The sequence below is a fragment of the Schistosoma haematobium genome, chromosome 1 (assembly GCF_000699445.3).
Source record: "Schistosoma haematobium chromosome 1, whole genome shotgun sequence".
In the NCBI taxonomy this organism is placed as follows: Eukaryota; Metazoa; Platyhelminthes; class Trematoda; order Strigeidida; family Schistosomatidae; genus Schistosoma; species Schistosoma haematobium.
The window spans coordinates 90544508-90604438 of record NC_067196.1 but is presented as its reverse complement, the minus strand read 5'-3'; the positions used below and the strand labels follow the sequence as shown (position 1 = coordinate 90604438).

The 59931-nt window shown below is 35.1% G+C and overlaps 1 protein-coding gene across 2 annotated transcripts; it reads right to left on the bottom strand.

The window, feature by feature from the left end:
* Window positions 1–7653: 7653 nt before the first annotated feature.
* Window positions 7654–58374, bottom strand: MS3_00002441 (uncharacterized protein; the record flags this gene model as incomplete). 2 transcript variants are annotated; one of them, XM_051210036.1, is made up of 5 exons in its annotated part: window positions 7654–9438; window positions 15048–15106; window positions 23161–23200; window positions 47998–48121; window positions 57955–58374. In XM_051210036.1, the coding sequence occupies one exon, from the start codon at window positions 9363–9365 to the stop codon at window positions 8337–8339; it is 1029 nt and encodes a 342-aa protein (XP_051075522.1). In that variant the 3' UTR covers window positions 7654–8336. The 2 variants fall into 2 exon arrangements, with proteins under 2 accessions (XP_051075522.1, XP_012796904.1); XM_012941450.2 differs by lacking the exon at window positions 15048–15106 and having other exon boundaries at window positions 57955–58125.
* Window positions 58375–59931: the final 1557 nt, after the last annotated feature.

Here is a 59931-nt window from a genome sequence, read left to right as displayed (position 1 = left end):
TACCAATTGCGATTTATACTCTAACCTGCTTCACTATGATGACTCTGAGTTTCTTATTCTTTCGTTCAATGCCCGCTCTCTGTCCAATAAAATTATTCATCTTAAAACTTTTATTCCTTGTAAATCCAACCATTTTACTTATTACGGAAACGTGGTGTAATTCATCTATTTCCGATCATGCCTTGGATGTAGATAACTACGTTTTCTTTAGAACCGATAGATGTTATGGAATAGGAGGCGGTACAATTATCTATGTCCGTTCAGACATTCAAGCGTGCAAATTTGAGGATAAATCCCTTGATGCTATAGACGACTCCACTTGGGTTACTGTAAACTGTGGATCCCAAAATTATTTACTTGTGGGATGCATATATAGACCACCTCATGCAGATACTAAGTTTGACAAATTACTAACAAACATATTTCCCATTGCTTCGCACCAACTGCATACTTTTAAAATCATCGGAGGCGATTTTAACCTACCAAAAATTAAATGGGGCTTGACTCCGGTACCAGGTCGATATAACAAGCTAGTTGAAACATTAGAAATTTGTGGATGGGTTCAACAGGTCCGAAAACCAACCAGGGGGAATAATACACTTGCGTTAATGTTCACAATCAACATAGACTCTATCTCAGTGCATGCCAGTCATGAGTTTTTTATGAGTGACCATAGAGTTGTATTGAGTATTATCCGCTCTTTAAACGCCATACAATTGAACTCTAAAGCTTCAGTAATGTACCAGAGCAGACATTTTGATTAACAAATATGGAAACGGACTGGAACTCTCATTCAATGTTTACCATGGGAAACTTATTTTACCACAAATAATGTCGACAGTGCGCTTTCCAATCTATACCACAACCTGAATTATATTGCCTTGACTGCACTGCTCCAGTTATTAGCCGTGTGACTTATAATGCTAATAGGGGCCAAAATACTTTTAAAAGAAAGCTGAGGAAATTAAAATGCCGCTACTACAAGCAGAATGATGTGTATGCACTTCAGAGCATACTTAAATTAATCGACAGAAATGCTTCATCTAAACGTAAGTATTTTATGAATATGGAAAATAAAGCTCTACGTAGTAAAAGCCCAGAATTATCAATACTTCGGCTTTTTAAATCCCGTGTAAAGTCAAATTCCCTTGGCAAGACTAAATTCTTCATAGTTAACGGAAGCATTGTTAACGACCCGAATACTATATGCGAACAATTCAGCAAGCACTTCTCGCAGTGCCACAAAACTGGAACTGAAAGCTCCATCATCACATTTCCGATGCTGACATCCCGACATCTGTCAAAAATTGATTTCACACTCTCCAACATGAAGCAGGCCATAGCTGCCCTGAAAAAGTCTTATGGTGGTGGACTTGACGGGATACCTTCACCATTTGTGAAATATGGAAGTAGAGAATTTCCACTATTTTGTTTGAAACTTTTCAATCTATCTATGGAATATGGGACCTATACATATGTATGGAAAACATCCCTTATCACCCCTAGATTCAAAACAGGACCACGTAGTGATATTATTTACTATAGGCCAATTAATTTGACACCCGTGCTCTCAAGAACCATGGAAAAAATCATCCACAAACAGCTATCATCATTTTTACTTTCGGCTAGTCTGATCAGCCCATCCCAACAGGGTTTTATGACTAAACGCTCATGTTTCACATCGCACCTGGAGTTTTTGATCAAATTACCCAGAGAAGAGATGTTCGTCAGTCAGTGATAATTCTTTACTTCGATTTAAGCAAGGCTTTCGACAGTGTCTCACACAAACTTGTTCTTTTAAAACTCTCGTCATTTGGCATACAGAATCCCTTTTTATCTTGGCTCAAATCTTTTTTAGAAGAACGTACCCAAATCGTTCGCTTTGGATCTTGCTACTCTAAACCTGTGAATCTAGCCAGTGGGGTTATACAAGGAAGGGTGGTTAGTCCATTACTCTTTCTCCTTTTCATCAATGACGTGTTTTCCCTCTTTCAGTATGGTAAGCCTTTCCGTTTTGCTGATGACCTGAAAGTAGTTTATTCCTTCTCTTCTCCCACGAAAGAGAGCTGTATTTCAGCGGTAATCCAAGAGGAAATAAACAAGTTGTACGAATGGACTGTTTCGTGGAGTGTGCCACTTACTGTTGACAAAAGTGGATTTATTCACATTGGTCGCTGCCTTAACTTAAATCTGACTATACAAAAACATACACTCAGGCTTCTTAACACTGTTTGTGACTTAAGTTCAAGATATAGCAACAGTCTGAACCTTTCTGAGTACATTTCATTACAAGTATCCAAAGCTAGAAAGCTCATGGGATTCATGATGATAAACTACAATAATATCGAATCGAGATTGTTACTATACAGAAAATGTGTCTTACCCATTCTTGAATATGGTATTTTAGTTTACAGTATTTGCAGACATAATGACCTGATTAAGATTGAAGGTGTTCAAAGAAAGTTCACCAAAGCTGTTCTGGGGTATTCCGATCACAGAGACTATCACCAAGGATGTCAACAACTCAACTTAGAACCTGTTTGGATCAGACGTATCAAATTAAATCTTGTCTTTATCTACCGGCTTATTAACGGTATTTCCTACTCTTTGGTATCCACCCCTTCATACCTTATGATATCATCCCACAATCTACGCAATAAGAAGAATATTCTAGCGATTCCAAGAACCCACACAAACTTACATCAGAATTTTTTCCTTATTCGCTACTCAACCATATGGAACAGACTGCCAGTGAACCTCCGTTGCAGTGAAACTACAACCCGGTTCAAAAGTCTCCTTGACGATTTTCTTTCCGAAAGTGGATTATGTCACCTATTGAATATCAATGTATTCAATAATGATTTATACAAACAAGGTCCGTCATCCATTTAATTGCCTGAAAAGCAAAATAAAACCTTTAGATCTTTCCACATCTATTTTATTTTATTTCTATTTATCTTAATATATGAAGTCTGCTTATGTTCGTGTTTATCATTATTACTGTTATTATTATCATTATTAGTTCCCCCACACATCAGATATTCTTTTTATCTCTTCTTATCCTTCTAAACATATTTAACTCCAGATTGTCCTTTGAAATCAATTTTGACTTTCATAGCATCATTCTTAATTATTATTGCACAAATATTTATACTAATATCCGGTTTCACTCTGTATACTATTACATAAATCTAAATGTATTCATCCGAGTGCTTTGGAGGATTTTTATTTTATTTTTCTAAATTGTTGGTTTCCTTCTGAGGTTGATATTCATTACGCAATTATTATTCTTATCATGGATCAAAACTTTTCACTAGGTATCCACTTCTCTTGTCTCTCTTCTTTCCCTTCTATATAAATATTATTCTTAAGATTACGAAGTTTGTAATTAAAACAATAAGTTGTGTTACACTTAAATTAAATTCTCAGACCCGTTTTATCTTCACTATGCATATATGACTACTCATACATATTGATATTTTATTATCCTTTTCATTTAATTGTAACTTTCATCGCATCACTCCAAGCTATGTGACTGCACAAACATTTATATTCTAGCGTCATATCTTACTGCAATTATAAGTTATTTTTTCTTAATTATTTTCTGTTACTAATTTGACGATACAAACATAGTCGTTTGTTCTTGTTTTATGTTCATAAACACGCCTATTAAACTGTTTGTGTACTTCACGTCTCCTTTATTTCTATTCCCTTATTTTCCGCATTTCCTTCTTTAAACTCAATTCAATATTCTTCTCAATTACACAGACTCGATTTATTATTATTAATATTCTACTATTATTGCTCAAAATTTTTCTTTTTTTATATGGCAAGTAAAATGCTGACATTATTGAAAATTGTGTATTAGAGCATTTTTGAAGAAACCCGAAATGGTTTCTTCACAACACTTATGTACCCATAAGATGTTTGTGAATAATAATAATAATAATAATAATAATAATAATAATAATAATAATAATAATAATAATTGACCCAATAGGTAGTCAGGACATTGCTCTTGCAGTATAACTCTCATGACTACACTCTAGCTGAACCAATTATTATCAGTCATCCATACAATATGTTGGAAATTACCGATAGTACCATGTGACTAAACCTTATTTGATGTATATGACGGTTCATGCATCTTTTTTGTCGTATAACTAGAACCTATAGCATATATGGCTTTTGTTTATTATTATTATTATTATTATTATTATTATTATTATTATTATTATTATTATTCACAAACATCTTATGGGTACATAAGTGTTGTGAAGAAACCATTTCGGGTTTCTTCAAAAAAATGCAATAATACACAATTTTCAATAATGTTAGCGTTATATTTGCCATATTTGAAAAAGGGGATAATATTAATAATAGAATAATAATAAATCATGTTCTGTGTAATTGAGAAGAATATTGAAATGAATTTAAAGAGGAAAAGGAAGAAAACAAGGGAATAGAAATAAAGGAGACGTCAAATACGCAAATAGTTTAATAGGCGTTTTTATGAGCACAGAATAAGAATAGACGACTATGTGTGTATGGTGAAATTGGTAACAAAAATAAAATAGACAATAATTAAGAAAAATAATTTATTATTGCAGTAAGACATAACGCTAGAATAAGTGTGCAGTCACATAGTTTGGAGTGATGCGATGAAAGCCACAATTAAGTGAAAAGGATAACCAAATATCAATACATATGAATTACTTGTGCATAATGAAGATAAAATGAGTCTGAGCAGTTAATTTATGTGTAACACAAGTTATTGTCTTAATTAGAAACTTCGTAATCTTAAGAATAATGTTTATTTGGAAGGAAAAAAAGTTAGAGAAACGAAATGAGCATCTAGTGAAAGGGTTCAACCATGGTAATAATAATAATAACTATGTAATGAATATTGACCTCTGAAGTAAACCAACAATTTAAAAAATAAAATGAGATAAAAAAAAGAAAAATCCCTTACTGCACTCGGATAAATACATTTAGATTTATGTAATAATATACAGAGTGAAACCGGATATTAGTATAGACATTTGTGCAATAATGCTTAAGAATGTTGCTATGAAAGTCACAATGAATTGCAAAGGATCATCAAATACAAATCTCTATGTCCTATATATATATATATGGCATCTACATCAATATGAAGGGGGCTTCCCAGTCGACCTGATATAGACCGGCCTGTAAAGCTAATACATTCAACCGCTTACGATTCCGAAGCCTATTGTTAGTACGATATCTTGGCTTGATTTGTTTGATAAAATTGCAATCTTTGACGGCTAGGTCACCTTTAGACAAGAGATTCAAGAGTTGTCAGGTTGTCAGTTAGGAAATATTCGTTCGTAGATATACAATCAAAGCGTGACGGCGTCTGGCTGTTTCTCCACCGAGTTGCTGACTTCACATTTCCTGATAACCACAGATCTTCAATAAATTTAAATAACCGAGCTTAAGTAGAGTTGAAACTTCCACTGTACGTGTGTTCAGCGAAGTTGACTTTAAAAAGATTCAAGTCTCCCAGATTAAGAATATGAAACTATCCGAGACGAGTTGCGTGGGATAATCCCTCATGCATACGATTTTCGCACTCGATGCCATTAGTAGGCCTCTCAGAGATGACTCTTACTGGACACCTTGAGGTGTTAGACTGAGCACTATGCACATTCATCAGGGTTAATAAATTCCCGAGTGTACACTTGATGTGCTACCAAGAAATATCGTAGCTACAGGGTCACACCGCCACCAATTTCTGTTTTTTTGTCTTTGTGAAACAAAAACATGTCAAGTATTGCTAGCTCCTGATCTGTATTTTGAGATTTTCATGTTTCAGGTATTTATACCATATGAATACCACTAGCACTACTTAGTCCACATAATTCATTCATTTTCGTGGGTAAACCCACGGCGTTCATACATAAGCAGCTAATGATGTCGATCTTAAATGTATGAGCTTTCTTGTCCTATTCATCTGAATGAGCCCTATATGAGTGGACAAACAACCTACCTACACAGGATTTTCCGAGCCAGCAATCTCCGTCCCTTCCAGGCTTTTCATTGTTCTTGACGGTCCACAAGTAGAATAACAAGTTCCAGCTTCATTTTGTGCCTGACCATTACATCTTGTGGTATGTTCGGATGGATATACATTGCGGTTGGTAACAGACGTCTGTTGACATGAAATACTTCCAGAGTGGCGGTCGTCATTTGGGAGGATGAGAAAGTTATCTTTATTAGCTAAGGTTCAGGATCCCTGTCCCTCTTGGCTAGTCGCACTACGTGTTCAGTGCTTGATGAAGTTACTCTCGATTATCAGAGTCTGCGTAGTCAGGGTTCGTGTTTTCTGGAAAACCCCGCAAAACTATATTTTTTCAGCGAAAGAATGTATTGCGTGATAGTTTAGGGACGTCTCTAATGAGGTTGTGCCCAGAACTTGGAATATTAGGCAGTAACCTCATATAACCCGATTTCAGCAAGTAACTTGCCAGCTGAATATCCTCTACAACAGCCATGTTCGTGATAGCAAAAATGATTTCTTTGAAGTCGTGGTCGACTGAATAAGGATGGTGCAACTCTTATTCATACCTTAGTGACCAAGCTGTTCATCAACAGAACACGATGTCTCTTGATGTTTTGATTTAGAGTCATAAGTACCTTGACTCCGGAGCAATTCATGACCGGTTTTAATGCTTATTGAAGACTTTGTCCGGAAAAACCTCAGAATTCATGTTCCCTTATCTCCATGAAGACATTATTCTCGTGGATTTAGTTTAAATAAAAGTATAATGTCATCTACATGAAAGGATTTTTGTAACGACGGAACCAAAGACCACTTTTTTCCTTCATTTGTAGCATTATGTGAAACCACATTCATATACAATGCTTACTGCTTACGTGTATCAATAAAAACAGACATGACTGATTGACTGATTAATACTCATGCTGTCGTTGTTATTCAACTAAAGCGTTATCTCTGCCAACTGTTATTTTGTTTTGCTAGTCGTAACCTGTGATTGAAGGCTGTAATTTTTATTTGATTTATTTGAACACATAAATATTGATACAAGAGGGCACCAAATATATATGCGCCACACCATATTTGTTAGTGTGTGGGCTGTGATACTGCCCGTGTGCCCAGACCGCAGCAGGCTGTTTTCTTAGGGGGCCACACCACGAGCCTTTGACCTAAAGGTCTGATCCACATGGCAGTGAGAATCGTGAGGAGATGCAATCCCATTATAGCCGGTGACCAACAACTAGTTCACAAGTTATTTGTTTCCTTAGGATCCTGTGTCCCATGTGCACCATTGGTTTGGAATCAGGGTTTTCCAACTCCTCATTTCTCTTCTCTCTATTTCAATCACCTTATATACAAAATATATGTATTTAAAACTCCATTCTCGTTATTTGACTTATCTAAATCCGTTATTGACTAACGCGGTTAAGGTCGATGATTATATACGAGGATAGGCGACATATATATTTCAACAACAATCATCATTACGATTTCCTTGGAGTCAGATCTCGGGCCACTAGAGTGGAGAGCCCTTTCGTCAACATTGTCTGATCTAAATGACGACAAAATAACGGGCCTTCATAAAAGTAATTCGAAATGAATACTTAACAATTAGCAATGACAACACGAAATGTTACTCAAGTAATTTTTTTTCTTTGCTGTTATTCAAGTTGACAGTCTTGCTTTAAAAAAAAGAACAACAACGTAGAAATTATACAAATAACCGATGGTTTCAGAAACTTTCTATCTTGAGCAATTCATACAGCAGGGGAAAAAAAATTAAATCTACCAGTAATATTGAAGTCATAAAGATATTCATCAGAACTTTCAATCTTGAAGTGTATGCAACTACATATCTATGTGTATACATACGTATCCATGCAACCAGCTGAAAATGATATCACCAGAAAAGAGAGAAAAAGACTAATGAGAAAATCACTAGATTAGAATGGACGTATTACGAGTAAAAAAAGGAAACAATAGAATGTGTTACAAAGATATGTACCACATGATGTCATATTTCAATGATAAGAATGATAATGGAAGGAATCACAGTTTTTCGGTTGTTAGCGTAATAAGTTAGATAGAAGATAAGGAGAATAAGGGTAAAGGTTAGTGAAAAATACACATGTTCAACGTTATGATAGTTAAATTTCATTTTACAACCAGCCAATTTCAATTAAAGTACAAATAAATAAAGAGAAATTAAAGGACAATTTACATTGATCACCCCGAACAAGACAAGTTTAAGAAAAAATGATTATTGTTTTCTCAATATCCAGGATTGTTTTCCAGTTTATGGATTATTTATTGATCAAAAATTCACAGATGCATTGACACATTCTAAACCTTCACGAAGTGGTGGAGGTGTAGCATTTGTTGTTGAATGTTGACCTGTTGTCAGACTAGCGTGAATATTGGCAGTTAACTCTTGTGGATTACCGTAATCATATGATGCACCATTTATGTCCGATGTGAATGCAACTAAATTACGTGATGTGGGCGGAAATATCAAAGGCATTGAGTTGGATTGATCTGCTGACACACTGATATTGTTATTAGATGTGTGGCTATTATTATTATTACTACCGCTGTTGTTATTATTGTAATTCATAGCCTGATTTGAACTTAAAGCAAATTGATTATTAAGCAAGGCGCTTGACAATGAGTTAGTCGAATTAACAGGTGTAAATAAAGATGATGGAATAGTTTGATAATTTGATGCCATATTAAGCAGTCGCTGATAAGCCATAGCAGCAGAATATGCATTCAATTCATTCGGTGAAACTTCTGGAGTGAATGTTCTACAGAATGGTGACACAGACTGACTAGCTGTCAATACATTTAAACCAGTTGTATTTGATGTAGTAGAGTTCAAATTTAATAAGCTTGTTGCTGGTAGACTGGGTGCATTCAACGATTGATGTGTGACAGGTGACATTCCAACAAATGAATTATTTCCCGGTAATACAGTATTCAACCCACTTGTACCTTGTCCGTAGGTGGACATTAAAAGTGCTAATGCAGCTGGTGAAATATTTGGCTGATTTGTATTCGTTGTAGCTGCAAGAGCTGCTGCTGCAGCAGCAGCGGCGGCGGCAGCTGCAGCACCAGATGAAGGATTTGCAATTGCATTTGAATAATTAAGTAAATAATTCAAATTAGCTAGTGGATTCAATGGGAGCTGAGCTTGTAATCGATTATCAGATGTTGGATCAGTAGCTACAGATGATATATGATTAGTTGGCGTTTGTAGTATACCATTCATACCAGGTGATAATGTAGCAGCAGGATTTGGCATATTAAAACCTGTCAATAGACCTGCATTCATTAAAGGATTCATTAAAGAATTGTTAACAACTGCAGCGGTGGCTGGGTTATTATAGAAACCTGGATGACTAGCGTCGATAGGTAACCTTTAGGAAAGAAAAAGATTAATGAGTAAAAAAAAAGTTAAATTCTATGAATTGAAAGGGCATTGAAAATTCAATAGAAACACTGAATGAAACCTTAGAAATGCAAAATTATAAAAGATACATCTACAATGAATACAATTCGATGTACCTTTTTTGTTTTGCGATTTGACTACACACCATGCATTGATTTGTGCATTCACAACATGAAAAGCTACCAGCTAAAATTGTACACTTAATTTTTTTTTTAAAAAAAGATACGAAGTTCAATGAAGGGATCTCTCTCTTTTCAACGAATTTATTATCAAGTTGTACAAACGTATATAGATATATGAAAAGTTGTTTGTTTGTTTGTTATAGTACTAATGTGATATGAGCCTATTTATTTTAGTTTATTTGAATACATAGATATTGGTACAAGGAGGCACCAAATAGATATGCGCCACACAAGTCTCATTTGATCAGTGTGAGGGTTGAGGTACTGCTCAGTTACCCAAACCTAAGCAGGTTGGTTTCTTAGGGGGCCACACCCCATAAAGGGGGGTAGACCTAAAAGTCTAATTCATAACGTAGTGGAGCAACGTCAGGCGATGCAGTCCCATGGTAGCCGGTGACCAACAATTGGTTCATACGTTATTTGTTTCCTTAGGATCCTGTGGCCCATGTGCACCATTGATTTGGGATCAGGGTTTTTCAACTCCCCTAGGCGGATCCTCCGTATCCACCAACCCGGTCAAAGCGCCGGACATTCGCTTTCCGTCCTCTCAATTTCGTAAACAACATCCTTGTGATGAGAAGGCAGTGAGTAGGACTTTCCTGGCAGTGGTTGTATGCACGTAGCCATGTGAGAGCATTTGGGAGAGAGAGAGAGTCGACTCTCCCCACTCTCGGCCGTACCAGAACATTTGGTAAGTAGTATCTAACGATAGTCAGGAATAGAATGTATTTCAGTAAAAGATCGAGAAGGGGTGAACGAAAACGGAAGGCATTTTATTTAACTTGAGTTATATCATTCACTTAGAAATAATCAAATCAAATTTAATGTTAACGTAATTATAAATCGTAAATAAAACTTGAAAATTACATAATGTATCATAGATTGTATGTCTATTTGAATAGTGAAGCCTGTAATAGTTCAGCATTATGTTGTTACTCATTTGTCAATATTGTTATTGAGTGAACAATCTATATCTTCTTAAAAGTACTTTATTCAAATGCCACTAAGAGCAGTTAACTAAAAAAATATTTTTTTGATTGAGATCATGAACCGATTGATGTTAGACCATCACAATTGAAAACCTGGAAGCACTGGACGGCCGTTTCGTCCTATTGTGGGACTCCTCAGCAGTGCGCATCCACGATCCCGCTCGCGGGATCGGTTCATAATCTCAATCAAAAACTTGATAATCTCCACAACCCCTATACTAGTAAAAAAATATATTATGTAATATATTCTAGAGAACCTCGTGATGGCAGATTATTCTGAAACTGTTCCATGTTTAACAATAACTAGGAAACAGTTTTGTTATGGTAATATGTGTAATATCTAAATTACATATATTGTGTGGTAAAGGAAGATAAAACTATTATGAACTAAGCTAACTGACTAGAGTTCATGGATCAAAACATCAATCCAATATTATGGCGAGACTATAATTTATGGACGAACCAATCAAGCATAAGATAATAGGTCACGTATATTGGCGTAAAATTCACTCATCTATTTGGCTAAGTAGATTCATGGCATTATAGATGATATCAGTTCATAATGAAAACCTTAATCATTAACTATAAATCATAATTCTAATTCCTCACACAGGTTTATCACCATCATTTGGTCCTAGATATTAGGTGAACACTCTCAAGGTCAGTCTAACGTCACTCAAAGATCGTACACAAATTATAGTCTCACCGAAAGCTTAGTAGGAAGATAAATCTATAATGATGTATCTGAAACTTGATGAATCTTAGATATAGTCCATATCAAATTGACATGCAAAATAACTATGAACTGAATTTCTTTGGAAAAAAAAACTAGAATTTAGTCACTATCATATCAATAGAGTCATAGTTTATAAATCAAATTCATATACAAATGCTTAGAAAATGATTAATGAGTCAGTATCTTGACATTTAACATATCAATCAGTCTTATTTGTATTAAGCGCTGAAGATCTAGATAGTCAGTCAGTATGATAAAGTACAAATGACCATACATACTGAGAATCTTATAATGTAATATATGTATAATATTAAATAAAGAAACCAACTTTCATTAGGAAAATGTTAGTAAATTAGCAAAACTCATTTTGATTGAACTGGATATAAAATCATTATTCAATTCATATCCCAGAAGGTATTGATTTTAAACCATTACCACCTCTGTGTGTAGACATAAAACTGTTAGTTATTTAAAGATTCTGACAAACATTCAATGTATATAAAGTAAGTGTTCCATCTTGAAACTCCATGTATAGCTGTTCTAGAGTTACTGCCGATTCTAAGCCCGAGTAAAGGAGGAGGATTGGGCATAGGGTTAGTGAACCCATCCCGTAAGAAACTAACTCGCGTTAAAAAAAGCACACCCTAAAAATGTTCTATCTGGTTTTGTAAATTAAAAGTAGTTTCAAATGGTTAGTCTTAAATTGATTATAACTCTTAACCGATGAATATATATTCACGAAGGATAAAATACATGAATCTTAGTAATGAAGTACTTTCTAACAATATGGTAACAGTAAAAGAACTGTTCAGTTTGAATCAAATCATCAGTATTGCTCATTTAAAAAAAAACAGTGCTTATTTAAAATATAAAAGGAGGTGAAATGTTTTCAAACCATACAGGAATTCCTTACTATACTATTAACAAATATATAGTGTGAATAGAAGCAATAAAGAGAGTAGTTGGAAATATCAGACATCCAAAGTCCCTTCTCAATTTGGTTCGATGAATAATTTGACGAGACTCTAATTTATGGAGAAACCAATCAGAGGCGTTCTAGAGATTTCGAGGTCATGGCGCCAACTTCAGTGCTTAATGCTAACGTACAATGGGTTCACGAAGAATTTTGTACAAAACGTGATAATTGAGCGGCTATAACAAATGAAACGGCGAGACTATAATTTGTGGACAAATCAATCAGGTATAAGATAACGGATGTCGGATTTTGGCGCGAAAGCCTTTCATCCTTTTGGTTAAATAAACTCCTGGCATTTTAGCCGATGTCAGTTCGTGATGAAAACCGCATATATAATTCCTAACTAAGGCAAATTATGATAACTATCGCGAACTGAATAATAAAAGCACCAGTGACACTGGTTGCAGCCAGGTACTACAATATATACGGATAATTGGAGAGCGTACAGTCTCCTACATATGTTTGGTTATGTGCATCGTGTCGTTATCCACATGTGGTATTTTGTGTACTCAACAATCAGAGTGCACATAAACAATATTGAAGCTATGTGGTCGAGGCTGAAAGAGTTTTTGAGACTTTATCATGGATCCAGAGGCCGACTATTCTGTAGCCATATAGATGGTTTCCTCTACTGCATGGATTACGATTTTAAAATTTCTGAACCTCTTTCTAACCTTGACAAATTTTTGAACCACGTATAAGAAGTGTATCCACTTTATTTCCTTGGTTTTGTATAATATATTTTTACTCTATACTTACTGTCCGCTGATTAGCTGATATTTCTCAAGGTCACTAAGGCTTCATTCAAAGGTCGTCCATAAATTAGAGTCTCGCCGTGTGTTTATCTTTTGAATGCACAGTATAGTACAATAATCATATTCATGTATAATAAACGAATCTTTTTACATTTCATTTCTCAGGATTATTCAATCTTATATTAGTCTTATGTTGTATGAATTAAACTTCTCGAATAAGGTTGACATTTGTTATGAATGTTTTTCTAAGATACCATCTATGTACCTTTATTTACGACCATTTAAAATCAGGAAACACGGGATGGTCGTTTCGCTCAAGTATGAGAATTTTCTGCAGCGGGCATCCACGATGAAGAATTTGAGAATAGAACCCAGAACCTTTAGTATCGTGTGCAAAGATTTATTCTCTAGACCACCGAACCAGAATCCAATAGTATACAATTCTGATTCCTAGATTTTTGATAGTTGCTTAACTTAGATGGGTTCAAGATCTCAATAAAATCTAACAGTCTCCTAACATCTTTTGTGTTATTTATTATTTGATTTTATAAATCTGAGCAATTACTTTCTATATTCAATAATTTAATTTCCATAAACCAATGTACAAGTGAATTCGTTAAATGGTAACATTTAACTATGATTCAAATTTGTTTGGATCACAACGTTATTGATATTGTTGATGGAGTTTTCATCAGTCTTGATTAGAATATATGTGCATCTTGTACAGAGTTCTCAGTGGATAACGTATTCGACACTAGAAGTGAATGGTACGGGGTTCGAGTCCCGTAGTGAACATCAACACTGAAATTCATGCATATTCAGCCGATGGGTTTTAAGTAGGAGGTGACGTGAAACATAGATTTATCCACTGGCTGTTTTACAAAAATAAGACACAACATGTTGTCTATAAGTTGTTACAACAATGATTCGGATTAAACATTAACACCGTCAGATGCCGGCTCAGCGCTTGCACGCAAGACTGATAGTTCTTGGGTTCGAATCCCGCGAGGCGGGATCATGGATGAGCACGGCTGGGGAGTCCCACAATAATGCGAAACGGCCGTCCAATGCTTCCAGGTTTTCCATGATAGTCTAACTTCAATTGAATCATGATTGCAAGTACAATCTCCACAAAACCGCTTCTGATTCAGGTTCTTATTAATAATCTATAATTGATAGACATTGTTCACTACTACCAAGAGTGTTAACAGTAATAATAATAGTGGCAATAAAGATATTATTATTGATCAATCAATAATCATTATTATTATGGGATAAATGACATGAATAATGTGATCGTTTACACAATTATCATACTGATACGAAATGACACTACAGAGAGAAAGAAAAATATTCTTTATCAAAATTAAAAAAAACGACAAAACAAGAACACAACTCAAAACACAGCACTCAATGAATTGTGAAGAAAGCAATTGGAATATCAGATGAGTACACACTAATGACAAACAAGAATTATCATAATATACAAATATGACTATTAAAGTTTTCTCGTTGTTTTTTTGTTTGTTTGTTGATAAACTGAAAAACACTGAAAGGTATTGAGATAGAGAAGATTCTTTAGTAAAAAGTTGTTAAAACTTTCAAATTAATCTGTTGTTGTTTGGATCCATGCTGCTGTTGTTGTTGTTGTTGGTGGTGGTAGTGGTTGTGGGGGTGGAGGTGATGATGATGATGATATAGTGATAGTGGTTATTAGTACTCTTATTTTAAAGTATTGAGGGAAACAAAATTGAATAACGTATGTAATGATTCTAATTATAGCTTCGATTTACATGTATACAAGTATACATATAAATGTACACACTTACACGTACACTCACACGCACACACGCACAAACAAACACCAAAGAAAACAAAATGGCACACTAATAAACCCAACTAAAGGGAATTTCACAACAGATATTGGAAAATTGCCTACCAGGAAACGATTCACAATAATGTGATAGATCTCTAGGATATAATCCACGTACCCAAATCCTTGTTGTTATATTTTAGAAAATAAATGATATTGATAATAAATTATTTAAAAAAGAATGTAGGATTTAATGTCATTTCAACAATGTGTTGATGAAATAATCGATACTTTAAGAAATTAATGAATGATATGATAAGAATTGGCTAAATATTTAATATACATGAACTAAGGGATTTTATTCTACGTCTATTTTAGTTTACCTCCGCCTGGAGTCCCTCCCCCTCTGGGATTACTGCCGGTCCTAAGCACAGGTAAAGGAGAAGGGTTGAACATGGAGTTAGCAACCCCATCCTATAGAAAACTAACTGGCTAAAAAAAGCTAGCCAGGAAAAAAAATTCTATTTTAGTTATTATATGGTCTGTAATTATCTACAAGTGTTCATGACCTAATAATAATAATAATAATAATAATAATAATAATCAATTTCGTCACTTAGTGTTCACAAAGAGTAGTTCTTTGTGGTTCCTCAGAATTCTTCATGTATCGTTCTACTCATTGATAGGATGGATAACTAAATCGATCTACTTACTTATTAAGTAAGTTATCCAATTATACATTTGAAGGGTTATATCTCGTTTTTCATTTGTTCTTTCCATAAAGTTTAATTTTTCTACAAATACTCCTGTAGATGTTCTGTATATCTATAGTCAATCAACAAGAAATTCCGTATCTACATTGTAGCAGTCTTCATTGATCAGATAATAATCCTGCAATAATAAGTACTTATCATCAACTGATTTTGTTGATACTATTTTGAAGATGATTTCCTGTAGTCATTTTTTCCTATTCAATCACTGTACACATTTAACACTTAAATAAAAAGTGTTAAGAGTGAGCATGTTGACCACTTCACTTATCTGGGAAGTCTCATCAGCCCTTGTGGTCTGGTGTGTGACGAAATCTCAGCACGGATACAGAAGGCTCGACTAGCTTTTGCCAACCTGCGTCACTTATAGAGTAGCCGAGATATCCGTCTATCAATCAAAGGACGTGTTTACTGCGCAGCAGTTCGTTCCGTCCTACTTCATGTCAGTAAAACATGGCCGGTAAGAGTAGAGGATATTCGTAGGTTACTAGTATTCGATCATAGGTGTCTTCGAAGCATTGCTCGTATATCCTGGGACCATCGAGTAAGTAACACAGTTGTTAGGAAACGGGTACTAGGTAAGGATGGCAAATCAATTGATGATGTAGTGAAACTTCATCAGTTGAGATGGCTGGGACACGTGTTACGTATGCCCAACGACCGACTTCCTCGACGTGCGATGTTCAGTGGTATAGGAGTAGATTGGAAGAAAGCTAGAGGCGGCCAAACCAAAACATGGCACAAGTCCATGAAGTCACTGACAAGTGGACTGAGTCATGTTGGTAGGTGTAGACTACCTGGTTGGGGACCGCGAGATGATAGCAACCGATGGTTGGAAACCCTGAATGACATGGCTCAAAATCGTTTGCAATGGCGCAGGTGCATCCATTCTTTGTGTTCTCCCAAATTCCAATCTTCTGAATTCTTTATGTCCCTTTTCTTTTCCTCTTTCCAAATTTATTTCACTGGATTATACTCCTTGAATAACATCTTCAAACCCTAATCTTCCCGATTACTGCTTATATTTTTACTAAAGTAAGTAAGTAAGTAAGTAAGTAAGTAAGTAAGTAAGTAAGTAAGTAAGTAAGTAAGTAAGTAAGTAAGTAAGTAAGTAAGTAAGTAAGTAAGTAAGATAACATTTTTTTTCTTTAAATTAACTGAATTCTAACCATTGCAAAATATGTTTTGATTAATCAAAATTAGTGAAATACATAGTTCTTAGTACATTTTAGTCATAAGACATATCCTCATGTTCATTGTCATTTTTTGAGTGTTTTACATAGAGGAAACCTAATTTTGGCTAGTATAACACTAAATAATTTTCTTCACAAGGATGCGGAAGATCGATTTTTATTGAGACTTTTGAAATATCACATACACAAAGCCACGATATCATGTCACTTAGTATCATAACGTTCAGTTTATTGACTCTTCAATTCATAATTCTTCAGTCCGACTATTGATCAATTGAGGAAAACCTGAATAGCTAGATAATATTATTAACCTTCATAATTGTTAAAAAATTTTTAGCAAGGAAAAGACGTTGGACGTGGATAGGACATACATTGAGGAAATCATTAAGTTGCATCACTAGACAAGTCCTAACTTGTAATCCTGAAGAGAAGTGGAAGAGAGGAAGACCGAAGAACACATTACGTCAGGAAATAGAATCAGATATGAAAAAGACGAATAACAACTGGGAAGAACTGGAAAGGGTTGAATGGACAGTGGTGGTTGGCGGCCTATACTTTTCGATGAGGAGTAACAGACATAAGTAAGTAAATAAGTATGTGCACCCTATTACTTGTATTGAGCACATAGTTACAACTAATGTCAATAGTAATCATAAAAAGACAAACTAAGACTTTGTTACTTTTCCATAAGTCACAGTAGTTTAAATATAAACTGAAAGTTATCTGTAATAGTAACAGTGATTGTCGACGAAGATCAAAGAATTGTGAATATGAGGAATTTATCATTTATATTTATTTAAAATAGCCCATTGTGTCATTGAATAAAACTAAAAAGGGAATTCAATGGCAAAACAATTTCCTTTTCAAAGAAATCCTTCATTTTTAGCTTTATATTGATATGGTTACCAGAAATCGTACGAAAGACATGAACCGACGAAGAGTCAGGCTTCTTATCCAGAGACGCTATGAAAAATGTCTATTCAATTACTATAGTACGATATTATCAACTATTCAACTGTAAGCATTTTCTCTTGGTCCTACATTTTGTATTACGTCGACTAACATCATTGAACTCAACAATAAAATGCAGTATGAAAACCTCATTCATCAGGTAAGTGACCTTATCCCAGTATCTAATAAGGATTGTGACCATTTCGATATAACTCTTGTAAACTGTTGTAATGAAAATGTTATCATAATACCTATAACTAGACGATTACACACAAAATAACATAAATCTCAAATATTTGATCTTCGGAGAAATCAGGATTTAGTACTGTGTAGCTTAGATAACGGTTTAGGAATTGTCTTTATGAATCGTCATGACTATGTAATCAAACCATCTTCGATATTATCTGATCTTGTCAAATTCTCTAAAGAAGTTACTCAAAAGAAAGTGCAATTAAGAAAACAGAACAGATGTTAACTAAATTCCAAAGGAAGATTAGTTTATTATCAATTGCGATCTCTAATGAACACGTTAAACTATTGAGTTGTGCTATGCCAAGACTATATGCACTTTCAAAAGTTCATAAAAAGAATATCTCTCTATGTATTCTACTTAATATGAATAACTCTCTTTATTATTTTATTAGGAAATAGTTATCTGGATTGTTACAATCCGTCAGAAATCTCATCAATAGATACAACTCACTTCATTCATTCGATTCTATTGACTCAATTAGAAATATCAGTGTAAATGGAAGAAACGCAATCTCACTGAATATCACTTCCACATACAGAAACTACACATTTTTTATATGAATATATTGATAATAACAACCTTAGTATTTGTATCCCATAACATTATCTAATAGAGTTACTTCTACTATGTAATCTCAATGTTTGATTTAGATTTAACAGTGATTTCTATAGACAAACTGCTGGAGTTTCAATGGATTCACAATTAGGCTTTCTCATGGCTGATTGTTTCATGGTCAATCTGGAAATTACGGTACTTCGATCAATAATTGAGAGATTTCATTTATATAAGAGACATATAGATGATACATTCATTATTTGTCAGATGGTGAATAAGTTTGTGCTGATGATGTCGTTCAGAAGAATGATGAAAACTCCACGACCAAATCATTCAGCTCAGAGAGAGCAAAACTCCACCATAAACGATTCATTAATTTTTATCACTCAATTCACTTCACACTGGAAGAAAAGACGAACGAATAATTCAACTTTCTTAATGTCTAGTTGAAAAAAAGGTCAAATGGTTCCTTACAGAGATCTACTTGTAAAAAGCTAACTTATAGTGGTCAGTATACGAACTTTCATAACTGGGTCCCATCGAGTAGAAACAGAAAATTAATCAACTATTTATCCTCAAGGATTAAACCGAATATGTTCTAATAACACAATAGATGGCGAACCATTTCAACTTTGGCAAATACTCATCAGAAATGGTTATCTATCTAGATTCCTTAATAGGAACATCATATCAAGACAACATCCTAAAAAAGTACCAACAGTTCAAAAGAAAACTCCTTTTTATGAGCATCGAATATAAAAGAGATACGGCTACCGAAATCTTGAGTAAACGGATTTGAAAATCCTTGAATAAAATCTTCTATTCAGTTAAGCTGTGTGTTGTCTTCTCAAGTCAGCCCACCATTCAAATATATGTTTTTAGGATAAATTGTCGCTTTGAGTCACATCGACGTGCATCTATAAATTTACTTTCTCATATGGGGTAGTTTACACTAGTTGCATAAAGCGACTACCTTCCAAACGTATCTCAGAACATCAACAGACGTGATTGTTAAAAAGAGAATGAAAAATAATCACCACTTCAATACAAGAGCACCTGATCAACTCACGACACGTCACTCCAAAGGAGTCTTTATTTGAAATAATCAACAAAGTCAAAAGAACTGGATTAAAGGGAGATCGAATCAAAACGGTATGCATTGCTGAGGCGTTAGTGATCCACCAATTCAAGCCCGAACTCTGTGTGCAAACATGATACATCGAACTTCCGATTGTAATTTTAAGCCATAGTCAGCTATTATTATCCTTTAACAATTTTTTATGATCATCATTCAATTATTATTATGACCATTATGTTTTCTATTTTTCTTCATATCTGTCAAGTGGACAATGATTTTTTATAATTCTAACCTGTAAATTACTTTCATCCTTCCACTATTCTCTAACCCTTTTGTTAATTACGTACTTACTAACTTATTAGCGCCTGTTACTCCTAATGGGGCATAGGCCGCCAACTAGCATTCTCCAACCCGCTCTGTCCAGGGCCTTCTTTTCTAGTTCCATCCAATTCTTGTTCATTCTTCTCATGTCTATCTCCATTTCCCGAAGTAATGTGTTCTTTGGTCTTCCTCTTTTCCCATGGCCTTCAGGATTCCGAGTGAGGGCTTGTTTTGTGACGCAGTTGAGTGCTTCTCTCAATGTGTGTCCTATCCACTTTCAGTGCTTCTTCCTGATTTCTTCCAACACTAGGATCTGGTTTGTTCTCTTTCATAGTAGGTTGTTGCTAATAGTGTCTGACCAACGGATCCGAAGTATTTTGCGTAGACAACTGTTATTAAATACTTTTATTTTCTGGATGTGGTTGTGGTAGTTCTCCAGGTTTCCGCCCCGTACAGTAGAACTGTCTTGACATTTGTATTAAAAACTCTGACATTGTTGTCGGTTGACCGTTTGTTTGAGTTCCAGTTCTTCAGTCGTAAATATACTGCTGTTGCTTTACCGATCCGCGCTTTCACACCTGCATCAGATCCACCATGTTCATCAATGATGCTGCCCAAATATGTAAATGTTTTTACATCTTCCAAATCTTCTCCGTCAATCGTGATTGGATTGGTACATTCTTCTCTAACCCTTTTGTTAATTACGTAATCTTCTTTGAATATTTGAGATATCAGATCACTTTATGATACAATCTATTCTATCATTTTATAGATATATAGTTACTATGCAACTATCAGTACGAATTGTCTTTATTTTTACTCACATTTATCTCACCTGATAAGCCATAGAAATAGATGGCGAAATGAAAGTTTAGTCATTAAAATCATCAATCATTTGAAAGAAAGCCGAGATGACAAAAATGGATGCAGGAGAATTCATGAGGTTAAAAGTGAATCTATTTCATCCAAGAAATGGAATTCTATTTGAATTGTTGATAGATGATTATAAAATAAAAAAAGAAACAGGACATTATGGAAACTTCTTCGACACTACGGAGTTCCTGAGAAGATTGTCAATATTATCCGGAACTCATACGACGGACTATAGTGCACGGTCGTGCATGGAGGACAGCTGACAGATGCATTCCAAGTAAGGACCGGAGTCAGACAAGGCTGTTTACTCTCTCCCTTCCTCTTTCTTCTGGTGGTCGACTGGATTATGAAGACCTCAACATCTGAAGAAAAAAAAGAATACAATGGACAGCTCAGAACCAATTAGACGATTTGGACTTCGCAGATGACCTAGCCCTCCTATCACGTACACACGAACAGATGCAGATAAAGACAGCCTGTGTAGCAGCAGTCTCTGCATCAGTAGGCCTCAGCATACACAAAGGGAAAACCAAGGTCCTCAAATTCAAAGCGGAGAACAGCAATCCAATCACACTTGATGGCGAAACTCTGGAAGATGTAGAGTCCTTCACATACCTGGGAAGCATCATCGATGAACAAGGAGGATCCGATGCAGACGTAAAGGCGATGATCGGCAAAGCAAGGGTCGCATTCCTACAATTGAAGAACATATAGAACTCAAAACAACTTTCAACCAATATCAAAGTGAGAATCTTCAATACGAACGTCAAGGCAGTTCTACTGTATAGAGCTGAAACTTGGAGAACTACAACAACCACAATCAAGAAAGTACAAGTATTTATAAATAACTGTCTACGCAAGATACTCAACATCCATTGGCCGGATACCATCAGCAATAGCCTTCTGTGGGAGAGAACAAACCAACTTCCAGCTGAAGAAGAAATTAGGAAAAGACGATGGAAATGGATAGGACATACATTACTCAAATCGTCGAACTGCATCACGAGGCAAGCCCTAACTTGGAATCCTGAAGGAAAGCGGAAAAGAGGAAGGCCAAAGAACACATTACGTCGGATAATAGAAGCAGATATGAAAAGTATGAATAACAACTGGAAGGAGCTGGAAAGGATTGCCCAGGACAGAGTTGGATGGAGAATGCTGGTGAACGGCCTATGCTCCTTCACGAGGAGTAACAGGCGTAAGTAAGTAAGTAAGCAAGTAAGTAAGTATTTGTGCATAATTTTCCTGATTGGCTGATAAATTGGATCGATTCAATATGCTTGTTGATTGCTGATTGACCTGAGTGCCAAGCTTCTAAACATTCTCTGGTGTTTTTGGAATTGCTTCTGTCCAAGATTTTCACATTTTTCCAATCGAATGAGTGTCCGCAGTTGTCCACGTGTATTGTTATAAGTGAGGGCATGTCATGGCGTTTGACTGCTAATTGATGTTCATGTAGGCGAAGGTGAAGTTTTTGCTGGTGATGTCGTTCAGAAGAACGATGAAAACTTCACGACCAAACTATCCAGCTCAGAGAACAAAACCCCATCAAAATAAAGTGAGCTTGGAGGTTATGAATAAAAACATGCTTATTCAACAATTACACAAAGATTTGTGCGAAATTTCAAGGTCTACAATGAATCAAGACTAACGAGACTAATTGATTGATCAAGCATCAATAGGTAGTGTAGAACTGAAATCTATTGACCATTGAATCAAAGTAGAACCCATAGGCTATTGTGTCTAATTACCAACTGGGATCCAAATACATATAGGCACTTAATAATAAGGCATTACATTTTACAGTAATTCATTGTAGGCTTATTAATCATATTTAGATAAAAATGAAACTTCACAGAAGAAAGTATAAAAGCTACTACACTATGCTCTTGAAATTAGCCAAGAACAACATGTTCATAATGTTATTGTGTTCAAATTGGCTTTAAGACTGTACACTTCTACCTGAAGTTTGTACTGCTGATAATGTCGTTCAGAGAAAATTCCACAACCAAACCATCCAGATCAGAGAACAAAACTCCATCAAAAACTATACTGAAACATATATGAACTGATAGTCTTGACGTAACTTTTAGGAAATGAAAAGCTGCGAGTTTAAAGGAAACTATCCAATTATGCAATGATCATTTGATTATTAGTTACTAACCATCGGACAGATTATATCATATATCATAATAGGATGATCAGAATTCATGTTTAAATCACAGGCAAAACTTTATAATCTTACCCCGTTTGAAGTGGAAAAAATCCCGGTACTGCAGGGTTAGCTGAAATATGAAAAAAAAAAGATAAAATACTAAACCGTTTACATTGATACGGAGCAATTAAACTTCATACAAATAGTAGGTTGTACAGTAATGGAAAAAAACACAACAAGATTCACTTGGTGTTGTTTATTTGAATCTTCCCATTGATGATTAGAACTTGTGAATTAAGGCAACATCAAGGCGATCTGCATAGGATGTACATATGTCAATAAGAGACTGATCAATTGCAGTCTTAAACATCAATAAAAAGATTCAAGTAAACAACAATACCAAATGAATTTAAACTTCACCTCATTGCACAAGTAAATGGCTATCACAACTCAGTAGCTAAGTGGATAACGCGATGACGTTTGAAACGAACGATACTGGGTTCTACTCTTGGAGTGAACATAAACTCGAAGATGCGGGTACATCCAGCTGACGAGTCCTAAAATAGGACGAAACACGCGTCAAACTAGATTCCACTACTAGCCACTATCCATCTTTATATAAAAAAAGCATAAGATTAAATCCAAGCTATTCTAGATGATGAATGAAATAAATTCTTTTCACATGAAAGTTAGACAATTACAATATCGAGAATTATTTTGATTAGTAGAAGAATAGAAAAGGAACCTTCCAATAAAGATCCTATAACTTATTACCAATCAATGTAACAATAAAATATACGAATTCAACTAAACTCAATAAAGAGATAAATAGATTGTAACAAACAGAAACCGGTAATATAACACACTATAGAAATAAGTGATACCAGCTTCGAAAAAGTTAGTTCCATGTATTATTGGAGGAGGCCTTTCTGTTCAATCTTTAAATATGTAAATTAGTTATTATTGAGATTTATGCACAGCTATTGTGCTCCAAATAACATAAAATCCAATTCACCTATCTATGGATTACCAATGCTCTTTTATACAGACCTAAAAATAAGTAACTAGGATCCGATGATGTTAAATCGGCTAGTAAAGGAAAATCACTGAAGTAAATTTTATGTGAAATGATTATCATCAGTACCAACTAATCATTATCCACTTGGTATTGTTTGCTTAGAACTTTCCATTGATTTTTAGGACTGCAGTTGATCAATTTCTTATTGACATGTGTGCATACTGTGCATATTGCTTTGATATTGCCTTGAGTCACAAGCTAGCCACTATCTATCTTTGCTTAAAAAGCTTGTGACTTAAGGCAATATCGAGGCAATCCACCTTTAGTTTTCTTGATCAATTTGTGATTTTTTGGTTGAGATCATGAATCAATTGATGTTAGACCACCGTTGGAAACCTGGAAGCACTGGACGGTCGTTTCGTCCTAGTACGGGACTCCTCAGCAGTGCGCATCCACGATCCCGCACCCGCGGGATTCGAACCCAGAACTTACTGGCTTCGCGCCTGAGCACCTAACCATTAAACCACTGAGCCGGCATCCAGTGGTGTTAGTGTCTAACATCAGCCAATCCATGAAATTACGCGACCAACTTCCATTGTACTGAGGTAGATACCTGTCTCTACCCGACACGGATTAGGTTCACTTGTCACGAGTTCTCACTAGAACTCCGAGAATTCCCTCACGAAACTAGTCACTAGTGAGCACATGTTAATTATCAGTATGGGGTTGTGGAGATTATTAAGTTTCTGGTTGTCACATATAATAACTAGTTGTATTCTTCAACAAAAAAACATCGTCTTAAAAGTATAGCGAAATCTTTGACGAACCATTCTCATTAGAAAAATATTACCATAATCTGAACTTACATATTGTTTAAAGAGTTGTTAACTAACAAACTAAATGATTTTCCCCCAGATTATAACATCAACAAATATTTTAATTTAAATGTTTAGTCTACTGATATTTATATAAGTAGTTAAAGTGACAAAACAAAACTTTTGAAAAATCAGTACTGCTCACTGTTTGACTATGAAAAAGTTACTTAGTACAACTTTGAAAATCTGTTTACTTATTTACTGTTTATATGTTTAACTAAACTACTGTTAACTCATTAATAACACGAAAAGCGTTTACACCAAGAGACAAAGGTATTTCTCTCTTCTACATGAATCTTTTATTTCAGTATATATATCGTATGATTTGTGATAATGTAGAGTTGAAATATAAACAGAATATGAAGACTATATGTAAAGTAGGCATACTTGTAAATTAGTTGAACTGGGAAGTGATTTTAGATTTATGTATTATTCATTTGTTTTAATAGCAAATAAACAGTTAACAAGACAGTATCTTTATAAGTATGTGTGTTAGGGACCGAGCGAGAGAGAGAGAGAGAGTAAGAGGGAGAGAGATAGAGAAGAAAAAAGAAGGAAAACAATGGGAAAGATAATATATTTTGACTTATATTTACATACATAGGACATTACAAACAAGCATATTTCTGTAAACGGACATTACCATATGTATCTACATTGATAATGATTTACTGTATATAATAATAAATAGTAAATAAATTAACGGAAAACATTATAGATCATAGTGAAATCTGTAAAGATATATGCCATTTATCCACTTTTCAATGTTTCCATAGTTTATTTAACTTTGAATGTTTTTACATGTAAGTTCATTGACTATCTAATACGATTTATTTCATTTTGAAGTACAATGTTCCATTAGATAATGTATTTATTAATGCAAAAAATCGATATTATCTTCTTCAGTTTGTCCTTTAATCTTCTTAATATAATAGGTTTACTACGCAGCACTTCGTTCCATCCTACTTTATGGCAGTGAAACATGGCCGCTAAGAGTAGAGGATATTCGTAGGTTACTAGTATTCGATCATAGGTGTCTTCGAAACATTACTCGTATATCCTGAGATCACCGAGTAAGTAACTCAGTTGTAAGGAAACGGGTACTAAGTAAGGATGGTAAATCACTTGATGAAGTAGTGAAACTTCATCAGTTGAGATGGTTGGGACACGTGTTACGTATGTCCAACCACCGACTGCTTCGACGTGCAATGTTTCATGGTGTAAGATTAGGTTGGAAGAAAGCTGACAAGTGGGCTGAGTGAGCCATGTTGGTAGGTGTAGACTACCTGGTTGGGGACCGCGAGATGATAGCAACCGATGGTTAGAGACCCTGAATGACATGGCTCAAAATCGTTTGTAATGGCGCAGGTGCATACACTCTTTGTATTCTCTCAAATTCTAATCTTCTGTATTCTTCATGTCCCTTTCCTTGTTCTCTTTCCAAATTTATGTTACTGTATTATACTCCTTGAATAACATCAAGCCCTAATGTTTCCGATTACTGTTTATATTTTTACTACCTCTACTAATATGGGATTCGAACCGACAACTGCATCTCTGTGCTGTGTTATGGCAACTCGAACTGATATACGTACGTACGGAGTTTTGCGTTCTTGCTGACTGACTGAATATAATAGGTAATGAAATTACTTTAGGCAAGAATTTTTTTATCGAAGGTTTTGTACAATGTTGAATACATTTTCACGTTAAGAATTAAATGGTAAGAAAAAGTTTAAGTGCTTGTTAGAAGATGAACTTAATATTCATAAACCACTAACAATACAGAGTCAATATTATCACGATGAGCTCTATAACTTTGAAAACAATTGAACGAGCTAGCCCTCAAATGCCTTGGTACAGCTGAGAGTGTGAAGAGTCCGCTCACCTTCTCGAAATGCTCTCACATGGCCACGTGCATACACTCGCTGTCAATGAAGTCCTACTCATCGCCTTCTTGAGGCATGACTATTGTTTATCAAATTGAGAGAACGAAAACTGAATATCCGGCGCCTTAATCGGATTGGTGGACACGGAGCGTTCACCTATGAGAGTTGGAAAACCCTTATTCCAAACCAGTGGTACACATGGGCTCCAGGATCCTGAAGAAGCAAACGGTGTATGAACCTATTATTGATCACCTACTATCATGGGACTGCATATCATTACGTTGTTCCGCTGCCTTGTGGATCAGACCTTTATTTCAAAGGCTCTAGGTGTAGCCTGCTAAGATAACCACCTGCTTCGCTTTGGGAACCCTGATAGTATCCCAGCCCTCACACATTCGTTATCAATTTCGTAAATAAAACTCCTCTTATTTATTTATTTGAACACAGATATTAATACAAGGGGGAACCAGACACACATGCGCCACACAAATCTCATTTGATTTGTGTGAGGGATGTGATACTGCTCGGGTTCTCAAATCGAAACAGGTGGTTTTCTAAGGGGGACACACCCGGAGCCTTTGACCCAAAGGTCTGATCCACAAGATAGTGGAGCATCGTGAGGAGATGCAGTCCCATGGTAGCCGGTGACCAACGATTGGTTCATACGCCATTTATTCCCTCAGGACACTGTGGCCCATGTGCACCACTGGTTTGGAATCAGGATTTTCCAACTTCTCTAGGTAAACTTTCCGTGTCCACCAACCCGGTGAAGCACCAGACATTCGCTTTTCGTCCCCTCAATTTCGTAAGCAACACCCGTGAGAGGAAAAGGCAGTGAGTAGGACTTCCTTGGCAATGGTTGTATTCACATGGACATGTGAGAGCATTTTGGAAAGAGAGAGAGAAAGAGTTGACTCTACTTACTCTCGGTCGTACCAGAGCATTTGGGGCAATAACACTCTTACCACGAGAAGGCATGAAATAGAACTGCCCTGTCAGCATTTGGAGTGAGCGAGAAAGAGAGAGAGCGGACTCTCCCCACACTCAACCTTACCAAGATATAATTTGAATTCTTTTAGTACATCTAATTCAATCAATCAATATAGTATGTTATATTTCTTGTTATCTAATCTAGATTATATTACATTCTATTACATAATGTAACTTATATTAAGTAAACAATTTCATCATTGAAAAAAACATGAATAAAACTTCTTTTATTCACTATCCATTTTTTTAAAGTTCTTTTTATTAATAATTCAATTTAATTATTTCATTGAGATCTAGAATCGATTGATGTTAGATCACCATTGAATATCCGGAAGTACTGGACGGTCGTTTCAATGATGATCTAACATCTAATCACTTCATGATCTCAATCAAAAAACAACTTAACCATCTTCACAACCCCCTATACTGTTAATTATTTAAGTTAAAATCTTAGTTCATTAATAATAAGGTCGTAGGTTCAACATGTATAAAGTTTATAGGACTAAGGTGAACCTCTTTCTTTCTTTCTTTCTTTCTACATATATCTATTCAATATTCATTTATCTATTAACTTATGTATATCTATACATTACTTTACTTATTACTAACTACTATCTTATTCATTTCAAGTGTTATTATTCTAATGTTATAACATAAATGAAATGATTGACCTTAAAAAAAAGTGATTACTATGACTTCTATGGTAAATACACGTATTGTGAAAGATTAATATAGAGTAAGTAGAAAAAAAATTTATTGATTCTTAAGTGTTATTCTCTTCTTTCTATTTGAGCATTACAATATATCAGAAGGGGTTTTGTGAAAATTTTAGAAATTTCAATAGTTGATGTAAGATCTGAACACCGTTGGATGCCGGGCCGGCTCAGTGTTCTAATGGTTAAGCGCTCTCACGGGAGATTGATAGGTCTTGGGTTTGAATCTCGCGGGGAGCAGGATCGTGGATGCGAACTGTTGAGCAGTCCCATACTGGGACGAAACGGCCATCCAGTGCTTTCAGGTTTTCTATGATGGTCTAGCTTCGATTATCTCATGATTTCAACTATTGAAATTCCAATATATGTAATTATCGAATAACATGATACAAAAGTTTATGACTGAAATCGTGAACTGATTGTTGTTAGACCATGATCCTGCTCGCGAGTGATCGTGGTCATTGCTTCTTATTAGAACTGCAAGAAATACCATTTGAAACCAGTCACTAGTGAGCGCACAATATTGATTGAGACTGGGTTCGAATCTCGTCGGGTGGGATCGTGGATGTGAACTGTTGAGGAGTCTTACAATAGGATGAAACAGCCTTTTAGTGCTTCCCGGTTTTCAATAGCGGTCTAACAGTAATCGGTCCATGATCTCGATCAAAAACTGAATAATCTCTACAACCCTCTACTAACAACGGTTTTTCGAGACAAGAAAATGCGTAAATTTGCAATTTCGTAGATTGATTGAAGTGAGATATTAACACTATTGGATGTCGGATCAGTGATCTAAAGGTTAAGTGCTCGCACACGAGACTGATAGGTCCTGGGCTCGAATCTCGTGGGGCGGGATTGTGGATGCGCAATGTTGAGGAGTCCCTTACTAGTACGAAACGGCCATCCAGTACTTTCAGGTTTTCTATAGTGGTCTAGCTTCAATTGACTCATGAATTCAATTATTAAATAAAACTAATATTGATATGGAAAGTTTTCTTATTGTTGGGAGATTATTCATTTTACGGTTTATATTTATGAATTGACTTTAGTCAAACAACTGTTAAAAACCATGAACGTTGAATATATCAACCAAGAAGCAGGTGTCATTTGGGTTACTGAACGACGATCATATTATATGGTAAATTGATTGAAGCTATAAATATGGACTATTAGTAGTTGACTTAGTGATTTGTGGGTTAGAATTTCACTTCAATATTTTGATGTTGTCAAAAAGGTGAGTCGATGAAGAGTCAGAAACAAGTGCTTGATTTCTTTCCCTAGTTGTGTTATGGAATTAAAATTTATACGTGAAAACAACTACAGAGAAAGCTGATAACATTTTCCAGTGAACTAACTAACATTCAGAGTTTGATATCTCAGCATCATGCCGTTAAATCATTTCTACCATAGTCATTTACTGTTAACTAACCAAAACACGCTAGTTCTCAATAAATATGGTATACAGTTGCATCATAATGCACTTGAATTAAGTGCTTGTTATTTCAAGGATTACAGAGTTATCCAATGAACAACTGAGTGTCATTAGCTATTAAATTGTTAAAAATGATATGAAGTTATATATGTAAGAGTTTACAGTTTGCCATTTGTCAATATTCAACAGCTGATGAACATGGAATAGGACGAAACTTCAGGAACAATAAGAACACTACTCGACTGTTATAACTTTACTTATTTTAATTACTTTAAAATATTTCTAAGTATGACTAATGAATCCATGAGCTGAAGTCCAAAAATTTGGCGAGACTATAATTTATGAATGAACCAACCGGGTATAAGATAACAGGTCTCGGATTTTGGCGCGAAATTTACTCATCCATTTGGATAAATAGAGTTTTGGTATTATGGCTGATGTTAGTTCGTGATAAAAACTCTAAATCCCATACCTAATTTTAATTATCAATTGTAAATCATAATCCTAATTCCTCACACTGGTTTATAATTCCCATTTCGTCCTAATTATTAGGTGAACACTCTCAAGGTTTATTTGGTGTCACTCAAAGGTCGTCCATAAATTATAGTCTCACCGATTAGTCTATTGATTTATTGTACAGATTATTCCCATCTTCAGGTAAATGTAGTACATGTAGCTATATATCCTTATAATAAGCCCAATATTCTTTTTATAATCTATCACCTACATGGTTTGTCGAATAGTTCGACAGTGAAACATCTTTACTTAGTTATTCTTATTTCACAAATAAAAGTACTGACAGTTGTAGAAAAGTCGAATCGACGTCCTAATGATAACTAGGATGTTAGTTAATAAATATTTCTATGATCTAAGTTAGATAGTAAATGTAACATAATTCATTTTTGATTGAGGTCATGAACTGATTGATGTTAGACCATCATTAAAAACCTGAAAGTACTGAACGACCGTTTCGTCCTATTGTGGGACTCATCCTCAGCCGTGCGTATTCACGACCCTGCTCGAACGATTCAAACCCAAGGCCTTCAGTCTCACGCTCGAACGCATAACACCTAGACCACTGAGCCGGCATCCAACGGTGTTAGTGTCTAACCTCAACCAACCCTTGAAATTGCGCAACCATCTTCCATTGTAGTGAGGTAGATACCTGTCTCTACCTAACATGGATTAGCTCCACTGGTCATGGCTTCTCACTAGAGCTCCGAGAATTCAACTCGATCACAATTTTTTTTCTTTGAAACTATAACAGTCAAAGAAATATTAGAAGGATCGCTAATCACCAGACGACTATTTCGTTCGACTTTGGAATTAGGATTGTTTTGTGGTGTGTGCTGTGTGGTTCATTAACTTATCCAGCATATAGTATTCAACTTGAAATTGTTCGACTCTTGATTGATACATATCACCTTTGCATCTGTGCAGTAACATGATGAACCAGATTTTATCTTCTTTTTGTTCATTATTTTTTTTCAAAACCAAACTTACAAATATTATCGAGTCGAAAAATGCGGGTTGGGTTTTGACTCAATTAAGACTTATTTATATAGTTTTATCATCAAACAGTTTGTAAATCATACTGGTACAATTAAAAACTGTTGTGCTAGTAAAGATGTTGGTTACTATCTAGTTACTAAAATGATTCTGTACTGGTCGGACTATAAAACTAATATTAAATGGATCTTTTAAACAGATTATTCATACTTATTAGAGCAGAGTGGCAGTAACATTCTTGACTCGAGTTATTGAATCAGACAATCTTTACATCACATTGAAAATTTATATAGCATCCATGATCCCGCCCCCCGCCCCGCGGGATTCGAATCTAGGACGTATCAATCTCGTGCGCGAGCGCTTAACCATTAAACCATTGAGCCAGCATCCAACAGTGTTAATGTCTAACTTCAACCAATCCACGAAATTGCGCCACCGTACACCATTGTCTTCAGTGAGTTCCTATCTCACAACAGACCTGATTGAACTCCACTGGTTACGGCTTCTCACTAGAACTCCAGGAAATGCCTGTTGAAGTCAGTCACTAGTGAGTAGATAATTATTATCAGAAGGGGTTTTGTGGAGATTTTATAGACTTTACTAGTTGAAATCATGAGTCAATTGTAGCTTCAGGAATTGACTCAACTGTTTTATAATGTGTTTTATGACAAGATAAATCAAAACTCCAATACAATACCTTTTAAACAATGACTTTCTAATGGCTAATACACTTATTCACTTCACATTACATCCCTCTGATACCTTTATTATTTAATTGTTGTGTAAACAAACATGTATATGAAGACAATTGCAATAACGGACTGAAAACATTTTGAAAATCATTATAAAAGCATTGAATAGCTTTGTATAGCCAAGTTTTTAATTATGATTAAACACCTTACGCTAATTAATTTTTGAGTAGTCCAGCGATAGTGATCGTTTCCAAAGCTGTACAGTCGTATTTAAAGTCACTAACGAAGATACTCCACCATACTAAAGTCCATCAAGATGAATCTAATGCTGGAATCCTTATTCGAAACCATTTTATAACGTGAAAAAGTTAATTCTAAGCGGAGCTGAATTAGATGTTTATGTATAGCAGAGTTTCTGACAATCCATCCGTGCAAGCTTGATCTTGGTGTTCAGAGGTCCAATCCTTAATTTCGTCATAGTCTTGACAACTCCTACGTATTTTGTAAGTTATTCAAAGAGTGCTTGCTTGTTTATCTTACACATATTTGCTATGTGAATATTCTTTGACATGCCTTTCTCTATGGGTAATTTCTATTTTTATTACTTCTTTGATTATTATGTAACTTTGTCAGACACTAGAAACTTTTGATTAACATTAAATGTAAATAGTATATCCTAGAGTTCTAGAGTGAAGCCGTGACCAGTGGAGTTCAGTCAGGTCTGTTGTGAGATAGGAACTCACTGAAGACAATGGTGTACGGTGGAGCAACTTCGTGGATTGGTTGGAGTTAGACATTAACACCGTTGGGTGCCGGCTCACTGGTCTAGTTGGTTAAGCTCCTGGCGCGAGACTGATAGGTCTTAGATTCGAATCTCGCTGGGGGCGGGGTCGTGGATGCGCACTGCTGAGGAGTCCCATACTAGGACGAAACGGCCATCCAGGGCTCTCAGGTTTTCCTTGATGGTCTAGCTTCAATTGACTCATGATTTCAACCAGTGAAATTTCTAAAATCTCCACAAAACCCATTCTGATAATATCTGAAATAATATGAGGGGATGAAGTTAAAATAATTTCATCGATTCTCTCAGCAAACTGATCAGTGAGTGGTTATTCAGGGATATAATTGATGTCAATGTCTTCTGCATATACGGTCTTTTATTTCTGTCGAACGTTTTATTCAGATGTTGATGAATGTTCGAATAAATTTTGTTACCTTTCTTATGGATCAAACGACTTTTTTAAAGATTAATTGTAAACTATAAATACAACTATACAGCTTTAGTAAATGACAAAGAAAACATTTTTTATGGACTGTCCATGTCTTCTAGTTCCTGGTATTGATCACAATCAATCGGCATTATTGGTATTACGCCTGTTACTCCCAATGGAGCATAGTCCGACATGACAAGCATTCTAAAACACACACTGCACCACTCTGACTTCATTTCTAGTTATAAACAATTCTTATTCATTCTTCTCATGTCTGTCTACATTTATCGATCCAATGTATTCTTTGATCTTCCTCTTCACCTCATTTGGCCTTGAGGATTTCGAGTGAGGACTTGCATTGTGACGCAGTTGGGTGATTTTCTCAACGTATGTTCTACCGACTTCCAGCTCTTCTTCCTGATTTCTTCCTCCACGGTGATTTGGTTTGTTCTCTCCCACCGTAGGTTGTTGCTGATAGTGTCTGTCCAACGGATTTGAAGTATTTTGTGTGGACAACTGTTACTAAACACTAGTATCTTGTGGATGATCGCTTTTGTAGTTCTCCAAGTTGCCGTCCTATACAATAGAACTGTCCTGATATTTGTACTGAAAATTCTGACCTTAGTGCTGGTTGACAATTGTTTTGAGTCCCAGATGTTCTTCAGTTGTAGATATGCTGCTCTTACTTTTCCGATCCGCGCCTTCACATCTGTATCAGATCTACCGCACAGTCAATCGACCAAGCTGTAATGTAGCATGTCTCTAATGAATCCAGTTGAAACTAAACTTTTAATGAAATCTCACTTCAGATAAAAATTAACCTTTACAGTTCATCAAACGAATGATAATCCTGTGCTCATCAATAAGTAATTTCTAGGTGGGTTAGAGAAGCTTCATAAGGAAGTCGTGATCGATGGAATTTAATCCCATTTGATTTATGACAGTCATTAGCAGTGATACTTCATGACAATTGTACTATATCACTAATTGATTCAAGTTAAACATAGAAATCACTACATTTTAACTCTCTTTAAACTAATTGCTAAGAAATCTAAAAGAAAAATAGAAACCAACTATAGTTTAGTCTCTTCTACAATCACAATTGAATACAATTAAATAGTTCATTATAAATCATTTGTCTATCAACACTTTACTTCTTTTGATTACACAACTCATGTTCATTCACATAATGAGAACTCTCTTGAAATCAAATCAATGTCCTATATCTAAACACTCGTCTTTCTGTTGTTGTTGTTGTTGAATGATTCATTATTGGATCTTATTGACTTTTTAAAAAAAATTGATCAACATATATTCTGATTTCTTTCATAAATTTTATTGATTTTTTTAAAAAAAAATCATTATTGATTAGAATTATTTTCCTATTCAGTCAATTTGAATTCACCTATAAACAATACTTGATACATATATCATGAAAAAATCGATAATATAATTTCATATTTTATTAATGAATTGATTAAAATATCCAAATATTGATTTTTTTTTCACCCTATAAGTACATTGGATCAATAATTTCATGATCAACTGATTACAATATGATCGGTCATAAATGAAGTAAATAATTTTTTTTCAGTAAACGAATTGAATCTATGATTTCCTATTAATTATTCTAATCAGTCAGTCAGCTACAATGTAGGACCAGGCACATAGATGCATCGGTCCAAGTTCCTATACCTCACTAACACAACAAGATGGGCACTGGATTCATAGAAGTAGATATTTCAGTGGTGATAATATATAAAAGAAAGATTGCATATAAGGATATAGTACAGGAAAAAAAGAATTAGTTTGTAGAAAGATAGATATGAAGCGATTTTAATCTCACTGTTTAAGGGAAGATAGAGAGTGTATACACCGACGCCATTGTGATCGATTCTGAGCCATTTCACCCACAATCTCCAACCATTGGTTACGATAGTCACGCAGACCCCAACCAAGTAGTCTGCATCTACCAACATAGATCAGACTAGCAGTTAGTGACTTCGAGTACTGATGCCACGTTTTGGTTTGGCCGCCCCTAACTTTCTTCCAACCATCTCCAGCACCGGTTAGCATTGCATGTCGTCATGATCGGTGTTCTGACATACGTAACATGTGGTCCAACCATTTCAGTCGATGAAGATTCACAAATTCTAATAATCCTAATTCTAATAATTAAATTCATGAATGAATAAATGTTAGATCATCATTGAAAACCTTGAAGTAGTGGACGGACATTACATTCTAGTATGGAACTTCTAAGTAGTGTATATGCACGATTGACTCTTGAATACAACAACGGTTAAAATACTACGATCTCCACAAATCCCCATAGTGATAATAATATGTTTATCAGTGACTAGCTTCAAGATGAATTTCCTGGAATTCTACTGAGGAGCCGTGTTCAATCGAGGTCAATCCATGTCGGATGTGAGACATTTATCCATCTCAAAAAAGGATGAAAGGTTGCGCAAGAGCAAATATCGATTGAAGTTAGACATTAACACAGCTGGATGTCGGCTCAGTGGTCTAAAGATTGAATTTTCGCGCTTAAAACCAGAGGTTATGGGTTCGAACCTTGTGTGAAGGATTATGGATGTGAGCTGCTGAGAGATCTCATCCTAGGACGAAACGTCTATCCAGTACTCTCAGGTTTTCAATAGTGATCTAGCTATGACCGATTCGTCAATTCAACTGTTAAAACACTACAATCTCCACAAATCCCCATACTGATATTAATTATTCGTTATTTAAAAGTAATCATTTCCTAGCGGACAACGAAAATGAAACATGTATCAACCTAGCAAGCAATTCGGAAAATGATTTATTAGTAAAGAGGTGATATGTATGTATAGAGAAGAATGATTGAAAGTAAATGAGCCATGAACAGCTATTTCATTGCACTCTGTAATTCATAGAAAGGGGAAACTCATGTACACACACACAAATACACACGGTCGAATTAATAACCAATAGATCTTGAAATGAGCACATAATATTAAGAAACACTGAATTATTATCCACTGTTCCATATTTGTTATTTCAATCAATTCATGATAGAATGCCAAGACTATCGAATCCAACCTTATTTATTTAAACACATATGCAATGGTACAAGAAGGCACCAAATATATATATATGCGGCACACAAATCATTCGATTTGTAAAAGGGCTGAAATACTATCCAGGTGCCCAAACTGAAGTGATCCTACTATTCGTAATTATCTTAGTCCTAACATTAGCGTTGAACAAATTCAACACGCATTTCAGAGAAGCTAATCTTTATATGAACAGAAATTTCTAGTGGAAACCAAAGATTCCATAGTTATTTCCAGGCATTTTTAAGATTATCATCATCATCATGTAACACTTCTGCCATACACACACACACACAGTAATCGATAAAGCTAACCATCATAAAGTTATCTGACATATTGATCACATGGCTTTTGATAAATAAGAAGAAAATAGATGGGAATGTAAAAGAATTTAAACGATCATATGAATATAATGATGAGAAGAACAAGAATGTAAATCTAGAGAATAGAAGTAATAATATGACAAGTAAGTTGAAATGAATTACTTTCCGAAAGAATACAATGTATCAGTCAGTCCGTCAGTAACAACGTAAAACTCCGGATGTAAGTAAATCAGTTCGAGTTATCACACCACATTAGCACAGAGATGCAGTTGTCGATTCAAACCCCGTAGTGGTAGAGGTAATAAAATTATAATCAGTAATCGGAAAGATTAGGGTTTGAAGATGTTATTTAAAGAGTATAGTCCAGTGAAATAAATTTGGAAAGAGAAAAAAAAAGACAAGGAGGAATAAGGAGATCAAAATTTGGGAGAACACAAAGAGTGTATGCACCTGCGCCATTGCAAACGATTTTGAGCCATGTCATTCAAGGTCTCTAACCATCGGTTGCTATCATCTCGCGGTCCTCAACCAGGTATTGTTGGTTGTTTCAATCTATACCGGGTACCAAGGTTTCAAAAAGAATATATTCATATTTGAAGCTATAAAGTCTGGCTACATTGTTTCACAGATATTACTCATATTGATTAAGTTTTAGAACCATTATTTAATCATTATATAATTTAACAGAGATTATACACAACTTTTAGTACAAATGTCAAGACTACTGTATGGGGTGGAAACTTGAAGAACTACGAAAGCCATCATCCACAAGGTACTAGTGTTTAGTAACAGTTGTCCACACAAAATACTTCAAATCCGTTGAACAGACGCTATCAGCAAAAACCTATGGTGGGAGAGAACAAACCAAATCACAGTGGAGGAATAAATCAGGAAGAAGAGCTGGAAGTCGGTAGAACATACGTTGAGGAAAACACCGAACTGCGTCACAATGCAGGTCTTCACTCGTAATCGTTAAGGCCAAATGAGGTGAAGAGGAAGATCAAAGAATACATTGCATGGATAAATGTAGACAGACATGAGAAGAATGAATAAGAATTGTTTATAACTAGAAATGAAGTCAGAGTGGTGCATTGTGTGTTGTAGAATGCTTGTGAGGTCGGTCTATGCTCCATTGGAAATAACAGGCGTAAGTAAGTATGTAATACACAACGTTACTGACTAATGCATGATACGATGGTTACTAGTTAATAATTAATAGATACAAAATTAATTTTGTTGTCAACTGAATAGTCTTAAATTATCACTCAATGTAAATGATTAGATAGTTAAGGTATTCACTTTTATTGGTAAATGATGTAACTAACTGGCATAAAATAGACAATAGAATAACAGAATCTTGTCTTGGTAATTGAAATATTAATTTTTTTAATCAATTTTTTGTAGAGTATAGTAGGTCTCTTGTTGAATTAGTGAAAGTACTCAAGTAGTCAGTATTATCTGTTATTATGCAATTAAATGACTCTGGGGAAGTTGTTTTTCAAAAAACATAACTAAACAGATATGTTATGTTGAATGTAAAACTTTACTGTCATGATTCAATTCGACATTTATACACTATTTGTATTCATCCACTAATTGGTGAATGATGTAATTTCTTTTTTAAGCAAGACTATTACCTCAGCTTAATCTCTTTTTTCTGTTTTGTTATAATAGTCAGTCAGTCAGTCAGTAACAACGTAGAACTTCGTACGTACGTACATCAGTTCGAGTTGCCACACCACATTAGCACAGAGATGCAGTTGTCGATTCAAATCCCGTAGTGGTAGACGTAATAAGAGTATAACCAGTAATCGGGAAGATTAGGGTTTGGAGATGTTATTTAAAGAGTATAATCCGGTGAAACAGGCGTAAGTAAGTAAGTAAGTAATGTGCGGTTTAACCCTTTTTCTAACTACCTACATTTCATTTCAGTGCGTGACTAATTATGCTAATAAATGTGTATCAGAAACGGAAAAAGACTTAAAGACCCTATAAAGGTAGCTATAAGACATTTTGTCTGCTGTAAATAAGGGGAATTGATAAACAGATATTCATAAGATTATCTACTTTGAATTTTATGTTAAAAAAATACCTACAGGAGTTCGGTCGCGGCCCGGATAGCTCAGTGGTAACGTCTCTGACTGTGAAGTTAAGTGACACGGAATCGAATACGTCAAGGAGCACCAGTTCCCTCAACATTACAGGTACACCTTGCTGACGTGTGCCAAGTAACACGAAACCCGGGTCCAGGGCTACCTGTTGACTACCTCCAACCATCATTTAAAAAATACCTAGTATTACCTCCTAAGTGAAGGTCCTTAAAAGGTTAATAGATCATTTCTAATCAAATATGTGTATTTATTTATAACGATCAACCCAATGCTCAATTTATTCGAAATTATCAAATCAAACCTTGGTAATGACACCTACAAATATGTGTATTGTTGATGATTAGTTGCTAGATCATGACATTAGTGATTGATCAGATAGATCAAAATGCATACTCATAGAATCACAGTCATAGGAGAAAACAGTCAAAATGAGCGTGTAAACATTGATAGGAGAAGAGCTGACTAGAAAAATCACGAAAACTCCACGATTATAACACCCGATTCAGAGAATGGGACTTTACCAAAATCATGTACTTGAGTTAAAAATATTCTACACCGTTTGCAAACCTTTAAAGTTGTATATTCTATTGGTCGTATCAATGAATGAAAGCCTACAGCCTTAGCTTCATTATACAAACTGATTATAAAAATATGTATCCATTTATTTATTTTAAGAACTATCCAATAGACCAGTAAAGTAAATTCCTTTCAGATTAACGGCAGTGATTTTGTTTTAATTGAAAGAACCATCTATGTGGTTTGAAATAGTTGTATAATTAGTATGATATAATCCAACTAATTACATAATAATCAGAGAAGGGTTTTGTGGATATTATAATAATTTTAATAATTGAATTCCTGAGTAAATTAAAGCTAGATCATTATGGAAAACCTGGAAGCACTAAACGGTCATTTCGTCCTATTATGGGATAATTCACCAACACGCATCCACGATCCCACCACGCGAGATTCGAACCCAAGACCTATTAGTCTCCCACGCCAGCGCCTAACTACTAGACCACTGAGCCGGTGTCTATGGGTGTTGATGTATAACTTCAAACGATTCATGAGTTCAACCATTAAAATTATAGTTACATAATGTCTGGGAACTTTAATGAAAAGATGTCATAATTATCTACCTGTGTGTATATTGCGCAATACAAGTTAATGAAATTTCAAGGCATAGAAAAAAAATGACGTTTCAAATTTCACTCAGATGTACAATTCCATGCAATGTCATTTATTTTTTAAAAATCAGTTTTTCACCGTAATGCCTTATTAGATAATTTAACAACCAAAAGTTAATTTGTCTTGAAGTGACCTAGTTACATAATTCAGTTTTCAATAAAGTCCATTCACTTTTTTTTAAAGATCAAATTAAGTTTATTAGTTTGTTACTGTATCCAGCACAAATGTTACCATTATTATTGACTTTATTTATCTGATTACTTATATACTTACGCCTGTTATTCCCAATGGAGCATAGACCGACATGACAAGCGTTCTCCAACACATACTATACCACTCTAGTTTCCTTTCTAGTTCTAAAAACTTGTTGTTCATTCATTGATCTTCCTTTTCCCTTCATTTGGCCTTGACGATTCCGAGCGAGGACTTGCATTGTGACTCAGTTAGTGCTTTCCTGAATGTATGTCCTATCGACTTCCGGTGCTTCTTCCTGATTTCTTCTTCCACTGTGATGTGGTTTGTTCTCTCCCACCGTAGATTTTTGCTGATAGTGTCTGTCCAACGGATTTGAAGTGTTTTGTGTGGACAACTGTTACTAAACACTAGTATCTTGTGGATGATCGCTTTTGTAGTTCTTCAAGTTGCCGTTCTATACAAAAGAACTCTCCTGATATTGGTATTGAAAATTATGACCTTGGTGTTGTTTGGTTTATCCGATTAACTAAATACTAATCAGAACTGTCATAAATCTATTCATCATTACAATATGATTAATCTTATTTGATTCTTTACATATTTCAATATTTTGACATGAGCTATCAAAGCACTTTTTCCCAGTCAGATGAACGAAGTATCAATGATGAAGATACATTAATATAAGGACCGAGGAAAATCACATTTCATGCAGTATTTTTGATAATAATAGTATTTATTATCAATATTATTATCCTTTTGGGTGGTCTATGCCCCTCCACGAGGGATAACAAGCGTAAGTAACTAAAGTAAAGTAAAGTAACGTAATTTCACAAGGCAAATAAACTCAATTTCCATCCATTTTGACATTGTTACCTAGAAATAAGCTCTGATATGAATTGGAAAAAAACTAGTTTTTAAATAGTCTATGCCATGTGATTGCAAATTTTACATGAATGAGATATTAACTGTCATGTAATTGAATGAACACTATCTAAATGAATGATTAAACAGGTGATATGTAAAAGTATTAAGAAAAACAACACGTAATTGATCACCTAACGAAGAAAATGAAATGTCACTCAATCAATCAGTCAGCTATAACGTAGGACTAGGCACATAGATGCATCGGTTCAAGTTGCCACACATCATTAGCACAACAAGATGAACATCGAATTCATAGAAGTAGTTAAGTCAATGGTGGTAATATATAAAAGAAAGATTGTGTATAAGGATGCAATAGAGGAAGAAAGAATTAGTTCGTAGAAAGATATGAAGCGATTTTAATCTCACGGTTTAAGAGAAGACAAAGAGTGTATGCACCTACACCATTGTGATCGATTCTGAGCCATTCTATGAACTTAGGTAGTAAAAGTACGTTGAACAACACTGAATAAAATCTACTAATGAATCTGGCTGAACTGGGGTTATTAAAAAGTAAAATATATCATAAATAGACCACAGTTGATAGTCCAGTGTTTTTGAATTTGAAAAGTGCAGCTAAATTCTAGAACAACACATCTAACATCTATTGTAAAACTGTAGTTACAATGTTCGAACTTCACGCTACAGATACATCTGCAAGAATAAGGACAATCATCTTTGAAAATCTAGATATCCATATACATAAAGTTTGCAGATCTATAATACTGATCAGATGATGTTCAATAAATAAGCTCATTTTAGTCTTGCTTACAGATTGTAGAAAAGGATTTCTAGGAATTCTCTTGTGAGACATGTATTCTAATTTTTTTACACAAAAATTCAATTACATGTAGTTTCGAGAGTGAAAACCGGCAACCGTATTTTAAAAGATCGTTACAGATTTGGGATAAAGTGATGCTATGCAAAACTAGGTGGTAAAAGAAGTGAAGGAAAAATTAGGAAATTATGGAGTTTGATAATAAATACGATAGGTTCTAAAGCCACTAGCGTTACCTAGGTAGTTACCAGTTACGAACAGAAAAAGTGTTTCTCCTTGAGAAAATAAAGAAGGAAGCGGGATTAGGCTTGAATTTCCTCTATCAGGCGGGCACAGGCATAAACTAGCGAATAACTAATTGGAAACAGTTACCAAAATGTTTTCTATTTATTCGTCCCTTGTTTTGAATTGCAAGTTCCGTACTTCTAAAAGCTTAGTGTGGTGACCGAAAACTCTCGAAGAAAGGCCGTTATATAGTTTCTGAATTCACTAAATTTCGATCTCTTGTACCGACTGTTAGACAGCAACATTGCTGAGATGATCGCTGTCCTTGACCAAAACCCTACTGTCAACATTACAGTCAGCAAGTCATAAACCGATACAGTTAGCAGAAATGAGGCATCTCTGGAGACAGTAATCTTTGCTTCTTATCATAACATTAACTTAAACATTTTTTGTAGTGTAGTAGGAACGTGGACTCTAGTAAATAAAACTCAACTGGCAGTCATAATCACTTAACTGCATCACAGCGTCAAGGTCGAAGCTGCAATCAGGGAAGCGATAGGCGACTAAGTCTATACCAAAAATATTAATGTTCCCCAAATACCATGGTACGGCCGAGGTTAGGGAAAGTCAGATCTCCCTCTCGAAATGCTCTCACAAAGCCAGGTGTATACAGTCACTGATGGGGAAGTCCTACTCACTGCCTTCTTGCGGCATTACTGTTGTTTACGAAACTGATAGGTAGAAAAAAGAATGTCCGATGCCTTCACTGGGTTAGTGGACATGGAGAGTCCACCTAGGGGAGTTGGAAAACCCTGATTCGAAACCAATGGTGCACATTGGCTCCAGAATCCTGAAAGAACAAATAGTGTATGAACAAATCATTGGTCACCAGCTGCCATGAGACTACATATCCCTACGATACTCCACTGCCTTGTGGATCAGATCTTTAGGTCAAAGGCTCCGGGAGTGGTCCCTTATGGAAACCATCTGGTTTGGTTTAGTCACTCAGGTAGTACCATACCCCACACACAAATCAAGTGACTTGTTTAGCGTATATGTATTCAGTGCCCCTTCGTACCAATATTTATGTGATCAAATAAATAAATAAATGAATGTCCACCATCAGTCTATTTTCTTCGCTAATTAGAACTAAAAGTTTACTTAAATATTGAACGATAAACATTATATTATACTCCCAACAGTAACATACAATGGGTTTATGGAGTTTGTAGTAATTCCAATCGGTGAAATCACTAGTCCATTGAAGCTAGACCACCATGGAAAACCTGGAATCACTTGACGGCCGTTTCATCCTATTGTGAGACTCTTCAACTGTGTGCATCCACGACCTCGCTTCGCGGGATTTGAAACCAGGAGCTATCGGTTTCGTGCGTGAGTGCTTCTAGGTTTTCCATGATAGTCTAGCTTCAATTAACTCATGATCTCAACTATTGAAAGTAACATACTTCTTTCAAACAGATAGTTTCATTGACAAAAGTTGATGATCCAACTTTTAATGTTATCTATTTGTACTATTAGTTCATATGAGTAAAGAAATAGTAATGTAATGATTATAAGATAAATGTATACAAATCTCAGCATAATCACTATGAAATGGAGCAAATACCAAAAAAAAAATTGATTGACTATCTAAGTATGTTGTTGTACAAAGTGATTTCTGTTCAAAAAGTTTTAACACTAAATAAATAATTAGTTTTATTAAAAGGTAAACAATAATTCCCCCCCCATAGGTTGTTCTTATTTTATCATTTATGAATCTGTTTATTTGTTTATCATAATGAGATAGTAACAATAATAATAAAGCATAACAAAAATGCTCAGTGTTGAAGATACTACACCTAATGAACTTTGATCATTCATAAGCATACGGTTGAAATAGATAATGATTAATAATGGAATAAAGATGAGAATGTTGACTATAGTGACACAATGGTTAATCAGGTTTATGATTTTATTATCTTTATTAATGACTTAAAGATGGATGCACATACACAAGCAAATATACCTGCTCACATGCATACACACACACACGTAATATATATGGATGAAGAAGCGCTCCATCTTGTTGTTAAACCATATTGATTCTAAGTGTTAGTGTATGCTTATTTATATTTGTGATCAGTAACATTTGTGCATTAACACAATTAGAGAAAATAATGTGTGTTTGTTTTTGTTGAGCACACACACTTTATACACTTTACACTTGAATACTATTTTTAGTAATCAACGTTTTTCTAATAAAAATCACCAATCATTAGAATATGATTTCTCTAAATTAGTCTTGTACTCAGTAAAATAAGTCGATAGTGGTAAAAGGTCGATGATGCGCTAACATCACAAGTTATGATGAAGTCCTGAGTTCGAAACTTGCGGGGAGCGGGATCGTGGATGCGCACTGCTGAGGAGCCTCATACTAGGACGAAACGGCCGTCCAGTGCTTCCAGGTTTTCCATGGTGGTCTAACTTCAATTGACTCATGATTTCAACCAGTGAAATTTCTAAAATCTCCACAAAACCCATTCTGATATGATGAGGATAGTTTCAACTGGGGAGTTGTGGAATATAAGTATAGGACATTTAGACCATCTTGTATATCTGTCCGAAGGACTACTAGCTCTATTCTGTTTATTTAAATTCCCTGGGATTAGGTTTGTTCTTCATAATAAGTACAAAACCAAACAACAGTATATATTTTTAAACTAGTAGACTGAGCAGTGATCAGACAAGCTACGATAATGATTAAAGCTGAAACGATTAAAATTCATCTTATGTCCAGTATGTGAGTGATCTAACCATTTAGATGTACCTTCCTCATAGTGACAATGTATCATAATGAGACTCAAACCAAGTACTTTACGCTTCAAATCCTAATATGATATCAAAAGAGCTAATGAGCCGGTCAAAGGATATGAAATTGTCAGAAAGAGTTCCGAATTTCACGTTGGTGATATTTAATACGAAAGTTCAAGTTTCTCTATCCGAAAAATTTCAAATAAGATGAAACGCGCGTCCCAGCCATATGTCAAATACACTGCAGATTCCCTTCAAATATTGAATATGATGGCTCACACATGTTTGAGGTGAAAACAACCGGTAAAACGGGAAAAGATATAATACTAACTTGGAAGAACACAAAGAGTGGATGCACCTGCGCCATTATAAACGATTTTGAGCCATGTCACTCAAGATCTCTAACCATCGGTTGCTATCATCTCATGGATCCCAATCACGTAGTCTACACCTACCAACATGACTCACTCTGTCCACTTGTCAGTGACTTCATGGATTTGTGCCATATTTTAGTCTGGCCGTCTCTAACTTTCTTCCAACCTACTTCTACACTCTAAAACATCGCACATCGGGGCAGTCAGTGGTTGGGCATACGTAACACGTATCTCAGCCATCTCAACTGATGAAGTTTCACTACTTCATCAATTGATTTGCCATCCTTGCCTTATTTTAATAGCCTAAAATAATGCTTAGTAAACATTTTAAACTCTGTTATTTGAATCCAAGACGTTATTTAAGCATAATAAACGAGTACATGGCGATTCTTTTGTTTTGATGTTTGTACTCAATTTAAAAAACTCTTAGTCCAATCCTACAAAGTATGATATACACACATGAATGGTCAGGTATTTTTATTATTGACAGTATCTAGTCAATTCATTTTCATTTCACAAAAGAACAAAGTCAATCAATAACCATCTACAGCTTTATACTTTTAGTTCCATATTACATTTATTATGAGATAGATCTTAGAAATTACGGAAATGAAAAGAGACAGCCTTGACCTAAGGAATGAAAATTATTAACTACAAACTTCAGTGTCATAATACAGAATCAGCTTTATATAGTTGATGAAATTAACATGATAATAAGCATTTAAAACATGCTTTTTACAGAAAAATTATACATCTTAGTAAACAAAACAAAAAAACGATAAGCTAATTAATCAGTTGATGACGTGAAATAACTGTTAAACTGAGTAATAGTTCTCCAATTAGAATGATGTTCGTTAACAAACCTTATTTTTACACAAGCATGTGACTATCAAGACTTAGTAACTAAGTGGATAACGTAATGGCGTTTGAAGCGGATGGTATTGGGTTCGAGTCCCAGAGTTTGAACATCAACTCTGAGATGACGGTTGATCCAGCTGATGAGTACCAAATAAGACGAGATGCATGTTCTGGATTCTACTACTAGCCACTATCCATTTTTTTTGTTGCTTATAAACTCGTGTTTTTTTTTAGTATTTCCATTCGTGTATATGTGTAATTAAGTACTTGAGTGAAGCATTTAAAGTGACATACTTGTATATGAACACAATCATTCAGTTTATGACTCAGAAATTGTTTACATATATATATGTACTTGCACAAATACTGACATGAATATACAACAATATTATAAGTAAATAAGTTGATTTATTCATACCACTACTACTAATGACTTCTTTGTAAAAGTAGTACAAGTGATCGATCAGGTTTAAGACATTTTCCTATTAGGCTATGAAAGATATTGATGACTAACATGAGTTTTGTAAAACTATAGGTTTAGTGAGATGGTGATTTATAGATAACAAATGAGAAACGCTAAAGTGAACTTGAGAATATCCACCTACTAACTAGGACTAATTCATGGTTATAAACTAGTGTGAAGAATTAGAACTGTGATTTCTAGTTAGGCTAGGAATTACATTTAGGGTTTTTATCATGAACTGATATCAGCTATGATGACAGAACGCTATTTAGACAAATGAATGAATGAATTTCGCTTTGAAATCCAATATCTGTTATCTAAAATCTAACTGGTTCATCTATAAATTATAGGCTCGTTGCAGGTCTATATTCTAAGTAATTAACTTTCAGCCAGTCCATCAGTATATTACCAACCCAAGTATGATCAGATATTTAGTGTTATTAGCATACATACAATAATTGATATCTCCATGAAAATGTATGACACTACCCAAGGTTAATGATTTCAACAATTTAAGGGTCGAAAGCGATCCATCACTTTGAAGCAATAACTAACTACAAAGTAGTTTTTAGAGTTTTGAGATTAGTTAATTTATTTCTCTTAAAGGTTTGAGATACACTGAAATACATAAATGAAACTCAACTCAACCTCCTACAACAATCGATGTCATTGAGCTCGTGAGCTGATCAGTTTCAGACCACCATCGAAATGATGGACGTACTGGATGGAGGTTTTGTCATAGTATGAGAGTGAGAATCGATTATCCTGTATGATCCTGTGTGGCAGTCACTCACCGAAGACAATCGGAGATGGTCACGCAATATCGTGGATTGATTAAAATTAGACATCAACACTGTTGGATTCAGGCTCAATGGTCTAGAGATGAAGCACTCGTGAACGAGCCCCTAGGTCCATGATTCGATTTTCGCATGCGAGATTGTAGATGTCAACATCCGAGGAGTCCCGTACTAAGACGAAACAGACGTCCATTGCTTCCGGGTTTTTATTGGTGGTCTGATATTGATCAGTTCATGATTTCAACAGAATCCACCAATCTCCACAGCCTCTTACTGAAATCAATCTACGTTTCTGTTCAATGATAATCATTTTCATAAATAAGCTTGAAGACAATGTCAATGAGATTCACTCACAGACAGAATAAATTCATGTTATTATCATCAGTTAAAATGAATGTTATAGGGTTTAGTGACTACAAAACCATTAAATATATGATTTATAAGATAAGTATAACTTACTTCCAGGCATAAGACGAGGTTTAGCTCCAAGTACTGCTAAGTTTACATTGGCTTTACGACCATCAATACATGGATTAGGATCACGAATAGCAAGTAAGGCATCCTCAGTGCGAGTCATAGTTACCTAATTTTTAAAAGCAAGAAATATATATAATTTTTTATGTTGAATAAGTATCTAATGGACTTACATTTCTGAATGTTTTATGCTATTAAAAAAAATCAGTAGTACAACAATTATTTTATTAATCAGAATCCATTTATTTATTTAGTTAAACACATAAACATTGGTACAAGGAGGCACCAAATGTATGTGCACGACACAAACCATTCGATTTGTATGAGGGCTAGAATACTACCCAGATGCCCAAACCAAACGAAGTGGTTTACTGAGGACGCCATACCCCGAGCATTTGACCTGGAAGTCTAATACACAAGGCAGTGAAACAACATAAAGGGATGCAGTCTCATGGTAGCCGGTGACCAATAATAGGTTCATACACCACTTGTTTCCTTAAGATCCTGGAGACCATGTGCACCATTGGTTTGAAATCAGGGTTTTCTAACACCCCTAGTTAGATCTTCCATATCCATCAACCCGGCTAAAGCGACGGATATTCTCTATCACTTTCGTAAACAACACTTCTAACACGAGGATTCGGTGAGTAGAACTTCCTTGTCAGTGACTATATACACGTGGCCTTGTGAGAGCATCTGGCGAGAGAGAGCGGATTATCCCTATCCTCGGTCGTATCAGTGCATTTGATGTTATATAATTAAAGATTAATTTAATCAGCTTTGAGTTTTACTAACTGTGTAATGGTTTGTAATACTACCTTCCAACAGCCAACCATGAAGTTTATGTAAACCAGAGTTCCTTTAATGAATAGAGATTAAAAGAGATTCAGTTAAGAGGTCATATCTATTCAATTGAATATTTTAACTTAAAAGCTCATTTGTCAAATTGAAATCACAAATAATACATATAACACTCTATAAATCAGTCAACTGAAATAATGTTGCACCACTGAACTCATAGAGATATATTAACTAGTGCTTACTAAACTTGTTTCATAAATAAAGTCAGTCTTGAGATGGTGGAGAAGATTTGTAGCTCAGGTGGATGATTTTGATGGAGTTTTGTTCTCTGAGCTGGATGGTCTGGTCGTGGAGCTTTCATCGTTTGTGCTGATGATGTCGTTCAGAAGAATGACGAAAGCTTCACGACCAAACCATCCAGCTCAGAGAACAAAACTCCATCAAAATAAAGTCAATCTACAGAATTAAAACCATTAAAAACGACTACCTAACTAGTAATGTATGACTTAGTGTTTAGTTGGAAACATGCTAAACAGTTGAAAGAACAATATTTTGGTTCCTTGTTGTTTACATTTTTAAAAAAATTCTTTTTGTTGTTGTTATTTTCATGGTCTTTACTTCAAAAGTACACAAACGAGACAAATGTAAGACAAGACTAGAGAAATTTAAACTTTCGTATTCTAGCCACGTATATGTAGGTGTATACACAATGTATTCAAGGTGAGTTTAAGCGGGGGAGGAGAAATACCATATTACTTCACGTTATAACAGGCGTTAACGATATAGAACATTATAATGACTTATGCATACTAGTAACGGTGATGAGTTGTGAGAGTGGAAGACAATTTATTTTCATCTACTGTTGTTTTCTTTGTCATCTTCAAACAGTGCACTTGTTTGTTGTGTACATTTTAAAGTTAACAAAGTAATAGAACTTTTCAAGAGACTTGTAAATGTTTATTTCAGAGACCAAGATAAATGTTCAAAGAAAAGCTCTCTTCAGTATGAGTTTGTGGAGATTATTAAGTTTTTGGTCGAGATCATGAACTGATTGATGTTAGACCACCATTGAAAACCTGGAAGCACTGGACAGCCGTTTCGTCCTATTGTAGGACTCCTCAGCGGTGCGCATCCACGATCCTGCCAGCGGGATTCGAGCTCAGGACTCTCAGTCTCACGCACGAACGCTTAACACCTTGACCACTGAGCCGGCATCCATCGGTGTTATTATCCAACCTCAACCAACGCCCTCCATTGTACTGAGGTAGATACTTGTCTCTACCTAACATGGATTAGCTGTACAGGTCATGGCTTCTCACTAGAACTCCTATAATTCCCTCAAGAAGCTAGTCGCTAGTGAGAACATGGTAGTTATCAGTATAGGGTTATATCACGGATATGGTATGGGAACTTTGGCGATTGCACATTTGTCCCAGGACCTACCTTATCAATAACTGACTGGTATCACCACCCACCTTAGGATAAATGATAAAACTAAAATTCCACCGATTGTCTAATTAGAAGCAGATGTGAAGGCGCGGATCGGCAAAGCAAGAGCAGCATATTTACAACTGAGGAACATCTGGAACTCAAAACAACTGTCTGTTAACCAACACCAAGGTCAGGATTTTCAATACAAATGTCAAAACAGTTCCACTGTATGGGGCGGAAACCTGGAGAACTACGAAAGCCATCATCCAGAAAATACAGGTGTTTATTACCAATTGTCTACGCAAAATACTTCAGATCCATTGGCCGGACACTAATAGCAACAACGTACTGTGGGAGAGAACAAACCAGATCCCAGCGGAGGAAGAAATCAGGAAGAAGTGCTGGAAGTGGATAGGACACACATTGAGGAAAGCACCCAACTGCGTCACAAGACAAGCCCTCACATGGAATCCTCAAGACCAAATGAGACGAAGAGGAAGACCAAAGAACACATTACGCCGAGAAATGGAGATAGACATGAGAAAAATGAACAAGAATTGGATGGAACTAGAAAAGAAGGCCCAGGACAGAGTGGGTTGGAGAATGCTGGTCAGCGGCCTATGCTCCATTAGGAGTAACAGGCGTAAGTAAGTATTACACCAGATGACTGTAGGCTATTTTCAAAGTAAAGAATTACAAAGTGTATACATTTGGAATTATGGCAGTATACTCAGGATATATTGCATCTGCCCATTTTTTTTGGGGGGGGGTTACAAAATTGGAAAAAATGACAAGTAGGGAAATCATAATACATTATTCTTAAGTAATTATAAATAAGGTCATCTAATAGATGTTTATCCCTTAACTTGAAATTTTGGTGATTTTTAAAGAGTCACCTGATTACAGGTCACAGGAAGTTAGTATCACTTTTCATACCTAATAACTTGTATTATCATTTATGAACAAGGCTAGTATTTGACATAAAAATCAATGATCACGCTTTTAGTGAAATTTAGCTAAGTTTTTAAACGAAATATTGTAAAAACGCATAGAATTGTGTTGTTGGAGAAGATTTGTAGCTCAGGTGGATGATTTTGACCAAACCATCCAGCTCAGAGAACAAAACTCCATCAAAATCGTCCACCTGAACTACAAATCTCCACCATTTCAAAATCATATGAGCGTAGTACGCTGCTCGTTGTTCGAAAATGGGAGAATTCAACCTAAAGTCAGGCTTCCACTCGAGAACAACTGTATTTTCCCCACGATTGTCTTCATCAGCATGTTCCACCAACAAGTTTAAGATACAGACATCCAATCACCTGTCCATTGGGATGGAGAATAGCTAAGCAAAATGGAAACAGAATGGTACACCTAATCACGATCAAGTCATCCAGCTCAGAGAACAAAACTCCATCAAAATAAAATTGTGTGTAATTCTTAAATGGTAGAGCATGTCAGTTTTAGATTTTATTTCACATCACCACATTGTTATCACTTCCCAGTAGTCTATGCCTTGATGGGGATGCTTATTCTAAAGAGACCTGATAAGGAAACTGGATTAGTAATAACCTTTTTAATTTCGTAGCATGGCCTCAGCTTCGCCTGATACCGATCACACATAAGCATTTTGTGAGCATTATTTTTATTCGTCAGCTTCACAAATCTAGAGCCAAACTGCTAGTGATAGAAATTCATCTGTAAGGGTGAGGTGTACTATATTTAGGGCTAACCTTCTCTAACATTTTTTCGTTGTGAGAAGGTAGTATGATTGTTAATACCGGTTGTCTAGAGGAAAAAGCCTAATGGTGTTACATCCTTATACAGTTGAAAGGATGACTCTAACTTCGAACATTAAGTTAATGCCCTTAGTCCTACAGCTGTCGAACAGACCTTCTCGTCATGATACGACCTGAAGGAATGTGTATTTCAGCCAGCATAGCTCGATCAGGTCACTAGCAACCACCGTGTCAAGGTGATAGCGTTTAATCTGTTTACAAATGGAGTTGTGGGTTACTCATCTGTAACCCTAAATTAAGTGGTAAACTAGCTAAAAGGCAATGAACTGCCAGTCTTTGGGTTGCAAGTTCCAGTTCATTTCTGATTCTGTTTGAATAGCTAAAGTGTAGATTAAAGCTGAATATATACAAATCCACTTGATAATTGGGTTACATTACAACGGCACCAATAGTACTTTTAAACCTTAGAAACAACTGACTAAATTTTTAATAGATGGTGAAATACGCTAGTTTAAAGAAGAAAATAAGGAAGCTGGAATAAAGAAACCGTTGTCTTTAACAAACATTTTACTATTTTTAACTTTCATACATTCACGACAAGTATGAAAAAACTCTAGAAAAAACAGAATTTACTTATAGTTGGATTCATGAACCAGTTGAAGCTAGACCAAAACGGAAAACCTGGAAACACTGGACGGCTGTTCCATTCTAGTATGGGACTCCTCAGCAGTGCGCATCCACGATCTCGCCCCGCCAGATATCGAACACAGAACCTATCGGTCTATGTGATCAGCCCGTTACCATTAAGTCACCGGGTTTTCATCCATTAGTCCTTAATTACGAACTCAGACAATCGCTAATCAAATTTGAACAAAGCCTAAATTTATTGTGTTTAACATTGACTATTTTGATGAAGCTATATTCTCTGGTTTTCAGAAAGATGTTTTTTAGGTGATATTGTTTAGAATAGTAATAAAGATTACACGATACACGGCCAAAATAATCCTACTGAGTTACAGATCTACTGAATGTTAATTAGAACATCTAGGATCTCATCTAATCACGCAGATGATTCTCCCCCCGACAACATCAAGATTCGTTTTATATGTATATTCGTGGTTATGCCATTTAAAAATAGAGTAAAAGTTCTATGAACTAATACACTATGAATTCTTCATTTGACGTAGATCAAGAAAAACCAGTAGTTGAATGACTGGTATCTCAATCCTTAGTTTAAAAAGTAACAATGTTATCAACGCTAAGAAAAGTTAGTTATATAGAGATCACATATTTTCTTTTCAATCATTTTGTAGTAAAATACGATTTTTTTGTGAAAACGGTGAGACTATAATTCATGGACGACCTTTCAGCGATGCTACGCTGACCTTGAGAGTGTCCACCTAATAACCAGGATCAAATGAGAATTATAAATCAGTGTGAGGAATTAGAATTATGATTTACAGTTGATGATTAAGGTTTGGATTTAGATTCAGGGTTTTCACCATGAACTGACATCAGCTGTAATGGCAAAACTCTATTTACCAAATGGATGAATGAATTTCGCACCAAAATCCAAAATCTGTTTTCTTATACGTGATTGGTTCGTCGATAAATTATAGTCTCGCCGTGTAAACTTATGTTGTGTTGCATTATCATCTTTATATTTCTTTGATATGTTATGCAAGGATAATATCGAGACTGACACTGCATCTGTGTTCTTACGTAAACATGGTTGACTGACTATTATGTTAATGGGATAAGGTGATACGAAATATAATATAAACTGGTTACTACTCAAAACCATGAGACATATCTACAATTAGTTGACTAGGGATCCACTTGGTAGGGAAATATACGAACATAATACATCGTCGATGCGAAAGAAATGTCAAGAATAATAAATATAATAAGAGTAAACACAACATCCTTCGCAAAGATTTTGTTTCCCAAGAGATTTTGTAAAATAAATGCTCCTCTGCTGGTTCACAGTGTCGTTTATTGACTGTCTATGGCCATTTGTTGACGTGATTAATTAATCACCATATTAGCTAATCAAATTTTAACCGTTACATTTTACTAAAAGGATAAATATGTTCACACGAAACAACTGAATGCAATCAATGAAGTTGTCAGACAAGGTAAAGAATCAGCTATATGAGTGTGAGTGCTGTCTTGAAACAATTAGACTTTGCTACTCATCCATTCAAGTGCTTATCACTGGATACCACAATCAAGGATATTACCACATGGTTATTTATGATAAAAATAATAATAACCTACACTACAGTTAACACTAAAAGTGATGAGACTACAATTTATGAACGACCTTTGAAAGACACTAAAATGAACTTGAGAATGTCCACCTACTTAGTACAACTAAATCATGATTATAAACTAGTGTGAGAAATTACAATTGTGATTTATAGTTGATGGTTAAGGTAAAGAATTAGATTTAAGGTTTTCATTATGAACTGCCATCAGCTAAAATGTTAAAACTCTATTTAGACAAATGGATGAATGAATTCCTCTCCAAAATCCAAGACCTGTTGTTTTTAAATCTGATTGATTCAGTTCATAAATTATAGTCTCAACCGTAAAAGCTTAGTTATTCTCGCGCGCGAGCGTGAAAGTGATAAGTCCTGAGTTTGAATCTCACGAGGTGGGATGGTGGATGCGAACTGATGAGGAGTCCCATAATAGGACGAAACAGCCATCCAGTGCTTCTAGTTTTTCCACGGTGATCTAGCTTCAATATACTCATGATCTCAACCATTAATATTCTTCATTCATTAATTTTAACACTAACACCATCTACATCTCATTATTTTATTCTAATTGAGAAAATTAGACTAAACTCAATGTTAATTACAATATAAAATTTCATTTTTACAATGAAAGATTTCAATGATAATAATCAATAAAAAGTACAATTAATTTACCAAACAAACAAACATCCTACTGATCTATTTCTCAGTTTTTGTCAAAAACTTATGAAAAGAAAGAAATTTTCTCATTTGTATCCATGTGATATTCTTTATTCTTGATAATTAGTCTTTATTGATTGATTGATTAGTTTATTAAACTATTTTAACTTTTATATAATGAAGTTTTAAATAATGAATGCTCAAAAGAAACAAATAAATCAATTAATCAATAAATTCATTTGATATTGTTGTTTACTTGGATTCTCCCATTGATGATTAGAACTTGTGAATATCAAGGCAATATGCACAGGATACACAAATGTCAATAAGTGACTGATCAATTGCAGTCTTAAACATCAATGAGTAGATTCATGTAAACAATAATACCAAGTGAATTTAAACTTCACCTTATTGAATAAGCAAGTGTCCATCAGGACTCAGTAGCTAGGTGCACAACGCTATGGTGTTTGAAGCGAACGGTACTGGGTTCGAGTCCCAGAGTGGACATCAATCCTGAGATGCGAGTATATCCAGTTGACGAGTCCCAAAATAGGACGAAACACGCGTCAAACTTGATTCCACTGTTAGCCACCATTTATCTTTAGTTACAATTAATCAATAATTGAGAAGAAATAATAATATTACTATCATGTTTATTGTTTTTTAATCAAGATGAACAAATTTCATCAAAACATGTTTGTATATATGTATATGTACTATTGAAATACACAATATGTACACCTTCCTTAATAATTAATCTCACGTGAGAAATTATCATGTTAAATATTTTCAAATAAATTAATAGTTAATAATCTAATAAAATGAGGGTTTTATAATTAACTATGACAAATATGGAACTAGTGGAATACATCTAATTGTATTTGATTACGATCATGAACCGATTGATGTTAGAACACCATTGAAAACGTGGAAGCACTGAATAGCCGTTTCGTCCTATTGTGTAACTCCTTAACAGTGGAAAATGGTTGTGCAATTTCGTGAATTTGTTGAAGTTAGACATTAACACCATTGGATGCCGACCGGCTCAGCGGTCTAATGGTTAAGCGTTCGTGCATGAGACTGAGAGTCCTGGGTTCGAATCCCGCGGGCAGGATCGTGGATGTGCACTTCTGAGGAGTCCCACAATAGGATGAAACGGCCGTTCAGTGCTTCCAGGTTTTCAATGGTGGTCTAACATCAATCAGTTCATGATCTCGACCAAAAACTTAATAATCTCCACAACCCTATACTGATACATGTAATTGTAAATGTATATGTTTGTTCATCTAATGACTATTGATATCGTAAAGACTGATAAAAATGTGGAATTGTAGAGAATAATACCACTTAGAGTGAAACTTAAAATCTTTAAATATTTGAGACATAATGGAAATATCGAGGCAATTCGTACTGAATACACATACTCCAAAAGGAGACTGATCTATTGAAGTCTTTAACGCCAATAATAAAGACTCAAATAAGGCCAGAGAACACACAGAGCTGGGAACTGAAGCAGACAATAGAAGAATGAATAGCTCTTGGCAACTACTGGAAAAGAAAACATCGTACAAATTTGTCTGAAGAACGCTGATGGGCGGCTCTCGCTCCTCCACGAGGGTTAACAGGCGTAAGTAGTAAGTAACCTAACTGATTTTCGAAAGCTTTCCTCATTTGTATAAAATATCGAAATAACTGAGTTTATCGGGTTGTGTTTATCTCAAGAGAAAGCAACGAAATACAACATTAATTTTTGATATTCTACATTTAGCATAGTTATTTATGCGTATAAATATTCTTTGATAATGTTAATAAACTATTATACTTCTCCCCCCCCCCTCCTACTCCGATAAAGTTCAAACCTGAACCGCAGGATAAAACGTTGAAATTAACTAGATTTCAATCGTTGAGATGACATAAATACAAATATTACATTTAATTTAATTCCCATATTGCTTAATTCTGTTGTTTGCAAAGTACCATTTACATGATAAGGTAAGACAATATCAATTGAGTTTTCAATAATTACTCAATTATAATAATCTCATATTTATTTCTTAGAACCTTAATAAAATAATAAATTGATATCGAATTCGGTAAGAGAACAAATCAGATTCCAGTGAAAGAATAAATCAGGAAGAAGTGCTGGAAGTCGATAGGACATACACTGAGGAAAGCAACCAACGGTGTCACAAGGCAAGTCCTCACTCGGAATCCTCAAGACCAAATGAGGTGAAGAGGAAGATCAAAGAATACATTACACCGAGAAATGTAGACAGACATGAGGAGAATGAGCAGCATTTATTTATAACTAGAAATGAAGTCAGAGTTGGATAGTGTGTGTTGGAGAATGCTTGTCAGAGCGATCGATGCTCCATTGGGAATGACATGCGTAAGTAAGTAAGTGATAACTTATGGACAACTTTTGAGCGACGCCAAATCAACCTTAAGAGTGTCTACTTACTTAATAGGGCTAAATGAAGATTATAAAGCAATCTAAAGAATAAAGATAATGATTTGCAGTTGATGGTAAAGGTTTAGATTTAGATTTATGGTTTTTATCACGAAATGACATCAACTAAAATGCCATGGCATTACTGTTGTTTACGAAATTGAGAGGACGAAAAGTGAATGTCTGGCGCTTTAATCAGGTTGATGGACATGGAGAGTTCACCTAGGGGAGTTGGAAAACCCTGATTCCAAACAGATGCTCCACATAGGCTCCAGAATCCTGAAGGAACAAATGGCGTATGAACCAATCGTTGGTCACTGGCTACCATGGGACTGCATCTCCTTACGATACTCCACTACCTTGTGGATTAGACCTTTAGGGTGAAGGATCCGGGTGTGTCCACCTAAGAAAACCACTTACTTCGATCTGGGCACCCAGGCAGTATCACAGCCCTAACACAAATCAAATAAGATTTGTATGGCGTACATGTATTTGGTGCCCCCTTGTATCAATATCTATGTGTTCAAATAAATAAATAAAATGAAATAAATAAAAAAAAATATAATGAATGAATCAACAACAACAAAAAACAACTTACAAATCCATAACCTCGACTTTTTCCTGTTTGTCTATCAGTAATTACAACTGCTTCATCAATTGGACCAAATTGATCAAAAAAACAACGTAAACTTTCATCTGTTGTATGATATGGTAATCCACCAACAAAAATTTTTGTTAATGTTGTATCTTTTTGATGATTGATTGACATATTAATAATAATTTAAATTCTATGAAAAATAGTTCCCCAAAAATGAAATAAATCACAGAAAAAACAATTTTTTTTCTGTTTTGTTGTTGTTGTTGTTGAAATTTTACAATTTTTCTTTATTTTTTTCTTTTTTGTTTTTTTTTCTCGTTTTAATTTACTCTTATTTTATTCATACTTTAAATGAATGAAAGAGATTTTTTTTTAGTTTTAAATGACACAAGTTTAAAGGTAGACTTAGGTTTTTTAATTAATCTTACTATGTATATATATATATATATATATAATTTTGTAAAGTTTAATCTTTTTAATTATCCAATAGATTGTTTCTATGTGTGCAACACAGACACACACGTACGCACGCACGCACAACTCACTCTCTCTCTAAAGTTTTTTTTCGTTTTTTTGCTTTTTTTTGTTTTGTTTTAATTTGATTGGATAATTGTCCAAATTGATATTGTGCATATAGTAAATAGCTGATTGGTCAATATGTATATGTCCTTACGATTGTATCATATATGAGTATTATAATTAAATAACCAATGAGAAAATATATCTATTTAATGGGTTAATTAAAATGTGACGATATTAATCTTTTGTTTGTGTAGTTTAATTAAGATCATGAACTGATTATGGTTAGATCATCATTGAAAACTTGGAAACACTGAATAGCTGTTTCGTTCTATTGTGGGACAACTCAGCAATTCACATCTATGATCCAGCACATGAGATTCGAGCTCAGAACCTTCGGTCTCGTACGCGAACTCTTAACCTTCAGACCACTGAGCTAGTATCCAATAGTGTTAATGTTCAACTTCAACTAATCCACGAAACTGCGTGAACATCATTCATTGTACTGACATAGACACCTGTTTCTACCTGACAAGGATTAGCTCCACTGGTCACGGCTTCGTGGATTGGTTGAGGTTAGACATTAACACCATTGGATACCGGCTCAGTGGTTCAGTAAGTCAAGCGTTCGCGCGCGACACTGAAGGCCCTGGGTTAGGATCCCACGGGCAGGATCATGGATGTGCACTGCTGAGGAGTCCCACAAAACGAAACCGCTGTCCAGTGCTTCCAGGTTTTCAACGGTGGTCTAACATCAATCAGTCTATGATCTCAATCAAAATCATTCATTGTATTGAGGTAGATAACTGTCTCTATCTGACATGGATTAGTTCCATTGGACACGGCTTCTTACTAGAACTCCAAGAACTCCCTCACAAAGCTAGTCACTATTGAGTACATGGTGTTAGTAATTCATATCTAAACCAACGACCTATTGATTATCAGTCTCATTATTATCAGAACGAGGTTTTGAGGATATGATAGTAATTTAATAGTTGAGTTCATGATTCAATTGAAGCTAGACCACCATAGAAAATCCGGAATCACTGGACGGCCATTATTTCTAAACCTCAATACAAAAGTTTCAGATAAAATGTATCATATGTTCTGATATGTTGCTATAACAATTTGATAGAGTTTATGTAATATTAAGTTTATTTTCATTAATAACACATAATGCTAACCAATTATTCAAGCCATTTTCAAGTCCCATAATAACAACAGTAAGCTATCCTAGTTCGGAGCAGGTACACTGATAATCGTCTTGAATGATTACTCTAAACTCGTATATAGGGGGTACATAAATTAGTTAAAGAATCGTAAGGAGAGGTTTGGTTAAAGATGGCCCTGAATATTTTACATTGAACTACATAACTGAAATGTAATGGAATTGCTCGATTTCGGGATGTTTGATTATTCCACTTAACTGTCAACTAGTCATACATATTAAAGACTAAT